At 36.5% G+C, this 72,089-nt stretch overlaps 4 protein-coding genes and 1 long non-coding RNA gene across 12 annotated transcripts; 1 reads left to right on the forward strand and 4 right to left on the reverse strand.

The window, feature by feature from the left end:
* Positions 1–10,527: 10,527 nt before the first annotated feature.
* Positions 10,528–12,657, reverse strand: LOC140176605 (serine/threonine-protein phosphatase 7 long form homolog). Its single transcript, XM_072208129.1, has 5 exons — positions 12,598–12,657; positions 11,667–11,904; positions 11,381–11,579; positions 11,178–11,265; positions 10,528–11,085 (listed from the first exon to the last, which is right to left on the reverse strand). The coding sequence occupies exons 1-5, from the start codon at positions 12,655–12,657 to the stop codon at positions 10,528–10,530; spliced, it is 1,143 nt and encodes a 380-aa protein (XP_072064230.1).
* Positions 12,658–30,694: 18,037 nt separating this feature from the next.
* Positions 30,695–37,339, forward strand: LOC112726663 (uncharacterized). Of its 7 annotated transcripts, none has more exons than XM_025776151.3 (15): positions 30,747–31,216; positions 31,301–31,555; positions 31,643–31,683; positions 32,504–32,856; positions 32,963–33,036; positions 33,198–33,281; positions 33,368–33,661; positions 33,829–33,968; positions 34,370–34,457; positions 34,699–34,881; positions 35,091–35,252; positions 35,367–35,560; positions 36,116–36,266; positions 36,583–36,748; positions 36,929–37,339. In XM_025776151.3, the coding sequence occupies exons 3-15, from the start codon at positions 31,652–31,654 to the stop codon at positions 36,949–36,951; spliced, it is 1,944 nt and encodes a 647-aa protein (XP_025631936.1). In that variant the 5' UTR covers positions 30,747–31,216; positions 31,301–31,555; positions 31,643–31,651; the 3' UTR covers positions 36,952–37,339. The 7 variants fall into 7 exon arrangements, with proteins under 7 accessions (XP_025631941.1, XP_025631942.1, XP_025631936.1 ...); XM_025776155.3 differs by having other exon boundaries at positions 32,523–32,856; XM_072208644.1 differs by having other exon boundaries at positions 30,762–31,216; positions 31,369–31,555; positions 32,523–32,856.
* Positions 37,340–38,172: 833 nt separating this feature from the next.
* On the reverse strand, positions 38,173–41,774 carry LOC112726664 (nucleolar GTP-binding protein 1). Of its 2 annotated transcripts, none has more exons than XM_025776158.2 (3): positions 41,254–41,774; positions 38,735–40,775; positions 38,173–38,448 (listed from the first exon to the last, which is right to left on the reverse strand). In XM_025776158.2, the coding sequence occupies exon 2, from the start codon at positions 40,759–40,761 to the stop codon at positions 38,740–38,742; it is 2,022 nt and encodes a 673-aa protein (XP_025631943.1). In that variant the 5' UTR covers positions 40,762–40,775; positions 41,254–41,774; the 3' UTR covers positions 38,173–38,448; positions 38,735–38,739. The 2 variants fall into 2 exon arrangements, with proteins under 2 accessions (XP_025631943.1, XP_025631944.1); XM_025776159.2 differs by having other exon boundaries at positions 38,173–38,445; positions 41,254–41,767.
* A 12,988-nt stretch (positions 41,775–54,762) lies between these two features.
* LOC140176953 (uncharacterized) lies at positions 54,763–56,996 on the reverse strand. The gene is made up of 4 exons (XR_011868238.1): positions 56,818–56,996; positions 56,684–56,738; positions 56,467–56,595; positions 54,763–55,090 (listed from the first exon to the last, which is right to left on the reverse strand). It is a non-coding gene; the product is annotated as an uncharacterized lncRNA (long non-coding RNA).
* An 8,424-nt stretch (positions 56,997–65,420) lies between these two features.
* LOC140176606 (uncharacterized) lies at positions 65,421–65,996 on the reverse strand. The gene has a single exon (XM_072208130.1). The coding sequence runs from the start codon at positions 65,994–65,996 to the stop codon at positions 65,421–65,423; it is 576 nt and encodes a 191-aa protein (XP_072064231.1).
* Positions 65,997–72,089: the final 6,093 nt, after the last annotated feature.

Below are 72,089 nucleotides of genomic sequence, written 5' to 3' on the forward strand. Positions count from 1 at the left end.
CCATTTAGGATTATGCCTCGTTAAAACCTTACTAAAAAAAACCTAATGGGAAAAAAACTTTAGTAAAGAAAAAAGAGTACAATATCCTTTGTGATGGGGACTGCCTCATTAAAAACCTTGTCAAGAAAAATCCAATGGGAAAAAACCTGACGAAGGAAAAAATAGTACAGTCTCCTCCTCTTGTCGACATCATTTAATATCTCGAAATCGGCGCATCCCAATCTCATGTACCAATCTTTCAAAGGAGGATTTTGGGAGTGACTTTGTGAATAAATATGCCAAATTGTCACTTGAGCGGATCTGTTGGACATCAATTGTCCCTTGATTTTGAAGATCATGAGTGAAGAAGAATTTGGGAGAAATATGCTTTGTTCTATCACCTTTGATGTATCCGCCTTTAAGTTGAGCAATGCATGCTGTATTATCTTCAAACAGAACAGTTGGAGCTATCTTATGATCAATCAGTCCACATGATGACAGAATATATTGGATCAAACTCTTGAGCCAAAAACACGTACGACTAGCTTCATGTATTGCTAGTATTTCAGCATGATTAGAGGAGGTTGCTGCTATCGTCTGTTTCGTGGACCTCCATGATATAGCTGTACCACCATATGTGAACAGGTATCCTGTTTGAGATCTCCCTTTATGTGGATCAGACAAGTAGCCAGCATCTGCATAGCCAACTAGTTGTGACTTGGATCCATAGGGATAAAACAATCCCATATCAACCGTCCCATGAAGATATCGAAAGATTTGTTTGATTCTGTTCCAATGTCTTCTGGTTGGAGAAGAACTATACCTTGCTAATAAATTCACAGCAAATGATATATCGGGTCGTGTATTATTAGCAAGATATATTAGTACTCCAATGGCAATAAGATATGGTACTTCAGAACTAAGGATATCTTCATTCTCTTCTTTAGGACGAAATTGATCATTTTCCACATCCAAAGATCTTACGACCATTGGGATACTCAAGGGATGTGATTTATTCATATAAAATCTTTTTAAGATCTTCTCTATGTATGTTGTTTGATGAATAAAGATCCCGTTTCTTATATGCTCGATCTGCAGGTCGAGACAAAATTTAGTCCTTCCAAGGTTTTCATCTCAAACTCTTCTTTTAGAGTTTTTATAATTGTTGGAATCTCTTCAGGAGTTTCAATGATATTTAAATCATCAATGTACATGGCAATTATAATGAATCCAGATGCAGATTTCTTTATGAAAACACAGGGGCAGATATCATCATTCTTGAATCCGTTTTTGGCCAGATACTCAGTAAGACGATTATACCACATTCGTTCAGATTGCTTTAGACCATATAAAGATCTTTGTAATTTGACTGAGTATAACCCTTGTGAATATTCATTGAATGGTTTAGATATCTTTAGTCCTTCAGGGACTTTCATATAGATATTCCGATCTAATGAGCCATATAAATAGGTTGTTACCACATTCATTAAATGCATATGCAATTTATGATATGCAGATAAATTGACCAAATAACGCAATGTTATTGCATCCACTACAGGGAAATACGTTTCTTCATAATCTATGCCGGGCCTTTGTGAAAAACCTTGTGCCACAAGTCGGGCTTTGTAGTGCACGACTTCATTTTTCTCATTTCATTTTCTCACAAATACCCACCGGTATCCAACAGGTTTTACATCGTCTGGTGTATGAACTACAGGTCCAAAGACTTCACGTTTTGCAAGTGAGTCTAGCTCAGCCTTCATGGCTTCTTCTCATTTTGGCCAATCATTCCTTTGTCGACATTTTTCGACTGATCTTGGCTCAAGATCCTTACTTTCATGCATGATATTTAATGCCACATTATATGCAAATATTTCATTGACAATTGTTTTATTTCGGTCCCATTTCTTTCCTGTAAAGACATAATTTATCGAGATCTCGTCATTTTCATAATTTTCAGGTACCTGAACGTCTTCTGGCGTTATATCAAAATTTTGGACAACTGCAGGTGTCTTTTCTATGTCTTTTTCAACAGAAATAGTATTTACCTCTTTTCTCTTTCGAGAATTTTTATCTTTGGAACTGACAGGCCTGCCACGCTTCTGGCGTGTATTTGCTTCGGTGGCAATTTGTCCAACTGGGACATCAATTCGAATTGGGGCATTTTCCGCTGGTATATACGACTTGGTTATCCTCTTTGTATCGAAAAATGCATCAGGCAATTCATTTGCTATTCTTTGCAAATGTATAATCTTTTGAACTTATAGTTCACATTGTCCTGATCGAGGATCTAAATGCATCAACGATGATGCATTCCAATTAAGTTCCTTTTCAGGAAGCTTATTATCTCCCCCTAATGTTAGAAATTTTGATTCATCAAAATGACAATCTGTAAACCGGGCTTTAAATACATCTCCAGTTTGTATCTCAAGATACCTCACTATAGAGGGAGAATCATATCCAACATATATCTCCAATTTTCTTTGGGGTCCATTTTGGTGCAACTAGGTGGTGCAATGGGAACATATATCGCACACCCAAATATTCTTAAATGGGAAATATTTGGCTGCTGGCCAAAAGCTAATTGCATAGGAGAGAATTGATGGTAACTCGTTGGCCTCAAACGAATAAGTGCTGCGGCATGTAAAATAGCATGCCCCCAAACCGAGGTTGGGAGATTTGTTCTCATAAGTAAGGATCTAGTAATTAATTGGAGGCCTTTAATAAGTGATTCTGCTAACCCATTTTGTGTGTGAACATAAGCTACTGGATGTTCAACACTTATTCCATTAGCCATACAATAAGCATCAAAAGCTTGGAAAGTAAATTCACCAGCATTATCAAGACAAATTGCTTTAATTGGATTTTCTGGAAATTGTGCTTTTAATCGAATAATTTGAGCCAGTAATCTCGCAAACGCCAGGTTGTGAGAAGATAACAAGTACACGTGTGACCATCTCGAAGATGCGTCTATTAGGACCATAAAATATCTAAAAGATCCATATGGTGGATGAATAGGTCCACATATATCACCTTGAATCCTTTCTAGAAATTCAGAGGACTCAAATCCAATCTTTACTTGTGATGGCCTTAAAATTAACTTTCCTTAAGAACATGCAGCACAACAAAATTCACTAGATTTAAGAATCTTCTAGTTCTTTAGTGAATGTCCATGGGAGTTTTCAATAATTCTCCTTATCATGGTTGTTCGCGGATGACCCAATCGGTCGTGCTAAGTTATGAATTCATTTGGACTAGTAAACTTCTGGTTTACAGTGGCATGTGATTCAATTGCACTAATCTTGGTATAATACTATAATATAACCCAGATGAAAGTGAGGGTAATTTTTCTAATATAACTTTCTTATTTGAATCATGAGTTGTGATACATAAATACTCATGATTTTTCTCATTCATTATCTCAACATGATATCCATTTCGGCGAATATATTTGAGAACTCAACAAGTTCCCAGGGACTTAGTAGATAATAGTGCATTATTTATTATAAATTTTGTTCCTCCAGGAAACAAAATTATAGCTCTTCCGGAGCCTTCTATCACATTGCCTGAGCCAATAATAGTATTAACATATTCTTCTTTTGGCACAAGATGGGTAAAATATATATCACATTTGAGAATGGTGTGCGAACTTGCACTATCCGCAAGGCATACATTTTCATTATATATCCTTGCCATTTTCTTCAAAGACAAATAATAATAATAAAATAAGTAATATGCACAGTTAAATTGAATACTTGATCGGAATTATTTTTCTAAGAAACATCGTACATAAAAATAATGTCATATACTAAAATTTTATTTTAAAACTTGACACATTTAATGATTTTAAAATTCATAAACATTAATGTTTCATTACTTATATACATCACATTTGAAACTTAAATACATAGAAAATAAAACTTAACAATAAGTTCTTTACATTATTTATTTGCATAGATACTTAACAATCCCACATATTAAACTATTCCATCATTGATCAAATGACCAATATTTCCTTCAGGGTCCTCAAAGAAATCAGATACATCATAATGAGTGGTGGAATTTTCAGCATCATTTGAAAAAAAAATTCGTTTCTGTTCCTTTGTCGTCTTTTTTCAAAGATGCTTGATAGAGATCGACTAGGTGCCTTGGGGTACGACAGGTACGTGACCAATGGCCCTTTCCACCACGACAGAAATACTTATCCTCTGTTGATTTATTTTGCCCAATATTTCTTTCTTTATCCCACTTCTGGTGAGATCATCTCTTTTGAATATAATTCCTTTTCCTTCCATAATTTTTCTTATTATTAAAACCTTGCAATTTACCTCTTCTGGGGTAATTTGCCGCATTTACTTCAGGAAATGGGGCGGCACCAGCTGGGCGCACTTCATGATTCTTTAAAAGTAACTCATTGTTGCGTTCAGCAACAAGAAAACAAGAAATTAACTCAGAATATTTTTTAAACCCTTTTTCTCGATACTGCTGCTGCAAGAGCACATTCGAGGCATGGAAGGTTGAGAAAATTTTCTCTAACATATCATGATCAGTTATCTTTTCCCCACATAATTTCATTCGTGAGGTGATTTGAAACATTGCAAAATTATATTCATTTATGGATTTAAAATCCTGCAGACGCAAGTGCGTCCATTCATATCGGGCTTGAGGAAGTATCACCGTTTTTTTATGATTGTACCTTTTTTCAAGGTCTTTCCAAAGATCTGCAGGATCTTTTAATGTGATATATTCATTTTTCAATCCTATATCAAGATGACGACGAAGAAAAATTATGACTTTGGCTTTATCCTTCTGTGATGCATTATTTTCAGCCTTAATGGTATCTCCAAGATCCATTGAATCAAGATGGATTTCAATATCTAATATCCATGATAAATAATTGTTTTCAGATATATCAAGAGCATTGAATTCAAGATGAGAGAGTTTCGACATAATGAAAATTTGTTACCTGAGTCTTCCTAAAAATTTGATCAAGAGTCTCGTGCTGATAACGTATTGTAGAATAAATAAGGAAGAGATAATAAAGTAAAGTATAAATAGAAAAACACTACTATCAGAATTTACCAATACTATTATACTACTATAAAGATAATATATTAATATTATATTAGTAGTATGTGAAGAGAGAAAATAAAAGTGCTATATATTGTAGTGCATATAAAAAAGAGAGAGAGAGAAAGTATTTGCTTTTATTATTGCTGTGTATCAAAAGCCTCAGCCTTATTCTCCTATTTATACATGTGCAATGTTTCACTTTTTCAAATGCTGAAAAATATGCACCGCTTATTTTTTTAATGTTTGTACTTCCCAATAGTACTTGAATGGAAGAATAGATTATGTTGAGTAAATATTGAATAGATATATGGACATCCATTTCGTAACATAAAGGGTAAATATTGTTATGAATAAATAATAATGTATTTTAAATAATTTGTAACTTTTTATTTATAATTTTGTATATTTATTTTTAGTAAATTAATTTGAATAGTTAAATATATATTTTAAATTATTACAAACATAATTTATAGTTTTAATTTTGTACACTATATTTTGTAAATTATATATAATAAGTTTATTCTATTTTTTTGTATGTTTAATATTAAACCATTACTAAGGTGATTAATTTTAAAAAGTTAATTTTACTTTTCTATACTTGATTAACTCTTAAGTGATGACCCAAACAAAAAAAAAAATCTCTCATCTCTAACTATTATTATTAATATTTTGATAATATCACATTGACAATGATATTCTTACATAGTTACATGATAGTTTTACATGTTGTATTTCAACTTATTCATATATAGGATTATGAAAGTCTCAATATCTATTTTTAGATTCAAAGCTTAGCTTTTAAATTTTAAATTCTAAACTCTAATTCCTAAATATTAAATTCAAAATTTAAAATCTTAAACACTAAATCTCAAATCTTATATTAAACATAATATATATAAATATTAATACAACATTTAATCAGTAATTAGAATATTCATATGTAAGAATAAAAGTGGTTTGATATATACTTTTATATAATTATTAATTATTTGTTATATAAACTATAGATAATCATAGTAAATAAATTTTTTTAAATAATAGGTTGAGAATTAATAAATAATTTGTTATCATATTTCTGTACATAATTAGTTTTTAACCTGATAGAATATATATTATCCAAAATTTAGGTAAAGGTTTTATATTAAGTTAATATTTAAATTCGTCTTTAAAAAATAATTAATTTTTTAAATTGATCTTTATATTTTTTTTGAAATCAATCACCTTAAATAATAATCAATATTAAACATACATAACAAAAATAAACTAATAGAGGTATTGTTATCAATATATGATAATGTATATTAAGTAAATCGTGGTTTCTTTTGAATTTTTTGTATAGGTTTATTTTATTTTATTTTATTTTTTACCAAAGATATGAAGACTCGAACCCGCAACCTCTTAGATGAGTATGGGGAGATTATGCCATTTGAGCTATTATTCATTGACTTTTGTATAGGTTTATTATTAATCCTAAAACTTAAAACAACATTTCATAAAACCACGTACCCTAATTTAAATAATTCTAAATCTAAAATACTAAACTCAAAATCATAATCTATACATTAATAGTAAATTTAAAATCCGAATCTCTAAACTCTAAAACTTAAACACAAAATCCTAATAAAAAAATACTAAATCCTAGTTTCTAAACACAAACTCTAATTCCTAATCTAAGAATCATAAATTCTAAACTTCTAATTTCTCAAACTCTAAATCCTAAACCTTAATTTATAAGTCCCATACCCTAATTAAAAAAACTCTATATCCTAAATTCTAAACATTAACCATAAATCCTAAACTTTAATGTCAAAACTTTAAGGGCAAAAAACGTTAATAAGCCAATGCAACTTGGAATTTACCTAAATAAGCCAAAATCAAAATTGTTTCAGTAATGAGCCAAATAATACTTTAATATAATTCGAACCAACCTGGTTCGAACTGCATTTAGTAATAAATCGAACCAGAGCAGTTTGAATTACCAATAAAGAATTCAACGTAAATCGAACCAGGTTGGTTCGAACTAGCAACGCACGTAATTCGAACCATACTAGTTCAAATTATAGAGAGAGAAGCTGGCCAAAGTAATTCGAACCAGGCTGGTTCGAATTACACAAACTATAGTTCGATGCAGGCTGGTTCGAATTAGTGAGAGACAGAGCTGTATATATATGGTCGTAAACGTGAGTTGCTCTCATTAGAGGGTGTAAGATGGCTAGTGAGGAGAGTTTTGTTGTTTTGGTTCACCACAGAGGATCCATTAAGAGGAAAACTCGTTCCGGGGTGAAGTTCACAGATAAGGATCCTCTCTGTATTGTAGTGAGTCCTACGACGAGCTATGATGACCTTGTTAGATCTGTATTGATGAAACTTGGTCTGGAAGGTGCGAAGCGGGTTAAGAAGTTTTTCTATCGCATTCCAATCACGGTCCTTCAGGATACGGTGAAGTATGATTGTTTCACGATTCGTAGTGATGAGGACTTGCAAGTCATGTTTTTTTGTCGGCGGCAATTTCCGGAGGTAAGGACACCAGAGTTATTGGCAAAGCTGGTTGATGTGGTATCCAGCTCAGGGGGTTCGAACCAGAATACCACCACTTTAGCCACGGCAGCCGGTTCTAGTTCCAGGCCTGCCGTTGCTTCTTCCTCCGTCCCTGTGTACGAGCCAGCGGTCCAACCTATTGCCTCCCCGTCTTTTGCTGTTGATCTCAATGGCAGCGTAGGCGACGAGGTAGGATCAAGGAAATTTCTGCCGAACGCTTTACAGGGCGTTGCACCGCTTGGCGTTGGAGACGGATTGTTGGGTGATGCAGAGGAGGATGACGTCGAGCTGGATATGATTGATGATGACAGCGGCGATGATATTGGAGCGAGTGAGCCTGCATTGGCGGTAGGTGGTTCTAGCTCTGGCACACAGCAGTATCCACCACATTTTTCCTCTTTGGACTTGGATGCCATGAGGCAGGAGGGGGTTTCTGGGCACTCTGTTGGATTCGGAGCTAGAGATGCGGAAGAGACTGCTGGTCTGACAGAGTTCCAGGTTGGTCAGCAATTTCAGGATAAAGACGAGGCCCTGTTAAGTGTGAAGACTTACAGCATCCGGCGAGGGGTACAGTACAAGGTAGTGGAGTCTGATTATCGCCGGTATGTGGGCAAGTGTTCTGAGTTTGGGAATGGGTGCACATGGTTGATTCGACTGAGTCTCCGGCAGCGCAAGGGCATTTGGAAGGTCAAACAGTACAATGGACCTCACACTTGTCTTGCCACCTCCATCTTGAGTGACCACAGGAGTTTGGATTATCATGTGATATCGGCGTTCATTATGCCAATGGTTAGGGCTGATGCATCCGTCAGCATCAAAGTTCTCCTAAATGCCACCGCATCACACTTTGGGTTTAGGCCGACTTACAGGAGGGTCTGGTTGGCGAAGCAGAAGGCTATTGCCCTCATCTACGGTGACTGGAATGAGTCATACAACGAGCTCCCTAGGTGGGTGTTGGGAGTCCAGTTGACAATGCCTGGTACTGTTGCAGTCCTAAGGACGAGCCCCGTTCGAGTTGGTGGACAAGTAGACGAGTCTCAAGCTTATTTTCACAGACTTTTCTGGACGTTTCCACCGTGCATCGAGGCATTCCGTCATTGCAAGCCGCTAGTTAGCATTGACGGCACCCATCTGTATGGCAAGTACGGGGGAACGTTGCACATCGCGATTGCACAAGACGGAAACTCCAACATTCTACCTGTTTCTTTCGCACTAGTAGAGGGTGAGAATGCAGAGTCTTGGACATTCTTTCTCTCCCACCTTTGACAACACGTGACACCGCAGCCGGGTCTGCTAGTTATATCGAATAGGCATAACGGCATCAAGGCTACGCTTGAGGCTCCTGACGGAGGTTGGTTACCTCCATCTGCATACCGTGCATTCTGCATTCGACACGTAGCGGCTAATTTTGCCCTTACCTTCAAGGGCAAAGACGCATGGAGGCTTCTTGTGAATGCGGCGTATGCCAAGACTGAGGTTGAGTTTGATTACTGGTTTGATATTCTGTGGTCTGAAGACCCGGCGATGTGTGAGTGGGCAAACCGGATTGATTATTCCTTGTGGACTCAGCATCGTGATGAGGGGCGGAGATTCGGTCACATGACGACGAATATCTCCGAGTGTGTGAACTCAATGCTAAAGGGTGTCAGAAACCTCCCTGTATGCTCCCTGGTGAAGGCAACATATGGAAGGCTAGCGGAACACTTTGTTCGCAAGGGGAGAGAGGCTGAGGCCCAGATGGGAACTGGACAACAATTCAGTCAGCACTTGGTGAAGTGTATTGAGGCCAACTTGAAGACGGCCAGGTGCTTCACGGTGACTTTGTATGACCAGGATAACTCCGAGTTCACCGTAGCAGAGACCACTCCGACTGGTTCTTTCTCATTGGGTAGCTACAGAGTATCGCTTGCCTCTCAGACATGTGACTGTGGGTACTTCCAGGCGCTTCATTTCCCGTGTCAGCACGCACTTGCATGTTGTGCCTACTCACGGGTTACCTGGACCGCTTATGTTCACAGCGTGTATCGGATTAGCTCGGTATTCAGCGTGTATCGGATGGGATTCACCCCTCCGATTCCAGAGGGTTTCTGGCCACCATACGACGGGCCCACTGTTATACCGGATCCTGACAAGAGGTGTGCAAGAGAGGGTCGTCCAAGGTCCACTAGGATATGGACAAATATGGACGAGGCATATCCGAACCGGCCAAAGAGATGTGGCCTATGTCGCCAACCCGGACACACACGTCGGAGTTGCCCACAGCTCGGAGGATCGTCTCACACAGTGGGCCATTAGTAGCCATGTTCTTAGTGTTGGTACTTATTTTATTTAATTTTCCTTGTTCGATGTTGTATTTGAGCACTCATGTTTTTTGTTGATCTTTCTGCGTTGTGTTGTGCATGCTGCGTTAACTAATGAACATGCTATGTTTCACTTTGCGTCTTTCTACAAGTCCACTAAATGCAAAGTTTAAAAAATAAATCTACATATTAAATTGTCTGATTATGCGATGATTATGATAGTCACTAATACAATCCAGTAAACACCCGTTTTCAAAGTACAATATGATGAATAAACAACAACAGTAAACATGGCTAAAATAACCCATGGGGTACTCTCCTGCAGAGTCTGGTCATGGCCGGGTACACCAACGAAGTAATCTCGAAGAGGCCCTGACCCAAGTCCAGCGTCACCAGGGTCAGCCCCGTCACCCATACCCGACCCATACCACTCACCTCCATGTCCGCCATCATGTCCACTAACACCAGCAACTGCAGCAGCCCCTGCAACATCCCCAACAACGGGCCCATGCTGATCGTCGTCATCGTCGTCCGCCTCACGACCAGGGTGGTCCGCCGCAGCACGCCCTCTCCGTCTCCCTCCCTGGCCTCGTCGTTCGCCTCCAGAGGAACCGGCATCGTCATCCTCGTCCATAGCCTAATCAAGCCACCTCCACTCACGCTGGCTCCGTCGTGTCCCCACACGAGCCCTCCTCTCCACCCGACGCCTGTCTGGCACGTCCTCAACACGATCCATGTCAGGAACTCGCCCAGCACCGCGCTGGGACGTCTCAACGGGAATAGGAACGGCTCTCGGATCCCCCAAGGACATCCCCGGAGACAAAAACCTCTTCCCATGCTGACTCCACCACTCCAGGAACTCATGCGACGGTCCAGGGTCGGCAACAACATCAAACCTCAGCATGGTCTCCGCACGAGACTCCCAATGGAGATGCCATATCTGCAAGTGGTACAGGAACCATCGATCGCCTCCTCTGCCGTCCTTCGACATCAGAAAGTCGATGTTCAGGGCGGGGTGCGGACGGGGCTGGACCCCGCCGAACTGCGGAAGAACCCTATATATCTGATGCCACTCTATGACGGCAAAGTATATCAGTGACGTCACAGACTGCCACAACGCCATATGCCGAGGCTCCAAAGCCTCTGGATGCACAACCTGAAGTACGTCGGGGCTGCTATACGGCATCCAGATAAACTGCACAGAGAACTCAACATTGTCAGGGCAACTCTTGGACGCAATTCATAAAGTGTGGTTAATTAAAGCAACTTAGTAAGTAGCGTACTCACCTCTCTGTCCTGTAACCTGTCTATCCTCAGCCTCCACATCTGCACTCTAGGACCCTTCTCGCTACCGGAAGGGTTGTAACCTGACCACCTGCATCTTACAAGTGTCTTATGGCTAATTAAACGTGTGAGAGATTTGTATTACATTATTAATGAACATGGAGTAATGTATATTAAATTGAAGTAGAGAATGATGAATAGAGTACCTCGAGGCCAATGGCCAGCTGAACGTCTCATACCCTGCAGGCCTAAACCGAGGAAATCGCCAGAAGATCCAAGACTGAAGTAGCTGTAGTGGGCCCGCTAACTTGACCACATGTCTGTTCGCCACTCGGCACATGCACCGGTACAACCATGCCAGTGCTGCAGACCCCCAGCTGTAGGTACCCATCTCCTCAAGCCTAGCTACGTAGGGAAGCCATCTGATGTGAATGCGGTTGCCGGACTTGTCGGCAAACAACTGCGTACCCAACAACATCATGATGTACGCACGGGCATATCGCCGCACAGTCTCGTCATCGGCTCCCTCGGGGCACTCTCCAAAAGTCTCCTGGAACCAGCTGCAGTTTACTGCGTACTTCTGAACCTGGCTGGGAGGAAGAATCACTCCAAGCAACTCCTGAAACCACACCCAAGCTGGACGGCCACCCTGGATGTATATCTGGAATTCAGATAGGCAGCCGCTCACGTAACGCCCGTCCACTGTCAAACCCAACTGGTATGCCACGTCCTGAAGTGTGATCGTGCACTCTCCGAACGGCATATGAAACGTGTGCGTCTCCAGGCGCCATCGCTCGACAAAGGCACTGACAAGGGCCTCATCTAATCGGAACCATCTATCGTTCAGCCTTGCAAGATGGTATAATCCGGCCATCTGCAAGTACGGAACGTATCTGTCATCGAGTCGCATGCCCTGCTGCCGCCGCCACATGCTCTTGATGCATCGCTGTGGCTGCACATTACATGCACCGCATTGTTAGAACTAGCTTCATAACCAATGACTTAATTAACCAAGACGATAAATCATCAACAAAATATCATACAAAATAAAACCGCATAACAATTCATTAACGAGAACCACATGCAAAACAACTACCATAAACCACACAACTAAACCACTAACATAAACAGCTAAACTTAAACCATTAACATAAAACAGCTAACATAAAACAACTAACACAAACCACCAACATAAAACAACTAACATAAACTACCAACATAAAACAACCAAAATAAACCACTAACATAAAACAACTAACGTAAACCACTAACATAAAACAACTAACCTAAACCACTATCATAAAACAACTAACATAAAACCACCAACACCTACCACTAACGTAAAACAGGTAACATAAAACAACTAACATAAACCGCTAACATAAACCACTAACATAAACCACCAACTAAACCACCATCTAACCCGCATGCAAAACCTCTCAACTAAACCACTAGCAATACCACTTCGATTAACCGCTAACATAAACCGCCACTAAAACCGCATGCAAAACCACTAACTCACATATACCGCTAGCACGAAGTTTTTTATGTACTAACCTCGTCGTTGATGACCCCGGCTATATGAGCAACTCCGTCCAACCGATATAACCTTGCCGGATCGTCCCCCATTGGCAGAGTATTCCGATCAGGTCTTTGTCGGATTGAATCTGGGTCGTTTTCTCTGGGATTTGGTGGGGTAGGGGAAAGGAACAATGGTTCGAATGAGGCTGATTCGAACTCCTTATATAGCCGAATAATGAGTAATTCGAACCAGGTAGGTTCGAATTACTATTGGAGCCAAAAAGTGAGTAATTCGAACCAGGTTGGTTCGAATTACTTGGATAGCTTTCATGGGTATAATTCGAACTAGCCTTGTTCGAATTATGAGCATATAGAGTTCGAACCACCTTGGTTCGAATTATGTTCAACCATTTTCCATCCTAATTCGAACTAGATTGGTTCGATTTACTTGTGAATGTAGTTCGAACCAGGCTGGTTCAAATTACATTAAATTATGCCTTGGCTCATTGCTGAAACAATTTTCATTTTGGCTTATATGCGTAATTTGAAACTAGCCTTGACTTATTAGGGTTTTTTGCCCAAACTTTAAATTCTTAATTTTAAATCCTAATCTAAAAATATTAAATCTTAATTCCTAATCCTTAACACTAATTCTAATCCTTAAATCTTAGGCCCTAATCTAAAAAACTAGAGTTTAAACACTAATTCCTAAATCTCTAATTCTTAAATCTTAATCCATAAACCATATATCCTAATTCAAATTTTTTTAAACTAAAATTTAATAGTAAACCCAAAGCACTAGCTCCTAAATATAGACCATGAACGGTAATTCAAAAAACACTAAACTTCAATCTCTATGCACCAATCATATTTTTCAACCATAAATTGTAATTTAAAAATCTTAAATCTTAAACTTATAATTGCTAAACTCTAAATTATAAATCCTAATCCATAAACTACATATCATAAACTAAAAAACTCCTAAGACATAATCTTTAAACCCTATGTGCAAATCCTAAATCATAATGCATAAACACTAAATTACGAACAGAAAATCACTAAACTTAAGATCGTAATTCAAAAAATTCTAAATCCTTGCCCCTAAATCTTATATCCTAAAACTTAAACTATAATATTAAATCATAATCCAAAAATCCTAAACTCTCAATCTCTGCGTGTTGCGCGATAATAATCATAATAAATAACTGCAAACAACACATCAATTAGAGATACTAAGAAAAATCGCTTAATTCTTTCTTATTAAATTCTTTTTTAATTGAGAAATAAGAATTTAATATACCTTTTTATTAATATATTATAATGCAAAAATTTTTTAAATAAACTTGATTTTGGTAAAATCAAATTGATTAAGACCTTTATTAAGTTCAAATGTGATTAGTATTAGGGTAAAAAACCAAAATAAGCCATGGTTAGTTTAATATTACATGAATAAGCCAATGGAAAAATTAATTCAGCAATCAACCAATGTGCATAACTATGTAATTCGAATCACCACGATTCGAACTCAATTTGAATGTAGTTCGAATTAGTGCAATTCGAACTACTTACAAGCATGCATCCAACGTAATTTGAATTGGTGCAATTCGAATTAGCTTCACTTAATTCGAAACATGCTGATTCGAATTAGCATGAGGTTGCAACCCTATATAATTCGAATCTCACTGATTCGAACTATGCACATTTCGCCACTAGTAGTAATTCGAATTGGGGTGTTTCGAATTACACTAGATTTTCCTATAAAAGGAGTTCGAATCCACCCCATTCAAACCACTTTTCCACTCTCAGACCCCACAAAATCCCAGAGAAAACGATCCAGTTTCGCTCCGATAAAGGCTGGAGCAAAGTATTTAGCTTATGGAGGACGATCTAGGTAGACTATATCGGTTGGATGGAGTGGATCATATTGCCGGGGTCATCAACGAGGAGGTTAGTTTTTTTTTTTTTTGGTGGTTTATTTTTGTGATGCTGCACGTGGTTTTTGTTGGTGGTATTGCATGTGGTTTGTTGAAGTGGTTTTGTTTGTGGTTTGATAGGCAGTTTAGTTTAGCGGTTTAAGTTAGCGATTTGTGTTAGTGGTTTTTTGTTAGTGGAATTGTAAGTGGTATTATATGTGGTTTATGTAAGCGGGTTTAAATGCGGTTTTGGAAGTAGTTGATTATATTACTTTTGTATGTGGTTTATTATATGGCTTTTGTATATGGTTTATTACATTGCTTTTGTATGCGGTCATTGTTTTGGCAGCCCCAGCGTTGCATCTCGAGCATGCGGCGGCAGCAGGGCATGCCACTGGATGAGAGATACGTTCCGTACCTACAGATGGCCGGATTATACCATCTTGCGAGGCTGAACGATAGATGGTTCCGATTAGATGAGCTCCTTGTTAGTGCATTCGTCGAGCGGTGGCGTCCGGAGACGCACACCTTCCACATGCCGTTCGGAGAGTGCACGATCACACTTCAGGATGTGGCATACCAGTTGGGGTTGCCAGTGGACGGACGCTATGTCAGTGGTTGCCTTACAGATTTTCATATATACATCAAGGGTGGCCGTCCTGCCTGGGTGTGGTTCCAGGAGTTGCTTGGAGTGGTTCCTCCTCCGAGCCAAGTTCAGAAGTTCGCTGTAAACTGCACTTAGTTCCAGGAGACTTTTGGGGAGTGTCCCGCGGGAGCCGATGAGGAGACTGTGCGGCGCTTTGCTCGTTGTTCATACCCAGGGTCGAGCTGTCCGAACTAGGATGTGCAGTAGCAAAGCGACCGACCTGTTCAGGTCAAGCGGACCGACTTCTTTACGAAGAACTCGGCCAAATCGACAGCAAAGCCCAATAGAAGGGCCCAAATAGAGGAACACGACCCAGAATCCAAAGGCAATCCCAGCCTACAGAGATAAAGGCGGTTCCCTTGAAGATAAGCTGACTTCACTCAAGATAAGATAAGATAAGATAGGATAACTAACTTATCTTATCAGAAAGGTCAGCCCACGCTACTATAAATACACTGGAGCACCCAGGTATAACTCATACTCTGATTCTACATAAAACCTGTTTAATACCCATGCTAACTTAGGCATCGGAGTCTCTTGCAGGTACCCCCACCCTCCGGTGACTAAGAATCAGCAGTGCAGACAGTCCAACAAGTCAGACACGACGACTCCGGCCGCCACCTACCAGCCGGACACATCATCTTAGACCGGTACAGAAGATCTCGTCCGAGATCGACCTACAGTTTCAGGTAACCCTCGGAACATTGGCGCCGTTGCCGGGGAACCTGGAAGTCATCCCAAAACCATGGCAGACGGCCATGACAACGACCACGATTCAGATCTGGAAAACAGAACGCCGCACAAGAACGCGGACACTATGTTAAAGGATACCCCAGGATCCAACGGGTTCAAAAACTCAACAAATCCAGGAGCCATGGAAGCACTCCAAGAACGTTTAAAATAACTTGAGAAAGAAACCCAGCAACAACGGGAGATCGAAAAAGATCTGTAAAGAGAGGTACGGCGACGACGAGAACTAGAAGAAAAATTACAGCAATTAGAGGCCGACCTCAAAATGAAAGCTCCTCGGACCACTCCTGAGGAAACTTCACGCAAAGAACAGGACCCATTCACCAGGGAAATTATGAAGACTAAAATTCCAAAAGACTTCAAGCTTCCGGATATGGTTTTGTACGATGGCACCACAGATCCCAACCACCATCTTAGCAATTTTAGGAGCAGGATGTACCTTACCGATGCCTAAGACGCCGTTCGCTGCAAAGCTTTTCCAACAACTCTCACAAAAACGGCGATCAGATGGTTTGACAACCTACCTCCGAAGTCCATCACAAACTTCGACGACCTGGCCAAAAAGTTCCTGGCCAGATTCTCCATCCAGAAAGATAAGGCCAAGCACGCACCCAGTTTACTAGGGATCAAGCAAGGAGATCGGGAGAGCCTCCGCAACTACATGGAAAGATTCAACAAAACATGCATGGACATACAAAGTTTACCAACAGAGGCTGCCATCATGGGGCTTATCAATGGCTTATGAGAAGGGCCTTTCAGCCAATCCATATCAAAAAAGTATCCTACCTCCTTAGACGAAGTATAAGAGCGAGCAGAAAAATACATCAACATGGAAGAGAACGCTCGGTTGGGAGAAACCTCAAAATATGGGGCCTCCTACCGAGACAAAGACAAGGACTCCAAAAAGAAAGAAGATCGACAGGGTGAGAAAATCAAAAAGTACCACAACTATACTCCCCTCAAAACATCCTTGGTCGACATATACAAAGAAGTCTGCCATACAGAGAAAATTCCCCAGCGCGACCACTCAAAGGCAAAAGGGGAGGAGGAAATCGGAAGGAATATTGTGAATACCACCGGATTCAAGGGCACTCTACCAACGAATACTTCGACTTGAAAAACATCATAGAAAAATTGGTAAGAGAAGGCAAATTAGATCGATTTCTGGCCACCCGGGATGATGACCAAAGAAAAAGACGGAGAGACGAAGATAATGGACGAACTGAACGGTCACCTCGGACACCAGAAAGACACGTCCACATGATACATGGCGGATTCGCAGGAGGTGGGATCTCCAAATCATCCCGAAAGAGATATCTCAAAGAAGTATACCACGTTGAGGGAAAGGAGGAAGCACCCGACATCCCGGCAATAACATTTACTAAAGAGGACGCATCCGGCATCATTCTGGGACACGACGATCCCATGGTCATCAAAATTATATTAGCAAACACCAATCTACACCGCACACTAGTGGACCAAGGGAGTTCTACCGACATCTTATTCAAAACAGCTTTCGACAAACTCGGTTTAGACGAAAGGGAACTTAGAGCATACCCGAACAATCTGTTTGGACTAGGAGACACCCCGATACAACCGTTGGGATAGGTATCGCTACACACTACTTTTGGAAAAGGGAACCAATCTAGGACCCTCAAAATAGACTACATAGTAGTCGACGTAAGTTCAGCCTACAATGCTCTCATAGGTCGGACAACACTCAATCAACTCGGCGCAATAGTCTCAACCCCACATCTATGCATGAAATTTCCAACTACAGAAGGGATAGCCACGGTAAAAGCAGATCAAAGGATGGCACGTCGTTGCTATAACGAGAGCTTAAACCTCAAAGGAAGAGGAGAAGAGTTTCATACAATTGAGCTCGGCGGAGCTCAGCGTCGGGAGGAACTTCATCCGCACCCAGAGGGCGAGATAGAGAAGGTTCAGATTGGAGGTACCCCGGATAAAACGACTAATATCGGCACGGTCCTAAGAGGAGATTCAAAAAACTCACTGATACAATTCCTGCGAGATAATGCCGACCTCTTCGCATGGAAAGCCGCAGACATGCCAGGCATAGACCCTAAGTTAATGTGCCACAAGTTGGCGGTCTATCCAGGATCTCGGCCGGTGCAGCAGAAGCGAAGAAAACTCGGACCAGAGCGATCCCGAGCTGTGGAAGAACAAGTGCAAACCCTACTGGAGGCAGGATTCATAAGAGAAGTCAAGTACCCACTATGGCTAGCCAACGTTGTTCTGGTGAAAAAATCAAATGGGAAGTGGCGCATGTGTACCGATTACACCGATCTCAACAAAGCCTGCCCAAAAGATCCATATCCACTCCCAAGTATTGACGCCCTGGTAGATGCTTCCTCCGGATATAGATACCTATCATTTATGGACGCCTATTCAGGATATAACCAAATCCCCATGTATCCACCAGATCAAGAAAAAACATCGTTCTTGACACCAAAAGCGAACTACTGCTACATCGTGATGCCTTTCGGTCTCAAAAATGCGGGAGCTACTTATCAAAGGTTAATGAATAAAGTCTTCTCTGCTCACATCAGGAAAATCATGGAAGTTTACGTGGATAACATGTTGATAAAAACACAAAGCGAAAATACATTACTGTCCGACCTGTCCCAAGTATTCAACGCTATAAGGAAACATGACATGCGACTCAACCCCGCAAAATGTACCTTCGCAGTTGAAGCAGGCAAATTCTTGGGATTCATGCTCACACAAAGGGGAATCGAGGCAAATCCAGACAAATGTCAAGCTATACTCAACATGAAGTGCCCAACCTGTGTCAAAGAGGTACAGCAACTCAACGGAAGATTGGCCGCCCTATCCCGATTCTTAGCAGGAGCTGCAATAAGATCTCTCCCCTTCTATGCTACTTTAAGAAAGGGAAAATAGTTCGAATGGACGACAGAATGTGAGCAAGCTTTTTGGGACTTCAAGGAGTTCTTAGGACGGCCACCTATCCTATCTCGACCACAAGAAGGAGAACCGCTTATATTATATCTCGCGGTAGGAAGCCGAGCGATAGCCTCAGCACTAGTCAGAGAAGACGAAAATGGGCAACAACCCGTCTACTTCATTAGCAAAGCACTACAGGGATCTGAGCTGAATTACCAGAAAATAGAAAAATTTGCATATACCCTCATCCTAACATCTCGACAACTCCGCCCATACTTTCAGGCTCATACCATTAAGGTCAGAACTAACCAACCCATAAAAGGAATACTGCAGAAAACAGATTTAGCAGGCAGAATCCTACAATGGGCAGTCGAGTTATCAGAGTTCGACCTCCAATATGAAGCTCGGACGGCCATCAAATCACAATATCTGGCCGACTTCATCGCAGAATTCACAGATACACCGGAAACTCCCATAGAATGGAATCTCTACGTGGATGGCTCCTCAAATAAAACTGGAAGCGGCGCATGCGTGATAATAGAAAGCAACCAAGGAACCCAAGTTGAGCTCTCCCTCAAGTTCGGGTTCCCGGCCTCCAATAACCAGGCAGAATATGAAGCACTGTTAGCTGGTTTGAAGCTGGCTAAAGAGGTCGAAGCTCAAAAACTCAACATTTACAGCGATTCACAAGTAGTCACATCACAAATAACAGGGAGCTACCAAGCCAAAGATCCCACCATGAAAAAATATTTGGATAAAACCAAGGAACTGCTCGGACAAGTTGGGGAATATATAATCTGCCACATACCCCGCGAACGAAATGGCCGAGCTGATGCACTCTCAAAACTAGCCAGCACCAAACCAGGGGGCAACAATAGAAGCCTCATCCAGGAAATGTTGCAAAACCCATCAATCTCGGAAGAGGAACAAGTCCTGGCCATAACAAGTCAGGACCAAGGATGGATGACCCCCATAATCAACTACCTCAAAGAAGGAACACTCCCCGCAGAAGAAAAGGAGGCAAAGAAGTTAAAAAGGGAGGCACAGTACTACACCATCATAAACAACATCCTATACAAAAGAGGAATCTCAATACCTTTACTAAAATGCGTACTGACCTCCAACACAAAGGAAGTGCTAGAAGAAATACATAGCGGCATTTGTGGAAATCATCTCGGAGCGCGAGCTCTCACCAAAAAAGTACTCCGGGCAGGATTCTATTGGCCAACTTTACAAAAAGAATCCACAGAATTTGTAAAGACATGTCCACCATGTCAAAAACATGCCAACTTTCACATCGCCCCACCAGAAGAGCTCATCAACGTGACTTCACCTTGGCCGTTCGCAAAATGGGGACTTGACCTTCTCGGCCCCTTCCCACAGGGGTCAGGACAAGTTAAATTTCTCATAGTGGGCGTAGATTACTTTACAAAGTGGATCGAAGCAGAACCCCTAGCAAATGCCACCGCTCAAAGAAGTCAGAAATTCTTATATAGAAACATCGTCACAAGATTCGGGATTCCATATTCAATAACTACAGACAATGGCACTCAATTCACAGATGCAGGCTTCAGAAAACTAGTAGCCGACCTGAATATAAAGCACCAGTACACCTCCGTCGAGCATCCACAAGCCAATGGACAGGCCGAAGCGGCTAACAAAGTCATATTGGCTGGACTAAAACGGAGATTACAAAATGCAAAGGGAGCCTGGGCAGAAGAGCTGCCACAGGTCCTATGGGCATATCGAACAACTCCACATTCAACCACGAAGGAATCCCCCTTCCGATTAGCGTACGGAACAGAAGCAATGATTCTAGTAGAAATCGAGGAAGGATCGCCAAGAGTAGTTCACTACAATGAAGGAGCGAACTTCCAACTTCAGAGAGAAGAGCTCGACTTGTTACCCGAAACCCAAGAAAGAGCTCGAATCAGGGAAGAAGCTCTAAAACGTCGAATGGCTTTCAGATATAACCAAAAGGTGGTGCCGAGAAGTTTCATAGAAAATGATCTCATCCTAATCCGAAATGATATCAGAACAACTCGACCAGGAGAAGGGAAGCTAGCAGTAAACTGGAAAGGACCCTACCGAGTTATAGAAGTGCTTGGAAATGGCTACTACAGACTGTCCGAACTCGATGGACGGGAGCTTCCCAAGTCATGGCACGCCTGCAACCTCAGAAGGTACTACAGTTAGAAAAAAGTATATAAAAGATCTCATCACTGGATGCACTCTTTTTCCTGAAAAGGTTTTTTAATGAGGCACCAGGATTGAGACTCAGACGATCCCATATGTATATATTTCTACCTTTTCTTTTAAGTAAAATATTTTTGAGATATTCTACAAAGATTTCAAGACGCATTAATCTGAAGTATTCATCGTCCGATTATAAAGCGACAGATCGACATAAAGTGAAAAACAATTTCACTGTACGATCACGATAAAGACAAATCGTCCGATAAAGGTGAAAACGCGATTCACCCAAAAGACGATCTAGAGATGACAACCACTTTCTACAAATCGGCAAAGATGAACACAGAATAATGCAAGAAGTTATCGAAAGTAATCTTAAAAAGAACCTGACAAGGTCTTACGGATCGCTAAAATAATAACTTTAAAGACTGGCCGACGTTGCCAAGTCGGACCAAGTCAATCCAAGTTATAAGTAAACCCTGGAAAGAGGTCTGGCCAACCCTATTAAAGAGGATTACTTTAACTTAAAAGGGCTCGATACGACAAAGTCAACCCAAAACTAAAAGTTATCAAAGTAGTCCCTGAAAGAGATCTGACAAAGATCCAAGAAAGAGGACTACAAATAACTTAAAGGAGACCGATATAACCAAGTCGGACTCCTACTATTACTACTAAAAGTTATCAAAGTAGTCCCTGAAAGAGATCTGACAAAGATCCAAGAAAGAGGACTACAAATAACTTAAAGGAGACCGATATAACCAAGTCGGACTCCTACTACTACTACTAAAAGTTATCAAAGTAGTCCCTGAAAGAGATCTGACAAAGATCCAAGAAAGAGGACTACAAATAACTTAAAGGAGACCGATATAACCAAGTCGGACTCCTACTACTACTACTAAAAGTTATCAAAGTAGTCCCTGAAAGAGATCTGACAAAGATCCAAGAAAGAGGACTACAAATAACTTAAAGGAGACTGATATAACCAAGTCGGACTCCTACTACTACCACTAAAAGTTATCAAAGTAGTCCCTGAAAGAGATCTGACAAAGATCCAAGAAAGAGGACTATAAATAACTTAAAGGAGACCGATATAACCAAGTCGGACTCCTACTACCACTAAAAATTATCAAAGTAGTCCCTGAAAGAGATCGGACAAAGATCTAAGAAAGAGGACTACAAATAACTTAAAGGAGACCGATACGCTAAGTCGGACTCTTACTACTACTAACAGTAGTACCAGAAAGAGATTTGACAAAGATCCAGGAAAGAGATCGCAAAAATAACTTGGAAATGGACTGCGAAAACAACTCGGAGACCAACTTGAAGGAATCAGGTCACAAATCAAGCGAAGAACGAACCAAAAATCAAGTTAGATCTACCTAGCAACAACCACAAAGGATTCAAAATTCAAAATACAAAAGTAGTCCAAAAAAGTGGTTAAGCTGTAGGGCTCCAACATTTACGGAAAAAGAAATACTAAGATAAAATCCACAAGGTCAAAAAGCCTCGGAGGCAACCAAAACCTACCACAAAGAAGCTAAAGCATGCTACCATTTGTTTTTTATAAAAAAACAAAAGTTGCTAAGGCGAGCATAAGGAAAGTGTCAGCAAAACGTAAAGAGTTTAATAAAGCCCACAGGCCGGGCCAACCACATGTCCTGAATAAATATAAAAAGCTAAGAATCAGAAGACTTTTTAGCAGCATCAGGAGACGGAGGCCGAGTCTGGAGAGGAACGGCATCTACCGTACCGTCATCCCGATTCAGAAGCTGGCAGTCGGGATCAGAAATAGGAGGACCAACCTCGGCAGGGACAGCAGGAGTCGACACCTTGATAGAAGCTACAAGGGGAGGATCGACATCATCCTCATCCTCGTCATCAGGGACAACCTTGCCATCCCTGACAACGTTCTCCAAACTAAAGAGGCTCAGATCAGCCTCAGGAGCAATAACCCGAACTTGTGCCTTCAGGTTTTCATAGGCAGCAGTTACACTGCCAACAAGGTGACCTTGAAGTTCGGAATAATTCTCCCGGGCATTCTCCAATTCTTCTCTTAGGCGCAACACCTCCCGGTAAGATGTCAAATAACTATCCTTGTGCCGCATAGCCGTGTCCTCGGCCAGTTTCAGAGAGCCAGCCAAGGAAGTAGATATAGCCTTCTTATTCTCTAAATCCTTCTCCAACCTGGCCACCCTCACTTCAAGCTCCCCTTTCAAATCCTTCATCCGATCAAACTCCTGTTTGGCCTCCTCCATAAAAGCTTTAGTGGCATGAAGAGGGAGACTTTGAGCAGTCCGATATAGGGCCGCCCCCATATGCGCCAACTTGATACCACTACGAGTGATGTAATCAAAATGATGAAGAATCGACACGTCGTCCATAGGAAGAACACCATAAGGACCGACTTGTTGATCTACAAACTCAACTGCATCAAAGTCAGGAGCGTCGAGATTGAAAGGTTCAGCTGTCCTTTGCTTCTTACTAGGAGGGGGACCAGGAGCCGCAATGGAAGATTGTGGAGGATCAACCTGACGGACCCGAGGGGTAGGAATTGCTCTCCTCGGCCCAGGAGAACTCGGTATAGGAGGTTTAACCAGAGGCTGGGAAGATCCCTCTCCAGCCACTTTGGCCGAGAGGTTTAGTGCTGCGGTCGCCTTCATCGCCTTCTTATAGGCTCTCATAGAATCATTATTCTTCGACATCTCTGAAAAACACAAAAAACAAAAGAATTGTTACAACACAGGAGAAACAAAGCTCGGAAGCAAGTATAAAAATAAATCATACAATACCCAAAGCAGCCCGAACCAACGATGGATCACTCAAAAATCTCTTCGTGTCCAGGTGGGGCGGCTTCCCCCACAAATCTTCAAGAACGACCACAAAGGCCCGCTCAACCTCACTAAGCATTTCCCACGTGTAGCGTGGCACTCTTACATTCTTTTGCCACTCCAGAGGAAAAACAGGTTCATCATTTTCATCAAGAAAAAAAGGGCGAACCCCCTCAATGGCACAGACTCGGAAGAAGTAGTTCTTAAAATCTTTAAACGACTCATCATACATAGCAAAGACTTTATGCCCCTGGGCCGACCTAAAAGAAACCCAGGAAGCTTTCTTTTTAGAGGAACCCCCAGGTTTGGCCGAGACAAAAAGATAAAGGAAAAGAGTCTCGGAAGGTGTTATATCCAACTCCTGACAAAGAAGCTGAAATATTTTGATAAAACCCCAAGAGTTTGGATGCAGCTGAGATGGGGCAATGTTGCAAGACCACAACAAATCAGTTTCAAAAGCGGTAAAAGGGAAAGTAACGTTCAATTGGCTGAAAAAGTATTCATAAGCATAGAAAGAGGGACGCTCCCCCTCGACGGAAGTCGGAAAACAGACTCTCTCATCAGAATCAGGAGCAACAAGCTCATAATCACCCTCGCAGGAACCGTTAGCACAAATCCTATGGCGCTTCCTCAGCTCTGTGCAAAATTCAGCATCCACAATGGAAACACACAACAAAACAAGGGAGTCCAGCCAATCGGACATCCCCTCGGGAACTCTGGAAGACATCTCTACAATGTTATTGCGAGAAGACATGAGGCCAACTAAATCCTACAAAGTAAAGAAAGAAGAGGGGATTACTAAAAACATCTCGGACAAGGGAAAAACAACTCAACACGATGCAAGAAGATCACACAGAAAAGGAAAACCCCAAGACTCAAACCAAAATCTTGGGGCATCCTTTGGAGGCAATAATCAGGCAAAGTTTCCAAAAAAAAAATCCACAACTCGCACCCCAGTACCTCTCAGAAAGAAAAACAAAAAAGAAAGTGAAAATACAAAAAGGATCGCTCTCATACGGTTTATCAGAAGAAAGCGCTATTTCTACATTTTAGTAAAAACGGTCAAGAGGAAAGGTGCAAACTTTTTTCGAAACCAAGTAAAAGGCAAGTACCAACACCGAGCATACCAAAATCATCAAAGACACCAGCCCCCTTTTTTCCAAGAATCAAATGCGTTATCATCAAAAGCACAAACATGAAATAACATGCAGAAAGCCCTAAAACACATCAAAGCAATAGGAAAGGCGAAAAAGACTCAGAACACGCATTACGACTACAACCAAGGCACAAGTAGAAGCAGAAAAGTCCAAACTTCCCTCAAAGCAAAATCGCAACTTAATCACAAAAAAGCCAAAAGCAGCGAAAGAGAAAAGAAAATGCGAATGGAACTCACCTGGAGAAGAGAAAGCTTCAAAGGAAAAGATGTAAGTCGTCCCGATAATCGCCAGGCAACGCCGCCACGAAAGAAAAGAAGAAGTGAAGGCGAAAAACAGAGAACGAGAATAACGGAGAAAATGATGAAGAAGTTACGAAAGAGCAAAGAACAGAAACCGTCTCTGATTATTCAAAAATCAAAATAAAGAGCCAAAGGAAAAAACGGGGCAATTAAAGCTAATTAATTAGGGCATTAAATCCTCACACGTTCCCCAGGACAAAGCACTAATATAAAAGGGCGCGCTTTTAGAGGAAAACGTTCTACATTCAAAAAAAGCTGCTGCAAGAAAATTGACAAAATGCTTGAGTTCGGCTTCACTAAAAAAAGGGGGGATCGAAGTCGAGAACTCAACCTCAAAAAGAAGACCGAGCTCAAGCAGGGGCACTGTTCATACCCAGGGTTGAGCTGTCCGAACCAGGATGTGCAGTAGCAAAGCGACCGACCTGTTCAGGTCAAGCGGACCGACTTCTTTACGAAGAACTCGGCCAAATCGACAGCAAAGCCCAATAGAAGGGCCCAAATAGAGGAACACGACCCAGAATCCAAAGGCAATCCCAGCCTACAAAGATAAAGGCGGTTCCCTTGAAGATAAGCTGACTTCACTCAAGATAAGATAAGATAAGATAGGATAACTAACTTATCTTATCAGAAAGGTCAGCCCACACTACTATAAATACACTGGAGCATCCAGGTATAACTCATACTCTGATTCTACATAAAACCTGTTTAATACCCATGCTAACTTAGGCATCGGAGTCTCTTGCAGGTACCCCCACCCTCCGGTGACTAAGAATCAGCAGTGCAGACAGTCCAACAAGTCGGACACGACGACTCCGGCCGCCACCTACTAGCCGGACACATCATCTTAGACCGGTACAGAAGATCTCGTCCGAGATCGACCTACAGTTTCAGGTAACCCTCGGAACACTCGTGCATATATCATGATGTTGTTGGGTACTCAGCTATTTACCGACAAGTCCGGCAACCATATTCACATCAGATGGCTTCCATACGTTGCTAGGCTTGAGGAGATGGCTACCTACAGCTGGGGGTCTGTAGCACTAGCATGGTTGTACCGGTGCATGTACCGAGTGGCGAACAGATATGTGGTAAAGTTAGCGGGCCCACTTCAGTTACTTCAGTCCTGGATCTTCTGGCACTTTCCTAGGTTTAGGCCTGCTGGGTATGATACGTGCAGCTGGCCCTTGGCCTCGAGGTACCGTTCTTAGACCTTTCTATTTCAATTTAAAATAGTTGATTAAATGTTCGCTTCTTATGTTATACAAAATTTGTCACACTTTTAATTAGCTGTAACACCGATGTGAGATGCAGGTGGTCAGGTTACAACCCTCCCGGTGGCGAGAAGGGACCTAGAGTGCAGAACTAGAGACTGAGGCTAGACATGTTACAGGCCACCGATGTAAGTATACTAACCGGCTATGTTTATTTAATTAATTAAACTTTATGACTTTAGATCATGGATTGAACTGAAAAATTTTGGAATATTTCTGCAGTTTATCTGGATGCCCTATAGCTCTCCCGAGGTACTGCAGGTTGTGCATCCGGAGGTGTTGGAGCCTCGGCATACGGCGATGTGGCGATCTGTGACGTCACTAATCTACTTTGCCGTGATAGAGTGGCATCAGATAGATAGGGTTTTACCGCAGTTCAGCGGAGTCCAGCCCCGTCCACATCCCGCCCTGAACATCGACTTTCTGATGTCGAAGGACGGGAGATGGGGTGATTGTTGGTTCCCATCGGCTCTTCAGTTATGGCATCTTCATTGGGAGAGCCGTGCTGACCACGTTCTTCGGTTCGATGTTGACCCTGGACCAACACATGATTACCTGCAGTGGTGGAGTCAGCATGGAAAGAGGTTTCTGTCACCAGAGATGTATTTGGGTGATCCAAGAGCCGTTCCTATTCCTATGGAGGCGTCGCAGAGGGGTGCTGGGCGAGTTCCCGACATGGATCGTGTTGACGAAATCCCGGATAGGCGTCGGGTCGAGAGGAGAGCTCGTGTAGGGACACGTCGGAGCCAGCGAGAGTGGAGGTGGCTGGACCAGGTTATGGAGGAGGGTGATGGGGACGGCCGCCCTGGAGGAAGACGACGAGGCCACGGAGGCAGACGGAGAGGGCGTGCTGCGGCCGACGATCACGGACACCATGGTCATGACGACGATGACGATCAGCACGGGCCCGTGGGTGGGGACGCTAGAGGGCATGCTGCAGTAGGGGGTGTTAGTCCCCATCATGTAGGGCATGGAGGTGAGTGGTACGGCTCCGGTATGGGGGACGGGACAAATCAGGGTGATGGTGGACTTTGCTCAGGGCCGCTAGGCAATTACTTTGTTGGTGTCCCTGCCGATGATCAGACACTTCAGGAGAGTACGCCTTGGGTTAGCCCGGGTTCGATGTTTTCAGACTTCCTGGCAGCTGACGGGCTTGATGCGGCATATAGCGGTTCACACTTTCTAGATGAGCTTACTGCCATCATGCAGGAGGATGATGCGGCCCGTCGGTGTGGTCAGAGTTCCGGCACGCCTGCACCGTTAGCTGTCGATCTTAATGAGTCTCCTTCGATGCCAGTTGCTGACCCTTTTGCATTGGGTGGTACTCCTCCTTCCGCCTATACTGCTGCGTCACATTCAAGTGCCGGGCCGTCTGGGGCCTCCGTTCAGCCTAGGCCACCTGCACAGCCTGCCCCGGACGAGGAGGATGATGAGATTGAGGACGAGGAGCCGCTTATCCGGAGAGGCCAGAGGACACGGGTACCCCGTCGTTGCTTCATCGGTTCGCATCTTTTTAGATGATTGATGTATCTTGTATGGCTTTTTTTCATGTTCATTATTGTATTTTAGCGAACTTTATTATTGTATTTTGACTATTTATGTTTCGGTTCGTTAGAATTTTATCATGATGTTGTACTTTGAAAACGGCATTTCAATGCTACTTTCGGTAACTATGTTATTGTAGAGCTTTTCTTTGCATTGTGTTTTCAACAGACTTCTCGAACAATTTTTTCTCTTAATCGATCCTCTGTAGTGAACCAACATTACAAAACGTGAACATCCTCACTAATTCGAACTAGCACATTTCAAATTGACCAATGTGTAATTCGAAACACCCCAATTCGAATTACTACTAGTGGCGAAACGTGCATAGTTCGAATCAGCATGTTTCGAATTAAGTGAAGCTAATTCGAATTGCATCAATTCGAATTACGTTGGATGCATGCGTGTAAGTAGTTCGAATTGCACTAATTCAAACTACATTCAAATTGAGTTCGAATCGTGGTGATTCGAATTACATAGTTATGCACATTGGTTGATTGGTTGATTGCTGAATCAATTTTTTCATTAGCTTATTCGTGTAATATTAAACCAACTATGGCTTATTTTGGTTTTTGACCCTTAGTATTATTAAGTGTCAATATCTATATGGTATAAAATAATCCATATAATATTAATTAGGCAAACTATTAAATAGTTTTTTTAACTTCGCTTTTGACCTAATCTCCTTTTTTTCAATAACTGCATCTATAAGTATGTGAATTTTTTTAAAAAAATATATACGTATGTAATTTATATTATTATAATTATCTTTAAATACTAATTTTTTTTATTACGAATAACGATCTCTATAGATTGACTCTCATTCTTATTACCTCTTTAGAAAGTGTTTACACTCACAATTCAAATCTTTATATACTCAAAAAAAAAAAAAAAAAAAAAAACAAATCGCACATTTCTGCTGTGGATAAAAAAATTTGACTATTCCGCTAAAAAAAAGTCTCAACCTATTGTGTGTATATATAACCTTTTACCTAAAAAATACTAGATAATTTGAAATTTAAGGACAAATTTAAAATTTAATATTACTATAATAAATACTTATAAATAATTTTTTTGTTTCCTAATTTGCTTACACGATTTTCCTGGTTTTTCTACATCAATATTAGGTAATAGCTTTATTTTTATTTTTATTTTTTACCAAAGATAGGAGACTCAAACCCGCAACCTCTTAATTGAGTATGGAAAGACTATGCCATTTAAACTATTACTCATTGGCTAGATAATAACTTTATGCAATTATAATTTAGTTGATAATTTATACATAAATATAATTAAATATCTCCACAACATAGTTTGTAATAACTATACATAACATTACACTGATTTATCATCTGATATTTTAACATTTAGATAACTTTTTTTTAGATTGTTTTTAAACATTTAATATTATTTAAAAATATTAATTAATGACTGAATACATAATATAGATTTATAATTATTAAATAAGTCAATTACATGAATTATAGATGACGTAAATTAAAGTAAATAAATAATAAAGTACCCATAAACCTAAAAATATTATAATCCTAAAATTTAAACTCTAAATTCTAAAACCTAATCTGACAAACGGTATCTTTACATCCTATACCCTAATTTAAATAACCCTAAACCTTAAACTTATACATTAATAGTAAATCTAAAATTCTAATACCTAATTATATCCTAGAGCTTAAATACAAAATTCTAATTCAAAATTACTAAACTCTAAATCCTGATTCCTAAATATTAACCCTTATTCCTAATCTAAAAATTATAAATTTTAAATTTTAAATTTTAATAATAAATCTTAAATTTCAAACTATGTACTGATTTAGAGTAATAATTATAAGTCTTAATTTATTTTTTTTATTATACACCAAAAGAAATTATTATAAGTGTTCATTTATCTTTTTAATTTAAAATTTTGCTCATTTTTAATGTAACGTATATAGAAAACAAACATAATTTATCAATTTATTTTATCTATTGTTCACTAATTGTAATCTTGTTTTAATATCATGTGTTTATAATTTTTCAAAAGTTATATTTAAATTAATTAATAGAAAATATTTTTTGGATAAAATAAACAATAATATAATTCTAGATTTAATAAAATAAGATAGCAAAAATTAACAACGTATAACAAATTAAATCCAAAAATTACCATTAAATTAAACCTAATTCTAAGTATGGGTGACAATAGAATGAGTAGGGCAGATTTTTGTCTTACTCATCTTGTCATACAATAATTATGTCATTTCTATTCGTAGATGATAAAAAATTGAATTCTAATATATTCTTGTAAATATTCGTCCCGTCTATATCCGTTTTTATAATTATTAAATTTAATAAATAAAGTTAAATTTTAAAATTTATATAACTATTATCACATACATAATATAAATTAAAATATAAATTTAAATATAATATTATTAATTATTTCATATATATTATATATCGAGGGAAATATTATCTAACTCTGTGGCACCCCACAAAAAATCTGCCCGGAGCGGATAATTATCCACTCGGGCGGGTAAAGATGAAGCAATTCCCCGTAAATTTGGGTAGTGTTGTCACCTCCAATCCTAAGTCCTCTCCACTTCAGTTCAAAATCCAGTCTCTCCCTCAACTCTCACAGAGACTCAGCCCATCTCCACTCTCCTCCTCACCGTCGGTCAGCCACTCCACCTTCGCAGTCCCTGTCTCACCCTTTCTCTCCCTCGCTGTCGCAGCGGCCGTTGTTCATCGCCCGTCGCCCACAGTCACACTTCGAAGCTGTTGTCCGTCGTCCTTCGCGCAGCTCGCACCCGCTGTCATCCTCCGCGGTTGAGCTGAAACTGAAAAGTGAAAAGGGAACAAAGAACTCTAGCACCCCCAGCCCCCCGCAGCCACCGCAACCCCCGCACCCACCGGAGCCCCCGCAGTCACCGCAGCTCCCGCAGCCCCACTTCGTTGTCATCGCGGAACTCTCCTCCGCTGGGAAGCTCCGTCGCCAAGGTAATTAATTTGTCACCGATTCCAACATGCATGCTTACCGTTATATAATGTTATTGTTGGTTAATTGATGATTATATGATGAAGCAACTATACGATGCCGGAGCAAGAAAAATGTGGGTTCTGAGTACATTGCCATTGGGGTGCTTTGCCAGGAGGTAGAACTGCAGCAGGAGGACCTTTAAGATTGTGTTCTGATATTGTCAATGGAGAAGCTCAATTATTCAATGGTCAATTAGCATCGACTGTTAGTTCTTCGCAAGCCACTTTCTGGTTCTACCTTTCAATTCATTGATTTCTGTGCTGCACTGCTCAAGATCATACAAAATCCTTTTAGTTCAGGTTAGTGTGGCTCTCATGTGCTATTTAATTTGGTGGCAATTGATAATCACCATATCATGTATGTTTTAAATTAATTAATCATTTCAGGGTCTATAAATGTTGCAAACGGATGTTGTGGGACTGGACTGGTAGGGATTGCAGTCACATATAACTTAGCCCTTTCAATTCATTGATTTCTATGCTGGAATTAATTGAGTTGTTTATGCTATGATTCTGATTTTGAATTGTTTATGCTGATTTTTCTGATTTGTTGATTTTGGTTGTTTATTTGTCTGATCTGAGTTGTTGAAGATACTGTGGTGCAAAGCTATGTTGGAATTTTTCTTTGTTTATTTTGATTTTTCTGATTGAGTTATTTATGCTGATGTTTCTTATTCTTATTTGTCATTTATGAGCATTTTTATTTTTATTAGTTATAAATTTTGATGTTTGAAGATGTTTGTGAATTTTTAATGATAAATTATGGATAATTTATTAGATAAAATTGTAAATTTTTAAATTTTATCAACTTAAAATCATTAAATTTAAATAATTAAAATTATATATTAAATTTTTAATAATTTTATTTTATATTTAATTAAACCAGTTAAACTCCGGTTGAACCTCTGAACCATTGAACCAGTCACTCTACCGGTTCATTGACCGGTTGGTTCTCGCAACCTATTTCGCAAGTAAACTAAGAACTGTGCTCTCCATTTAAATTGAGAAAGGATTTTATACCAGTGACTAGTTTATTTTCTATTTTTGCATTATTAGTTATGTTTAAGAATTAATACTTGATTGTTATTAATGTATTTGTGAAGGCTTGCTTTTGAATTTTTAATTTAAGCTTATTTTTTGTAATTTTATATTTATATTTAATTGTGATTGGATCCACCGGTTCAACTAGTGACCCAATGATCCCGTCTTATGACCGGATTGATTACCAATTCTCATAACTATGCTTAGCTCCACTTGTTGTAAACAGTTAACAGTTGAGTTGAGAATTGCTGCAATGTCATCTCTTGTTCAGCACTTGCAAGCTCCCACTTCCATCCCTAAAACCCTGATCTCGATTTTCTCATTCTCTTTCTCCCCTCCCTTCCTTTCCACTATTTCCATCTCCCGTCGGACACTCCCCTGCTCCGCCCTACGCACCACCCATGACCGCCACGAACCGTCCCACAAACTCAACCACCTCGAATTTTCCGACACTGACAACGAAGATGAAAACGAGGAGCTTGATGTCAACGCGCTAGAGCAAGAAGCCAAGGACGCTGTCGAAGCTTACTCTACCTCTCTCTCTCGCATTCTCACCATTGGTCACTCTACATTTTTAAACTCTCCTTTTCATTTTGCTTATTCACGAAACTCCTCAGTAACTCTATTTTTATTTTTCTTTGTGTTTTTTGTGTTTGGTGATTTCAGATGACGAGAAAAATGATATTAAGCAAACAGCTAAAAGACACAAGAGGGGTAAAACCGGAGCTAACAATGTCAGGGTAACATTCAGCTTTGTTTTCTGAATTATGGAACTCTTTATATTCTGGAGGAATCTGAGAATACAGGAGCAGTTGCATGATTGTATGTAGTTATGAGTTCAATATCTTTAAGATATTGAAATAAAATAGGTTTTGAAAGAGGTTACTGATTTGAATGGCAGATCCCTGACAACCTTCTCCCAAGAGTTGCAATTGTAGGGAGGCCAAATGTTGGCAAATCAGCCTTGTTCAACCGTCTTGTTGGGGTATTTGATCTTTCTCTGAGCTTTAAATTGGGAATTAAAGTTCGTCTGTGTTTTTAAAGTTGTCTTCTTGCTGCTTACATTGTTAGGGAAACAGGGCAATTGTGGTGGACGAACCTGGGGTGACTAGGGATCGCTTGTATGGTAGGTCCTACTGGGGAGACCGTGAATTCATGGTGGTGGACACAGGCGGGGTTCTTACTCTTTCAAAATCACAAGCTAATGTTATGGAAGATCTGGCTATTACTACTACAGTTGGTATGGATGGTATTCCGCTTGCCACTAGAGAGGCTGCAGTTGCCAGGATGCCATCAATGATTGAGAGGCAAGCGGTTGCAGCTGTCGAAGAATCATCTGTTATTGTTTTCGTTGTTGATGGTCAGGTATTTTGATGCTTGCATAAAATATTTTATTTTTTTCACATTGAGTCTATTGTGAGTCATGACTGATAACATCTGGGTTTTATGTATATTAAGTGTGTCATATGATCTTGTTTTATTAAACTACTCCTGATCATCACCCGAAGATCATAGTTGATTATGCTAAACAGGCAGGTCCATCGGCTGCCGATGAGGAGATTGCGGATTGGCTTCGTAGAAACTACTCAGATAAATGTGTCATTCTTGCAGTTAACAAGTGTGAATCTCCACGCAAAGGAATTTTGCAGGCATCTGAATTTTGGTCCCTTGGGTAAGTTATATCTGTGAGGATTCCCTTCCATGGGTGAGTCATTGGGTGGGAAAGTTACATGCTTGAGTCATGATTAGACACAATTCAACATGATCATGATACACTCATATTTTTATGGTCTCTTGGCATGGATATCGTGGACTAGATATACAATATGTTATGTTTGCTTTTGATGTCATTTTTTAAATGTGGTTTTGAATTTGCCTTAATGAGCATGAATTGTTTGTGGATTGGTTTGAAGATCCAGTTGAGGTCTGAGATGGAACTGATTAATTTTGCCAACATTTAATCACGCAGACTCTGATACTGTGTTAAAAAACTCTCTTCCAAAAGCTTAAGCCACTGGTTATGAGCAAATGAGTAGTTTTGAATCTAACATATATTACATGCTACTATATCAGGTTTGAACCAATTCCAATATCAGCTATATCAGGCACTGGAACTGGAGATCTTCTTGATCTTGTTTGTTTAGGGTTGCAAAAAGTTGAGGTTGGTTTCTATGAAGATTGAATTTTCTTCTGTATATATCATTGATAATAGCCAACTTTGGGTCCTATCTTTTTTCATGTCACAAGAAGTTGGTTTGACTAAATCATGCTTTCTCCAAAACAGTAACAAATCATGGGCACTTCATTGAAAATATTATAATTACCATCATAGATCAGCTTGTTTTAATCTTATTTGAATCCCGAGCTTGTTTAATTTATGATTTATTTTTGCAAAACAATAGGAGCCAAACAATATTGATGAAGAAGAAGATTATGTTCCTGCAATCTCAATTGTTGGCAGACCAAATGTTGGCAAAAGTAGCATTTTGAATGCACTAGTTGGTGAGGACAGAACAATAGTAAGCCCTGTCAGTGGCACTACACGTGATGCCATTGATACTGAATTTACCGGACCAGATGGCCAGGTTTGATTCTTTTGGTGACTATCCAGTAATTCAATTTTGTGAAGTTAATGACTACTCAATAATTTGAATTTATGGATGAGCTAATTTGTTAGTTATAAGGTTTTCCCACTTGTTCATATGGCTAATTTACTTGGACCATAATTATATTTGTATGAGCTTTTTGAATTTTAGGTCAACATGATAATTGACTTCTGGTATTCTTTCTGTAGAAATTCCAGCTTATTGATACTGCCGGAATCAGGAAAAGAGCAGCTGTAGCCTCAGCTGGAAGTACCACAGAGGCTTTGTCAGTGAATAGAGCATTTCGTGCTATTCGCCGTTCTGATGTTGTTGCCCTTGTAATTGAGGCCATGGCTTGTATCACAGAACAGGTTCTTGATAGATGCTTTTATTTTATGTATTCTAGTTCATAATCAATTTTCATACACTGGTTATTCATTTATTTAATTTATTTTTCCTCACACATCTATGAATATGTTTTGAAGGACTACAAGATAGCTGAAAGAATAGAACAAGAAGGGAAAGGTTGTGTAATAGTTGTTAACAAGTGGGATACAATACCAAATAAGAACCAGCAGACTGCAACATACTATGAGCAAGATGTCAGAGAGAAGCTTCGAATACTTGACTGGGCTCCAATTGTTTATTCTACTGCAATAGCTGGCCATAGTGTTGACAAGTATGTTTTAGCTGAAATATTATTGATAAATTTAATCTGCATCATATACGAATCGTTCATTCTGTGACTTACTCCATCTTTTCCTTAAAAACAGGTTCACCCTTCTGCGGAGTTCATCTTTATAAATAAATATCAGCTTGAAATTGACATTGTGAATGAGCCCAATTTTTTATATTTTGTTGAAATTTAGGGTTTGCTATATAGGGATGGTGGTAGTTACATAATCTCCATTGCATAACTAGTCTATACTAGACTAGTACTACCAAAATGATTTCATAAATTATTTATAGGGATTGAGTTATGCTCATGGCAATGGACTCAGCTATTTCAAACAAATTCTCTATTTCAGTTACAGCCTTACAGGCTTTCTTTTCTCCCTTACTATAGAGTGTAATTAATGCTTTAGATCAATTATGGTGGATAGGTTTCTTGGAGGTAGACAATAATTTAGTGCCATATTTGTCATGATATTATGACTTACTCAGGATTGAAATCTTTTATTGGAGTTGATCCTCTGAGAGAATTGCTGATTCCCTTTTGCTTTTTTGAACAAAGGATTATTGATGCTGCTAGTGAGGTTGAAAAGGAGAGATCAAGAAGACTCGGAACTTCTATACTAAATCAAGTAGTGCTGGAAGCAGTGGCTTTTAAGCCTCCTCCTAGGACACGAGCTGGTAAAAGAGGGCGTGTTTACTATTGTACACAGGTATGTCCATGTAATGATGCTTGTAATAGTTGCTATTGTATGCCTTTAGCTTAGATGTTTGTATGAATCCCTGTTTGTTGTCCTGTTGCCTTTATTTTTAATGCCGGAGTATTGCCCTTTGCATTTGTTAAAATGTTAAAATGAATAATATATTTTACCGGTGAAAACTTTTACCAATGAGAACATGAATGATATGATTAATGCCAACTGGATCAATCATGAGGTGGGTTGTTTCTACTTGACATACTCACAAGTCATAATGCAATTTAATTACTTGTTATCATATACACTCTTGCTGGGTGTTGTTCCCTTGCAGGCTGCTATAAGGCCCCCTACATTTGTGTTCTTTGTCAATGATGCAAAACTTTTTCCTGAGACTTACCGCCGCTATATGGAGAGGCAACTGCGTACTGATGCTGGTTTTTCTGGTACACCCATTCGGCTTTTGTGGCGTAGCAGAAGGAGAGTGGGAAAAGATGAAGGTCAGTGTTTGAGGTGCTTGTGATATCAATTATTTATTTTCTTCTAATTTGTTTTCTGTTTTCCTGCTTTCGATCATTTTCTAATTTTCTTTTGTCTCATCCCCTAAAATGGTTCACGTTAAGAATGTTAAGAATGCTATGGACATGAATATATGAACTTGCTAATTGATTTTCTCACAGGCAAAGCACAAGAATCCAAATGAATCTTTCAACAATTGATTAAAATTTGGCATCAATTACACTATAAAGATCAGACATTTTATCATGGAAAAAGTGGTTCTGGTTCTGTTTGTGTTGGTCAAAAAGAAGGAGTCTTAGAATCAGCAATACCAAGATTGCTCAATACGTGCAAGCTGAAATCTATCAAGACTATTGAAAGCTCCAAAATGATGGGAAATGCGCCTGAAATGTGGATGATACTAACTTATTTATAGTGATCAGGATGTTTCTGTAATCCTTAAGCATATTCAATCGTCAACAAATATATTGTAAATTTATGTATAGAAGTTGTTACATCAAATATATGTTATTCAATTACTAAGTATTCAATCTTTTTAATGCTGAACATGCAATTAGTGATGGTTAAGCAAATTGTTACCAAGTAATTGTTACCTTTATGCCATATAAGCTAGGCTACATCTTACTTTGGCACTTGGGAGTGCAACACAGCCAAGTGACTTAGCCAATCACCATCAGCAAGTACAACACAGGAAACATCAAAACTTACAATTCTGACCGCATTAACTGTCTAAGGAAAGTAGGTATGGTATGAGGATCTCATTGACATCTTGGTTATGATATACTAAGTTCTTTTATCTGGAGAAACGATATTTTCATTATTTTGTTTTTATAATCTGCGGGCCTCAAACACATTTGTTACCCAACATACTAAGAATAAAACTTGATTCAATACAACAAACCGAAACCTACACCCAAAATATTTGACAATATCCATTTGGAGCTAACAAATTAATTAATAAACTACCATAAGCATTAAGTATAGTATGATTTTCTAATGTATCCAAGCACTTCTTCCTCTTTATAATCGGTAACTACTATATTTTCATACACTTGTAGTTGTAGGAACTTCAATTTTGTTTACTTACTAGGCATTAAACTTATGTGAGGGAATCTTAGAACAACGTTTGAATAACTAGAGTTGATTCCGTATCACCCAAAACTACGGATTCAAATTGCAGAATTAGTGATATAATTCTCATGTTAGACTACCTATATTATACTCTAAGTACGGCCTTTTTTCCCAATCCTGCAATAATGCAAAATACTTGTGATAAATTACCGTTTGATGCGCACTAATAATGCTAAACTTCCAATAACTACACAAAAGCTTGGAATAAGTTCAGACCAAACGATGCAGAATGCTGAAACGATACTTATTTACTTTCGAGTTACGTGACGAAACATTTAAAAAAGCTCAACCATCTTCATTCGATCAAATAACTATATTATAGGGTCCCCAAAATTTGACAAAACATACAACTATGAATAATGCAAGCTGTGCAACAGACACAGTGAAAATTCTAAAATAAAATTGAAGCAGAGGTATATAATAAAATTTTGGCAACATTACCATACTTAAATCTAACACAGTATCACTAATATAGAGAAACAAAACTTTTGGCAGCCTCCAGTAATGCCGAGAAACTTCTCCAACAACGAGCATAAAACAATTTCCCCTGCTGAGAAAAAATGAAGAACCAACTTATAGGATCAGAATAAATGTATGTGCAAGGGAAAACTAACTAGTGATGAAATTTTGGCATGTCAGCATTCAACAGCTACAAGAGCATGCATGTAATGAAATCTAATGTATGTATAAAATAAACTTAACTACAGAAGTAACTTTGGCATGACAGCAGTCAACAGCTACAGAAGCATGCAATGAAATCTAAGGTTTGTGGAGACTTAGTAGACTTAGTAAAGCAAGATGCACAAAGAATAAGACGTAAAGGCCAAAAACATTACCTTTTTCAGCGCCTATCGGTTTTTCCAGTGGAGCGCTTTCCAGAAAACAAGTGCTTCGGCTTAAGAGTTGGTATGACTCTATCAGCTTCTCCGCGGCGAGCTTGCTTGTTTCTCTTCTTGACAGATTTCTTTGCAAGTTTAATCGCCTTGATCTTTTGTGCAGAGTCCTTTAAGCCCTCTCCGGGCACAACTTCATGTGGAGGGCGAGATACAGACCTGGATCGTGAACGTGACCTACTCAGGCGCTGCTTCTTGTCGGGTGTATCACCATCAACATCCATACTGTCTCCACCATCAGGTGACCTGTCCCTCTTCCGACCTCTCCTAGAGACAGACCTACTTCGCATTCTCTGGATTGCCAGACTAGGATCAAGCCCCAGAGAAGACAACTGCCTTCCCATTCTCTCAGATGTGAATTTCTTGTCTTTGTCAAATTTCCTAGGAACAGTTGGCCGGCTCTCCGCATTGCTCTTCTTAATCCTATGCTGTTGGATGAGCAAGCTTTTCTTTTTTCTAATCTCAGCTAAAGCTGCTTGCTGTTCTGGAGTCAACTCAGCTCCATCAATCTCAAACTCGCCATTTTCCTCTTCTGCCTGTCTTATGCCCTCTTCTCTTTCCAACTCTTCAACCCTTTGGAGAATATCAGGATCAATGAAGTCATACACATTGTGACCATCCAAAATTTCTGGCAGTATATCTTCTTTCCATTCATCATTAGCCAAAATGTAATGCTTCCTCAAGTTCATTGAGTATACACCTGCTCCACCATTCGCATTCTCCATATCCTTCTCGGTTTTTCTCTTTTCCTTTTCAGCTACTTCTTTTGCTTTAGCTTCCAAAACAGCCTGAGGAATGCATGGTGGCCTTTCCTTCTGGTCACGTTGTTTTGGTATCGCAACATGAAACCTATTCAAGCAGTCATTAATTTTCTTTGACTTCATCTTCACCTCCACCCTCTGATTCAGTAGCCTCTCACATGCTGCATTTTTCACAGAAATCACCCCTTCTTCTGTCAAAGTGCTCATGGTCAACAACACACTGTCATCACTTGTTGCCTCACCTCCTTGGCCAATTACAGTCTTCAAGGCTTCGGATTTCATCTCGATGACCAGCTTCATGTCTTCCTCAGATATCCCCTCCAGTGGTTGCAAGTCGGTCTTGTTGCACACTATGATCAGCGGCTTGTTCATAAACAAAGACTTAATGCTGTGAAATAGAGCTGCCTGCTGAGCAATACTATAACCACAAGACCCAGATATATCCAAGAAAAACAGTATTGCAGCTCTCAGATGAGCTAAAGCAGTAATACTGCACATCTCAATAATATTTCGATCCTCAAAAGGCCTGTCCAAAATACCCGGTGTATCAATTACTTGGTACCTCAGGTATTTGTAGTCTGTGTGGCCAACGAACAGCGACTTTGTGGTGAAAGCATAAGGCTGCACATCCACATCAGCTCTTGTAATTTTGTTAATGAATGAACTCTTGCCAACATTAGGGTAGCCACAAATCAAAATAGTCCTGGTGTTTGGATCTATCGACGGAAGCCTAGCCATATGTTGCCTAACCTGTTCGAGGTAAGCCAAACTCGGGCCAATCCTCTTGATGACAGTGCACATGCGACCAAGAGCAGCAACCTTCAGACACTTGCACCGGTACAGCGAGTCACCATACTTCAACAGCTTCACATAGTCTTTTGCAATCTTACCAATAAGATTCCTGGCGGTGTTGATCTGTCCAAGTGCAAGCTTGTAATGGTCTTTGTTGTAGAGCACGTGGAGGAGATCCCCGTAGAACGGGTGAATATCATCGAGGCGAGGAAACTCATCAATGATGGTAGAGAGTTTGTCATGGAAATTTTGTTGAGTGTACTTCACTTTTCGCATATAAAACTGACGAAGACGGGAAATTGCATATCCTTTGTGCACGACGGTTGGTGTCTGGCGCTGGGTACGGGAGAGGATGATGTCAACAAAGTCCTTCCCGTTCGGCACTACCGTAATCTTCTTGAAGTTATACTGCACCATTGTGTCGAATCAACCTATCCCAGACACAGATTAAAATGAAATGCACAAAAAAGTGGAGGCACTGCAAGAATCGAAGTTTAAAACATATTCCCACACTAATTGATCAATAATACTAGTTTTAAGCAGAGAATGAGGAGATAGCATAGCTAATCATTCAATGATTCAAGTTATGAAAGGGAGAGCTTTAAGATGGTTCAATCATCGCTAACAACCAGATATGCGTTCAATCTTGCCAGAATCAAGCAACAATTCAGCAATCATCAACCACAATTTCATATCTAAAATCAGTAACAACAGAAGTTATATATGATTGCAAATTAGTAATTACAATGAAGCAACAACACAAATTCGGCAACAACAGAACCAACTGCAACAACTAAAAAACTTCATGCCAACAATAACTTCAGAATCCAATTTCAGAACACAAACTCAGCTCAGAATCTTAAAAATTAACTAGAAAATAAAGATGAAACTGAAGAAGAAGTGGCCTACCGGTGAGACGCCGGGGGAGGAACAGCGGTGACAGAGTGAGCTCGGAGGAACACGGCACTGACAGCGACCTCGTAGAGATAGAGAGAGAGCTTGAAGAGAGAGACGCCGGGAGCCGAGCAGGAGCAGTTCGCGATGGCAACGAGAAGAGCTCCGAGCAGAGATTCCACGGCGAGGAGAAGATGGTGAGTGGCAGAGACGTTCGGCGACTGCAGCCTCTGTCGGTCACAATTCCGGCGGCGACGGTGAGCTCTGGCCGAGGAGAGGAGTTCGGCGATGGTAGGAGCTGCAGCTGGTGGTGGCTGGCTGATGAGTGTTGATGATGAGTTGATGAATCAAGGGACTAGGGAGGCCTTTAGGATTAACTGGTTAAGAGAGGGTGAGTGAGTGAGTGGAGGCTAGAGTTGCCGTTTGAGCCTTTGGAGTTTGGAGGCTAGGGTTGCTTCCTGATTCAGGAAGGGGGCTGGAAGGAGGAGTGAGTGAGCGAGGGTGCTGCAATTTAGTTAGGGTTTTTTTTGGAGTTTGAAACAAAACGGCGCCGTTTGAGGAAATTTTTGAAAATCGGTCAGTCCTGATTCGATTTGACTGACCGATTCGACTGTTTAACAACGGTTTTTAAATTTGACCATTATAATTTTTAATCGAACCGCAAATCTTATCGGTTCATAATTCAATCAGTTTGAACCGATTTTCAAAACTTTGACAGGAAGTAAAATTGAGCGAAATGTGAATGAATAGAGGCAAGAAAATCAAAAGTAGGACTTATCTTGAACTGCATTGGTTCAAAACGTATGCTAAGAAATGAAAAAAGGGTTCTAGAGAAGGTTTGGTTGGAGGTGGCAGCTTGCTTCAATACCAACACCTTCTTGTTGAAAAAGTATAGTTGTCAGAACCGAACCAATTTTAAACTGATCAAGTTATCAGGCCACTGGGTTACTGGTTCAACCAATAGATCACAGGTTGAACCAATTAACCCGGTCTCATGAAAATAAAAATATAAAATAGTCAACATAAAACAATATATATACAATAATATATATACAACAGCAACAACATAGAACAGTAATAAACAATATATTACACTATAAAATAAAAAGTTGAATAATCTGCTAGGAATTAACAAGTTATAATCAATCAAATATAATCAATAACAAATTTATAATTCAATTCAATTATAATACAAATTCAACTCTAAATCCCACTATATTCCCATCACATAAAATTACTAAATCTTCCTCCCATATACAATGAATTCAACTATTCATCTTCATCTGTTTCTAATTTTCAAATTTAAATTTTTCAAACACTGAATCCTAACCTCTCCAAAACACTGTATCTAATGACCACTACAGCATTCAAATCCACCACAAATCTAATCATTTCAATATCAAACATCAAAACAAAGACAAATTTGGAAAATTTTTATTTTAACAGAGGCAAATTCATAATCACAAGCAAAAATTTTCAGTATTACAATATTAATCAACAAATTATAATCAACCACAATCACAATTCAACAAATTTAGTTAATCAACATCATTAATCAGTTAATCAACATCATTACAACTAATCAGTTAATCTACGAGAGACAGAGTTCTACCTTTTCTGGAATAATAATGTTGATTAACTGATTAATGATGTTGATTAACTAAATTTGTTGAATTTATATTGTGGTTAATTATATTTGGTTGATTATAATTTGTTGATTAATGTTGTAGTGCTGAAATTTTTTGCTTATGATTATGAATTTGCCTCTGTTTAAAAAAAAATTCCAAATTTGTCTTTATTTTAATGTGTGATATTGAAATGATTAGATCGATGGTGAATTTGAATATTATGATGGTCATTAGATATAGTGTTTTAGAGAGGTTAGGATTCAGTGTTTGAAAATTTTGAATTTGAAAATTAGAAACAGAAGAAGATGAAGATGAATAGTTGAATTCGTTGCATATGGGAGAAAAATTTAGTAATTTTATGTGATGGGAATATAATGGGATTTAGAGTTAAATTTGTATTATTATTGAGTTGAATTTGTATTATAGTTGAGTTGAATTCTAAATTTGTTATTGATTATATTTGGTTGATTATAACTTGTTGATTCCTGGCAGATTATTCAATTTTTTATTTTATAGCGTAATATATTGTTTTATAGTGTAATATATTGTTCATTGTTGTTCTATATTGTTGCTGTTATATATATTGTTATATATATGTTGTTTTGTGTTGACTATTTTATATTTTTATTTATGTGAGATCGAATTAACCGATTCAATTTATAACTTATCGGTTGAACCAATCAGAACAGAGTTACATAATAACAAAAGGGGTAATGGCCTCTCCTAATTTTAACTTTTTATATATAAATTATATATAAATTTCAGTTTAGTTCTTTTTAAAATTTTATTTTAATTTTATTTTATTATGTAAATATTTTTAGTTTCCTCTATTATTTTATCTAACTCCACCCTTAAAATTAATAATCTAATAAATTAATAATTTAATCGGTTTAATTATTAGCTTAATTCTGATAACTATGTTTATGATCTCAAGTGCTGTACGAAAATATTAAGAGGTTGCACTTTTTGCTCTGTTCGGTGTTCACCATTGAGAGATAATGCAAGTAAAAATCTCTCTCTTTTTATGCAAGTGAATAAAGTCCTTTAACTTGTTTAAAATTGAATATTAGGCGGTAAAAATTTAGATATAATTAATTTTATGTAAAATTAATAATTAAAAATTATTGAATAATTTAATTAAATTTTTATTTAATAATTTTTAATTATTAATTTCGTACAAAATTGACTTTATCTAATTTTTCACGGTGCTAAGTTATTAGTTATTACAAACTCACTTTCAACGTGAGACGTATTTTTAATTTTCTAATTATGGAAAAGGTGGGACAATAGATGGGAACCGACAATAATATGAGAAGGCGCAAATCACGGTTTTGAGCAATTCAACTAATTAATAGAGAATATTAGTGTCTAAATTACATACAACATAAATACACATATCTCCTAATTCAAAGTCACAGATCAACTCAAAGAGACACATAGAATGCCGAAATTGGCGTGATTGTTAGCAAATAATACAGATAGAAGTATTTACAGTACAATATGTTGTAATAATGTTGCTATCCTTTATTCAATTGTTAGTTTCGAAGATTTGTATACAGTTTTTTTTTTTCTTTTTAATTTTATTAAATAGGGTTGAGCAAGATTCTGAGCACACTGCGCATGTCAAATTCTGAGTGCTGTCCTTCTCAATGAATAAATAAGTAAAAAATATTCCCTAATAATATTTGTTTTATGGAGGTAGCTCTATTTGTCAATATCACTTATTTAATTTTTTAGCCGAAAGTAATATTTAAGTCAAGGTATATATAAGTATAACAATCAAGTTAGGTTGGTTTAGTAATTAGTTCACTAGTCCGTTTAATTAAGTATCGGAGGTTTGAATCTCGATTTGTGTATGCAGCAATTCATTCACCAACGACAAACCCTTAAATGGAATTTAGTACCGCGCGCAACGGATTAATCCTTGATCTGTCGGATTATGAGATACCGTAAAAATCAATATATATGAAGATGAGAATGAAGATGAAAAAAATTATTCCATGAAAATAGGAATGGAAATAAAGATTTCTTTGGAAAAAATTTTTAATTGGACATAAAAAAATCAACTATTAAATCATTTGTATATATAAAATGTAAAATATACATTAAAAATAAAATAAATATTACATATATTTATATACAAATATATGATGATTGCTTTTTTGTATACACGTAATTAATATATATATTGGATATACTTTATTCACTTAGCAATTTTATTTTGCAGTTGAATGTTATTTCAATGAATTTTTAATAAATATTTTAAAATAATAAAAATGATACAAAATAAAAAATTATTTATTATTAAACAGAAAAAAGAAATGTATTCAACCAATAAAAAGACTTAAAAAATAACAAAGAATTTTACAATAGTAAACTGAATCACCATAATATAAACATTGGATTTCCAAAACAAACTAGATTTCAGCAGCCGTTTTAAATCACTGCAAACAATTAACAGATTAAAATACCAATATAGCAAATATTCCTGCGTGGTAAGCTGTGGAGGGATATAGCTCGTCCGATCTAGGGTATCTGTCGACTTTTCAAGAACAGCAGTAGTGGGAGTCTGATTGCATGTCATATAAGGGAGGGATATGAGTATTTTTTTTAATGCATGTTTGTTTGTTTATGGAGTTGGGAATTGAGTTTCCCTTTACTTCCCTCGAATGTGGTGTTTTGACGCAAATGAAATGTGCACCTTCTCAATTGCATCCAAATTCTTGGCATTCATGAGAGGGTGATGAGTCCATATTTGATGCTAATTTTTTGTTTGAACTGGATAGATTTCATTACATAAACTCACACTTATTCACAAAAATAGCATATTTTTGTGTTTTATCCCTAAATTGAACCTAAATGTGAAAACATGTGTTTTTGTGCTTAAATTGAGCAATTTAATTATACTTTTATTCCATTCGATGCCGTGATGTGTTTTGTGAGTGATTTCAGGTCAATTAAGTAAGAATGGGTTGGTAGAAGTGGAAGAAAGCATGCAAAAATGGATAACACATGAAGAAAACAAAGAAGAAGCACACAGCCAAGTGTGTGTACGCACAACCTTCTGTGCGTACGCACAAGAGAAAAAATCAGCAAGTGTGCGTACACACACATCTGTGCGTATGCACAAGTCCCTGAGCATGATTTCATTAATGAAGTACGTGGCTCGCGAATTTGGGGCTCTCTTGGCCCATTTTTGGAGTTGCCGAAGCCTTTTGGAGTGCTATATCAAAGGGAAATGAAGACATATCAAGACATTAGTTTTATGAGCTTAGAATTAGTTTTAGGGAGCTCACTAACACATTAGAAAAGGCATTAGGAGTAGGAGTAGGGTAGAGTAGAAAAATTCTCTCTTAGGATTTACTTAAATTTCCTTGTAGCATTTTATAGTTTAAGTTTTGATCTTGAAGTTTGCTCATCTCTTTTGTAAGTACTCTTTAATTTCCTCTTTAATTACATTACTTTGTTACATTTTCTTATGGTTCAAGCTAGTTTGTTAATATATGCAATTTTGGTTTCTTGAAGTTTTGGTGGATGAATTTGATGCTTTATGATTTCTATTTGCTTGATTAAATGTTTATTGTTGATATTGTGAATAGTTTGGTTTTAGTTTTTATTATCTTTTGCAATTTCTTATGTTTTACTTTTATGCTCACCAAGTGTTTGTGAAAATATCATTTGATAATTTTGAGTAGATTTTCACACCTTGACTTGGAAAATAAGTTCCTAAGATACTAGAGTTATAATGTCCGGCATTTAGTGGTAATTCTTGGGTAGTTAGTTAGCTCTTGTTTCCATTGATGCTAGCCTTTTACTAAGAAATTAGTAAGTTAGCTAGGACTTATAGATTAAGGTCAATTATGCTTGCTTGACTTACTCCTCGATGTTAAGGGTTGACAAAGTGAGATTGACTCATCATAGTTATCATAGTTGTGGTTATGGCGATGATAGGATTCCTTAATTCTCATTCCCAAGTCAAGGCTCTTTTATACATTTATAGCATTTTCACTAGTTTTGACCTTACTCCCTTTTTACTTGCATTAAATTTTCTTTTTTTATTATTATTTGTTAGTTCTTTTATTTCTTAGTTCTTTTACATTTTTCGTTTCATACTTGAAAATCCCATGATTTCACAACCAAGAATGTGCACCTAATTTGCATTGTTCGAAAGAAGACGACCAGGGATTTAAAACTCCCAGTTTTTATTGGTTTGTGTTGTGACAAACAAAATTAAACTTTGATTGAGAGTTAATTATTTATTTAGACTATACATGCAACGAGATTCTATTTTGTGAAATTCTAGATCAACACTAATTCTCACATCAAGTTTTTAGCGTCGTTACCGGGGAGTTGCAATGGTGTTATATTATTGGCTATTGTAAATATATTAATATGTAAATAGCTTGATTTTTTGTTATCTTTTGTTTTTGTTAATGGTTAGGATTGGGATCCCAAAGGACATTGAAAATTCAAGCATTGGTGGAGAATTCAAGCACAAGCCACCATAGCAAGGGCTCTCCCAATTGTCTAACTTAAAGATAATAAATTAAAGTGTTAGGTGGGAGACACCTATCATGGTAACATCTTTCTAAACCTCTCTTTATATATAGTTTTAATTCATTGAATTTTACTTCTTCTAGCTAGCTTAAGTTTAGTTTAATTTTGAGCTTAGCTAGGTTAGATTTTAGTTTGGACCATGTGGTTGTGCAATGTTGGATGTTTTGGGGTTGAAACCCTTTATTGAGCTCAAGCTTGATACCTTAGAGTTTGGAATTTTTTTTTTTTGAAAAACAGACCATGTGTGTGCGCACACACCTGTGTGTACGCACATCAACCCCAGATCCTGCATTCTGTGTGTATGCACCCAGCTGTGCGTACACACACTCAGTTGCACACCCTTATGGGGTGCATCACATCAGTTTTCCTTCCTTGTGCGTACGAACACCTGCGTGCGCACACACACGTGATTCTTTTTCAGTAAAAAAATTGTCTTTTGTGCGTACGCACACCTTCATACCACGTCCCTGCCCAGAGTGTTCGCACACATAAGTGCGTACGCACATTTTTTCAAACCTACCCTCCACGCGTACGCGAGCCTCACGCGTACGCGTTGCCTCCCATTTTCTCCCTCTCACGCGTACGCCTGCCAGACGCGTACGCATGCATGACCCCCCTCTCCTGTTTCACACACTCTTCTTTTCTCCTCTTCTCTCCATTTCTTCTCTTCTTTTCTCTTTTCCTTTCTTCTTTCCCTCCTCCAGCCACCATCCACCACTATCATTCACCTTCCACCATCATTTTCTTTAGTTAGTTTGTTAGATAGTTAGTTATTTGTTTAGTTCGTTAGTTTAATTTTCTGTTTTGGTGCTAAGTGTTGGATTATTGCATTGATTTGCTGATTCTATTGAGATATTACTGCTGATTACTGATTGGATGCTATTTTAGCATCATTGTAATAATTATTTATTGTTGGAATTCTTTGTTGAGGTTATAAATTGTTGCTTGGTATTGAGTTCTTCATGTTCAATTTTGTGCATACTAAGTACTCATAACATTACCTTTGAGAATGTCTTTGGATTTCTAAATTGCATGTTGTAACTACCATGTAATTTGAATTCACTATCTATCATTAGGCAATTTGTTTTTAGTTGATGCATTTTTTGTTAGGTGATGCTTGCTATGATTGATTTTTATTTACGTCAACTAGTTGATGCATTGAAATTAAGGAATTATGAAATTAGATCGCAAGCTCACCTAGTGACATTTTTTGAGCTTTTTAATCTTTGTGGACTATGCTTGCTAAATAGCATAGCAATTCCACTTCATGTCATTTAGGTGTTACAAACAAACTTTCTTCTATCATCTATTTCACAATTGCTTGATGAATGCCGAAAGCAGGTTAAGAATTTTTCTCAAAATAGAATTGGCGTTGCAAGTATAGTTCCAAATCCACAATCAACCAACATCAAAGTTTAATTTAAAGAATTGTCACAATACAAATCAAATAACCGAGAGTTTTAAATCCCGGGTCGTTCTCCCTAGGAATTGCAATGAAGTGCTCAATTATTGGCTATTAGGGGAAAAAAGAGGGTTTGATGGCAAGAAACAAGTAATGTAAATAGCTAGAAATTAAATAAGCAAACAATAACTAAATATCAAAAGCAACTAAACTTAAAGCAATTAATCAAAAGAAAGGAAAATTCAAATGCTAGAAACCTCTTGGCAAGGATTGAGAGTTAATGTTACCTATCCTAGCCATTGACCACAAACATATGATGATTATGAAGAGTTAATCCTACTTAGTCAACCCTAACATCGAGGATAAGTCAAATAGGCATAATTGATCTCAATCCACAAGTCCTAGCTAACTCACTAATTAGCTTAGTGAAAGACTAGCGTTAGTGGAAACCAAATCAACTAACTACCCTAATATATGAATCAAGAATGGACATTATTAATGACTCAAGATCACCTAAGTCCTCAATTCCAAGTCAAGAGTATGAAAACTATACAAAAACTAAGCCAAGAATTTTATCAAACATTTGGTGTGCATGAAAATAAAATCATATTAAATTGCAATAATAATAAAATCTAAAGCTACCAAATGCAAGATACCAATAATAACAACTCAATTAAATGACAATAAACAAAGAAACATTAAATTGCATTAAATGAAAATTAAAATCAACAAGTGTTTATAAATTAAAAATGGCAAAATTGAGAAAATAACAAAAGAAACTAAGATGATCAAGACAAGAAAGCATGAAAACATAAATGAAACTATAGTAAAACAAGAATTAAAGACTAAAATTAAAGAGAAATTAAGCTAGAAACCCTAAATTCTAGAGAGAAGATAAAATTTTTCTCTCTAGAAAACTAAGCTAAGACATGTAAAAATCTAACCCTAATTGCTCCACCATTATTTCCACTTGAATTCTGCTTAAAATAGCTTCAGAAATGAGTTAGATAGGATTTTGGAGGCCTAGAATTCGCCCCCAGCGTATTGCATTAAATGAGGTCACGTGCTGAGTGTCACGCGTATGCATCACTTGACGAACACTGGTCATGCGTACACGTGGGTCACGTGTACGCCTCGTATGGCAAATTTCCAAACTTCATTTCTTCATGAATTCTCCACTTTACATGCTTTTTCTTCATTCCTTCAATCCAATCTTTACCTTCAAAACCTGAAATCACTCAACAAACACATCAAGCCATCAAATGGAATTAAAGTGAATAAAATTTAGCAATTTTAGGGCTTAAAAAGTATGTTTTTACTTTAAAGCACAAATTAAGACAGATTCACAAAATCATGCTATTTTAATGAATAATCGTAGGAAAAGTTGATAAAATCTACCCAATTAAAAGAAATAAATACCATGAAATGTGGATTTATCAGAGGGTTTGAGATATTAATGGATTTTCTTGAAATTGAACCGTCGCTGGAGGTGTTTTTCGTTTTGTTTCAGGCGAAAGAAGTGAGGAAGGGGTTATGGTTGAAGTTGGCTAGTGCTCCTAACTGGGCTATATTTAGTCTTTACAAATCGTCGTTCAAAGGATTTAAGAAAATGTATGTGAAGGTTAGGTCATCTGAGCAAGAGTATCCATTTTATGTTGAAGAGTTTTTTGTGGAGAGGTTTCCTTTGTTTTGGCATGCGTCACCGCGTCAGATACTGGGAATGGATCGGATGGAGTATAAAGATGAAATGATTGTGGAATTTCTAGTAAATAATATATTGTCATCAAGGTTATTGGCTATTGCTGAGTTGCTTGAGTTGGAGTCTGATAAAGAATCCTTGACCGAGTATTTAGGTAATGTAGAAAGAGTTGGTGTTCTGTTAATGTTATAGTGTTTTGGCATTGATTGTTGTTTGTGTGTTGTTTTACAGGTGAGAAAGCGCCAAAGGTTACATCAAGCAGTTTGCGTGCTTTCTTTAAAGCGAAGAATGTGGATAAGGAATGGTCGAGTAATATTGCAAATGCTGAAAGGGGGCCGAGGTGAATCAAGCATCGCCACAAAAGAAGGTTGGGTATAAAAGAAAAAGGGTAAATGAAAAAGAAGCTATAGTGGATTTGACCGAAACTAAATTTGTTGATAAGGAGGTTAATTTAGAGGAAGTGAAAAGGTTTACTGAAAACTAGAAATTACTGCATGGGTATAAGGGCAATAAGGATCTTACCTCTATATGAAGTGGCCGTTTTCTCTTCATGCTTGTGTCTGATGAGTATGGTCAATGTCCGGCCGATGTTAAGCTCGTCTAGGGTGACAACACTACCCGAACTCGTGGGTACCCACCTAGCCCCTACCCGCCCCTGCACCGGGGCTGGTTTTTAACGGGGCGGGTTCTTGGACGGGACGGGACGGGTTTAGGATAAACCCACTCCCGGTATATAATATATATACTTTTAATATATATAAAATAATCAATAATATTGTATCATATTTAAATTTTTACTTTAATTTATGTTATGTATGTAATAATTGTTACATAAAATTTAAAATTTAATTTTATTTGTTAGATTTTAATAATTATAGGGGTGGGTAGAGGCGGGGTGGGCCGTTAGGGTTTAACTTTTTACTACCTGTGGGTAGAAGCACGGCGGGTTCGATGTGGGTTATTGTAGGGCGAGGCAGGATCGCGTAGGGCAACAATCTGCCTCTACCCAACCCATTGCCACCCCCTACGTCCAGGTTGTTGGTGATGTTGAGATTGCTCAGTATTTGCACGTATGTGGAGTTGTTTTTTTTTTTTTTTGGATGATGTCTGATAAAGATTGTGCAGGTCATGGGAGTTCGGCTGATGTCCGTTGGCCGAACTCAAGAGCTAAAGTACATGAGGGATGCTTTTGATAGGGCTTGTTTGGATCAAGTTATGAAGGAGAATGCAGAGAAAAGTGATAAGCTTCGGGAGACATTGGACTGGGTTAAGGCCTTGGAAGAAAAAGTGAGGTTGGGGAATGATTCAGAAAAGAAACTGGAAAAGGAGAGAGCCAGCTTGGAGGCTAGGGTAGTGGTGTTCACTTGATTTAGAATGTTGGTCGAGGTTTTTCGGGTGTTGTTTATGTCCTCGGCTGTCAATGTACTTTTCTAGCATATAGGGGTGGCAAAGGGTCTAAATTCATCGACTCGGCCCGTGTAACCCGCCAAAAAAGGTGGGCCGGGCTGGAAAATCGGGACTGCCAAATAGCAAAAGCCCGCCTAATCCGCATCGCTTACACCATGGGTTTTGGCAGGGCGGGGCGGGCTTCCTCGCCGGGCTTAGTATTTTTTTTTTGCAAGGGGGTATTTTTACAATTTTTTTGCCAAAACCTAACTTCCCTCAACCCAACTTACAAGAGAATGAATATGAAAATTGAATGTTTTGGATTATGTTTATTTTGCTTTGGAGACAATATTTATAATTATGTTTTGGATTATGTTTATTTTGCTTTGGAGACAATATTTTTAATTATGTTTTGGATGAAAACTTGGTTTATAATTATGCTTATTAGATATTCATAATTACAAAGACTTTAATATTTGTGAATATAAAAATTATAATTTTTTTATACTTTTAGAAATTATAAATTAACTAAAATTAATGATTGTAAAATTTTATATATTATTTAATAGTTAATAATAAAAAAAGAGGAGATTTGGCGGGTTTAGCCCGCCAGCCCGCAGTTAGGCGGGGCGGGGTGGGATTTTAGGACTGCCTCACAAGGCGAAACGGGCCGAACTTTTGGCGGGGAGGGGTGGGCTTCCCCGCTTGCCACCCCTACTAGCAGACCTTGGCGGGCTAGCTTCTCGAGAAGATCTTTTGCTATAACATAGTCATCTGTAGTGTGCACATACTTTTGATGGAAAGTGCAATATTTGATTTTGTCTACATATCGTTGGTCTTGATAGGTTCCTGCTTTATTTGGAGGTTTGATGTCTTTGAAGATGTCCTCTCTCTTAGTGTTAAAAGGAGTGTACGTGTCAAATTTTGGGGTGAGTTTGAAGGGTTTCTGGTCTGGTTTGTTATTTGGGTATTTGCTTCGTCTATCTTCTTCTCGGCTAGGGTTGGGCCTCTCTGCTTTTTGGATCTGTCAGAATTCTTTTATCTCAATTTGGCTTTTTGCTTTTTCTTTGAACTCGGCCAGTGTCTTTGGTTTTGTCACAACTATAGTACTTTCTCGGTCGGAGCCTACTTTTCAATGCGTGTAGGTGAACTTTTGGATTGAGGTTTGGTATCTCCATGGTTGTCTTTGTGAACCTTTTTATGTGGTCTTTAAGACTTTCATACTGTCCTTGTTTTATTGTACTGAGGTAGTCTAAGTTGTCTACATAGATCTTCGAGACAGCAAAATTGTTAACGAAAAGGTCAACTAGCTAATCGGAACTTGATATAGAACTTGCAAGCAAGCTAGAAAACAAGATCAAGGCAGCACCATCTAAAAAAGTAGGGAATGTGCAACAGAGTATTGGATCAGATGCACCGTTCATAAACATCATCGCGTTGAATTTAGTGACATATATGTTAGGATCTCCAATTCCTTCGTAGGGTTTCAAAGTTGTTGGCAAAGTGAAGTTTTTCAGCATCTAAAAGTTCATGATGTCTTTTGAAAATGAATTGGTTCACTTCACCGTTGGCTTCGTGGTGGTTGTTACTAATGGTTTGGCCTCCGACGTGTTCTCGTCTTCATCATCTTTATTTTCAGGGTTCTTGTGCTCTTCCCCCTTGCTTTGATTGTGTTGTCTTTGATTCAACAAGTCGGTCATCCGTTGGTTTTCTACTTGTAGGGATTCATTGATGGCCACCAATATTTAGGCCTGGGAAGGAGGAGGAGGAGGATTTCTCCGCTTGTCCGCCATAGGTTATAACCTGCAACAGAGAGGTGAAAACAATATAGAAAAAGTAAAGGTGGGGTTAGTTTAGAATTTTCGGACCCCACGGTGAGCGCCAAATGTTTCTGCGTGCTAAGCTGTGGGAGGGGTATAGCTCGTCCGATCTAGGGTTGAATTCACTCCTACTTGGGTTGGAGGAGGTATATATCAGCTTTCCAAGAACTGCAGCGGTGAGCACCTGCAATGGCAATGTTCAAGTCAGAAAGAGAATGAGATGAGTATAATGCAATTCAGAGTGAATAGCGTACCTTTTGCTTGTTTATGGTTTTGTATTTATAGAGTGGATGTCGGTTTTGCTTTCGCCATGTAGTATAGTTAGGTTGTTTGATCTGATCGGGGTCTATTATTTCTTGGAGATGAAGTGTAATTGTATTCTTCTTGTGATGGGTAAGGGTTCCTTATTATTCGGTTATTTGTTTAGTACGTTGCTGATTTATAGTGATTATTGGTATGAGATATAACAGACGGATCATCAACAATTTTTATCAGCCGCCAAACGAATTTACCACAAATTCAGATTTATCTGCTGTGATTCCAAAGGTTGGTAAAAATCATCTAATCTAGCAGAAGTAATTAACCGCTGCTAAACCCACTCATACCGCCGTTGAATGCCGGTTTGTGGTGTAGTGCATTCCATACAATAAGATTATTATAACATAAAATTACATGCTTGTAAATCAAAACTTTTCACATGCTGTACAAACTCGGCAAATTTTGAGTTACATGCATGTATTTATAATTTTATATGCCTTATTTCTTCCTTTACTGATTTAAAACTATTTGACTAACCGTGACCATTTTAAAAAATTAAAATTTGTAAATAGTACCATAAGTTTACTATATGTAACACCCTGCCACACTAAATTTTACGCTTATGTCATAAAATAGAGGTGGTGTGGTATTACGACCTCTAAAATAAAATGAGTACATATAATAGCAGAAGATTTATAATATGCTAGGAGCCTTGAAGAATAGAAGAAACAAAAATCGTGAAATAAAAGCGCAACGCTCAAGGAACGAGTTAACTTGTGTACTAAAAAAATCATAACTATTAAACATAAGATAACAGAAGTGGAAATAGAGTGCCAAAGATACAAAATAACAAGCTCCTAACCCAGCCTGCGAAGTCAAGACTGGCCGGAGAATATTTACATATATATACATACATATCCAAAACCCAAAAGAACACATACACAATCCTGCCTCTCCATAAACCTCTAAGAGGATCAAAAAGAATAAGTCATGAGGAGAGAAAGCTAAGTACATATATATACATCATAGCATAATAAAATATCCCAGTAACCACTCCGCTTCAAGAGTCCAAACGCCTAATGAGATGCCTCTCGACCTGCATCTGAAAAACAACAACATAGTATGGAATGAGAACCGGAGGTTCTCAGTATGGTAAAGGTGCCACACACATAATATATAAGGTCCTGGGAATGCCAGAGGCAATCCTAGAACGCCGACACTCAGATTATAGAGCTTAAAGTATTAAACAGAAGCCATAAAAGGTGGTTTCCTAAAAATATTTAATCCTAACTTAACTTAACCTTAAATCTAAGTCCTATACTGCCATTCCTCCATACCTCCAACTCCATCATGCATTTTCACAAACAAATAGACAGATAAAGGCAAACACAAGAAGATTACAACTACTGCAGGTAACAGATACACATTTAGCATGGCAAATACAGATAGGCACACCCAATTAGAGCACAAGCAAGTAATTCAAGTAATATGCATATGATGCATGCCTGTCCTATGGCTGATGAGGCTCATCTGTCGATTATCCAGCCAACCCGACAAGTCTGAATTGTCCTTAGACGGTCCCCCGACGTGCATCCCCAAGAGTCTATGCATAGATTTTTCTCAAATAATCAATATTGCTCAATGGGGTAACATTCCCCGAAATTTATATAGTGCCCGGTCACACTTACGTCGTAGGGTCAACAGAGTATCGAGTTTTTAACCTGGTACACGTGGTGGCAAGCCACGTCACTTAATCCAGGGAATCTCGTATCTCAGATTATTCAAATTCATAAGCCATATAAATAATTCAATTATAATTCATCAACATCCACATCATTCTCAATCGCATTTCATTCATCATCATACAACAATCATATTCAATCATTATCCTTCATTATCACACCTCCCATTCCGTCCATCAATAGTTCCAATTCAGAACATAATCCATTCTTTTCTAAATGACTCAAACTTAAAACATGCTCATTTTCTTAATAACTCAAAATCAAACCATATAACCTTTAAATCTAAATCTTTTTAAATAATCATATAAACAAGATCTCTAATTTTTTATAAAATTTCGGCAGCATCTCCTCTAAAACTCGGACTTTGCCACCCTTTTTGGGTCCAAACCTGCTTTCTTTTCAATTCAACATACCATTCCTCATCATCATAACAATCACCACAATAAATCTACTTCAGATCAATAATTAAACTCATACAATATTCAAATCCAACAACCAAAATTCAACTAAGAATCATAGTTCACAAATCCTAGGCTTTTAACACAAATACCTCAAATCAATAATTCACCAAATCATTAGTTAATAACTAATTATCCAATAAACTTCAACCAAATATATATTCATCGACAAATTACTAAACATTAAACATACACCTGCATTCCAACTTATCCTATGGTCATCTAGCCTAAGTTTTCACAGAACATTATATATTAAATGCAAGAAACCTAAATCATACCTTGGCCAATTTCCACGTAACGACCAAAGCTATTTATTCAAAACCAAGACAGCCCCTCAAAACTCAACTAATCCGCTTCCTCCAAGTTCCAATATTCACAATTTCAAGCTCCAATTATTTATTCACAACCTAATACACATTCATAACACATATACATCCAATTTAATACTCAAAGCTCAAATTCAATGAAAATAAAATAGAATTATCGTATCCTCACCTTACCCAAGCTTCACATAAGCAAGAGTGAACGTTTCTCTCAAGCTAATTGGATCCTAAAACATCAAAAATCAAAGAAATTCAACAAACTCGAAAATTGGGGAAATGAAAGGCTGAAGTGAAATAGCAAGTTACCTATGAAATTGTTCCGGTAGAAATGTAGAGCTCAACGCGGTGAACGCGTGGCCGTAAACGGTGCGGCGATTGGAGCTCGGACGGAGAAGTTACGGCGTACGAAAGATTGCCGTAAGGGTTCGGTGAAGTTTTCGTTCTTCCCTCCCTTTATGTGCTGCAACTACGCTTCTGTTAAATGAAGGGGAAGAAATGATTTGGGCTCACTTAAAAGGGCTGGTCCGGTTGGACCGATAGCCCGATTCGGGTCCGGTTCAACTGGTTCGGTCTTTTCGGTCCAATTTTGGACCTTTTTTTCGAAATTAGTATCAAAATTCTTGTTTCGATGAGCTCTATCCTAATTTAATATAATATTCACATTTCTAATCCTCCTTATTAAAAATTAATTTATTGACTAATTATCTACTAATTTAATCGGGGTTTACACTATAGTATCTACACTAATAAATCATCTTTAATAAAGACTCTTGTCAAAATACGTTTATGACAAAAAAGTTAGATGATATATTTAACAACATTTAAAACACGTGATAAATAAAATTATTGGAGATTGGGATTAAAGATTATTAAGGACAAAGCTAAAGGTCTCATTCAAACATCAATCTATAGTGTCTGTTATTTAGATTATTTCTTTATTAATAATAGATTTATTATTGTAATTATTTTTTAATAAGAATACATAAAGAGTACATAATATATAAGGTGTAATAACTCAACAAATATTTTCTAAGGAGATTATTCATTTGGCGCCTCCTCGGCTTCCCACACATGGCCAACAACGGGCAAGATATGTATGTACTGACCTATGACCTAAAAGACACCTTGTATATGGTATTTCCTAATACGGTTCTCTCACATGTGAGATTCATTATCTCAAAATTACGCGCGCTTCTGCAAGAAGAGATGGTGGCCCAAGTGCGGGATATAGCAGGACACCTTCTCGTAATGCCGGATGATAATCATTTGCTGTGGGCTGATGCTTTATTTGGGCATGAATTATTCTTCCAACATCTTGACCAACCACTTCACCCGATCAATTCTGTTATCCAAATGCACTTCCAGTTTGACGTCAATTTTCTTAATGTTCTCCAGCATCAATTCAATCCTCCATTACAGTTGAATAACATGGATAACTTTATCGTTGGTCCCATAAATGAATAATTCTCTTAGAAAATATTTGTTGAGTTATTATACTTTATATATTATGTATTCTTTATGTACTCTCACTAAAAAATAATTACAATGATAAGCCTATTATTGATAAAGAAATAATTGAAGTAACAATGTCAAACAATTACAAAATGTGATAAATGTGATAATCAATATTCAAATTAAACAACATTTAACTAACCAACAAATTATATCTCAAATAACATAATTTTTCTGTACTTATCTAGAGATGTATTTTTTCTGTACTCATCTAGAGATTACGAATTCGAATCTCAATTCTAATTTAAAGAAAAAAAAAATACTCAACTACTTGCTCAATTAATCTGAACTTGTTGGGATATGAAAGATATATACAACGTTTATGATAATATTTATCCACATATATAGAACAACGGCGATTAATTAATATAGTCTTTCATATTTTTTAGTTCTTTTAAATTAGAGTTAAAGAAAGTTATTCTGTATTTAATTTATCCAAATTTAATATATACTTTAATTTCATGAACCGTTATTATTATTTGTTTTAACTATACTATTAGAATTAGGCATGTACAACTATTACTTGGTCCTAAAGCTGTGTTTTGATAAATATTTTATGATGACCGAAAAAAGAAACGATATAAAAATTGTTTATGCTATCCTTTCTATTTATTAATTTTCAGATTTTAGATTAAATAACAAAATATTTATACACAAATATATAATAATTAATTTAATAATTATTTTTTATTAATTTAATAATTATATTTTTTATATACACATAATATTTTTGTTATCAAAATATTGAATATTAAACTAATAATAATTAGTTAGGATATATAACAGCATCTTTTATTGCACCACCTCAATTGTCATCACTAAACAAAGAATTTCCTAAGCCAATTTGAGGGGATTTTCTTTTCCGACACAGTCTTTCTTATATTAGTATTTGTTTGACACTACTGTATATTATTATTTTAGGAAATAAAGTGATTGCATTATAAAGAAAAATAATACTATAATAGTCCATTTCAGTTAATATTATAACAGGTTATCAAATAAATTTAGTATAAAAAATTTACTAAAAATCAGTTTTTGTTGAATTTAAATTTTAGATATTTCTTCTAATTGAGTTTCAAATATTGTATGTTGTTTAAGAAATTTGAATCTTTTTATATTAAATATTGTGGCTGTGCAATATTAATTTTTAAAACTTTTTCTTATACTAAATCTAGGTAACCGCATACAATTTGCATTTTAAAATGTAAATTAGATCATATATTCTCCAAAGTGTGACATGTTATGGTGCATTTAAATATGAATTATTACTCTGAACCCTACTCTTCCCAATTTGTCTGATGTTGTGTCGGCAAGTAAAATGAAAACTAAAAGGATTACAAAAGAAGAAGATAATATTTAAATGGTTTGATATGTGTTTAATCTATCCATCATATTATTTTAATTTTGGGTATATAATCTATATTTTATATATATATGAGTTAAATTTATCTTTAAAATATTTTTTTAATTAAATTGATCCTTAGAAAATTACAAATTAATTATATTTGTCCTTTAGTTATTTTATTTATAATTTTTGTCAACGATTGATGATGTGAAATATTAACTAATAGCATACATGCATGACACGTAACATGTTCAATTAGAGGTTGACTAAATATGTTTACGAAAATCTATCAATTTAGTCACTAGGTCATATTAGGAATATAATTTTTGTAATTGAAAAAAATAACTAAAATAATAAATTTTCATAAATATATTTAGTCAAGATCCAATTAGATATATCAAGTATTTATACATTATCAGTTAATGTTTTATAATATCAATCTTTAAAAAAAATTGTTAATAGAATGACTGAAAAACAAATATGATTAATATATAATTTTTGAAAATTAATTTAATTAAAAAAAAATTTTAACAATAAATTTAAAAAATATCTTATTTTTTAAAAACTAATTTAACTATTAACCCATTTCACATGCTACTAGTTACTTGAGAAATATAATAATATGTAGAGCATTACATCTACAATTTTTACTTCTTTATTTTTATTTAACAAAAGGGGGAAAATACTGATGAGAAATGCAATATGTGAATGGTTCTATGAATGTGGTTATCCTTAATTATTCATACATATATTAATGAATAATTTATTATGTTAACGAAGAACACTCATGCAATTGCTTTGCCTGTTTAGCATCTGATACTTTTCTTTAACTTTTACACCAACGTTAAAGCACAATTTAGACCATTAATAAAATTTAATTAACTACATCAACATGCATGGTTGGTAGGCTATTAGCTTAAATTAATCCTAAATTTAGCACGAGTCTTTCACTTTAACAAAGAGTGGTCCTCCTTAGTTATAGTATATATCTTCAATTTACTTTTTCAACAAATCTTTTATTATAAAACCCTAAAATTTATTCTTTAAGCTAAACAGTATATATATATTCTCATGATATCTCTCTATTTGGTAGGATAAAAACTAATCCGTCACGAATCAGAATTTCATTTAAAGATTTGCTATTAGTCAATGGATTGATGCATGCACTAGATGGATTCGAATTTCCTACGGTATATATCTCCTAATTCAGCAGACAAAAGACTAATTTATCATAGATCGAAGCTCTATTTACAAATTTATTGCTGGTAAATAGGCTGCTGCATGCAGTAGCGGATCTAAAAAATTTTATTAGTGAAGGCAAAATATATAGTATAATAATAATTTTTATAATTATACTATGAATCTATGATATTATAAAATATGATTACTTTTTGAATTATTTACCCAACAAATTAAAACAATAAAATAATAATTTAAAATAATAACAAATAATTTAAAATTTCATTCTTCTAGGTTTCATATTTTAAAAAGATTGAATAATTTTTTATTGTCAATACAATCAAATGTCTCTCTTTCTAAAAGCCTCCTTTTGTTAGAAGAGGTCGATGAATTATTTTGGGATCCAATCTCTAAGACCATGTTCTTTTAAAATATTTCTCCATTACTAAAAGAATAAATTTATAAACCTAAGTTAATTAATTAATAAAAATAATTTATAATTCCATACAAATTTAAAAGTATAATATAAAATTATAAATACAAAACATAAACCAAAGAATAAAAAAAATACAATATAACATCAAATTAAGAATATATATAGTAATAAAAAGTCTCAAAAAATATAGATGTTGCAAACCACCCAATCTTAAAAATAACTACCCCACAACATTATCATTATTCCTCATCTTATAGCATCTTCCAATAATGAGATTCACTATAAAAATAATTCTCAATTCCAATAAAGAGATTTATTGTAAAATTCAATTAATTTTCAATAACAAAATGCAATATCTTAATTCAATTATACATTAATATACACAAACATAAATATCCAATAATCCAATTATTCAATAACATCAAATATTCAAATTCACAGTTTCACATCAATATCCGAATTCACATCAATTATTCAAATTTTAAACAGTATTAAATTCTTATTTCTAAATTAATAAAATCAATTCTTACTGGAGAGTGGAGAAATGAGACCGCAAGAGAATCACTGACGCAGAGACAGAGAGCGATATAGACAACAGAGTGGTGAGACAGCCGGACAGACGGAGTGGCGAGAGTGCGAGATCGTGAGAGACGATGACGGAGCAACAAGTCAGCGACGAGCCAACAATAAACTAGACAACCAACAACGAGTTAGCAGGAGACAGTAAACGTAGAAACAAAGAGCAAGCAAATAGGATAAATCAGAAGACAGCGAGCCAGCAACAAATCAACAGCTTACGCGGTGAGCTGCGCATCAGTTACGCGAGAGGGAGAAGGAGGTAGAGACAAAATTGAGAAAGGGGAAAAAGAGAAGGGTGTTACGGACTTAGGAATTTCAATTTTGGGGTGGGATCAAATTGTATTTGGGAGTGGGGTTTAGGGTAGGGTCAGATTATTTTTGGGATTTCAATTTTGGGGATGGAGTCAAATTGTTTTTGGGAGTGGGGACACTTTTTTTTTTACTTAGTGCTTTTTAGTAATTTGTCAAATTCTACTGGAAGCATCTATCTCCACTCACCTATGAATAAATCCGTTCCTGGCTGCATGTACAAAGTGAATTTGAACTCTTGACACTTACTAAAACAGACAAGTAAATTTATCATTAAATTAATCTAATTTGGTTATACTTTAGACATATATAAGCAGATAATTTTTTTTGTTGTTCATAATATTTTCTAATCCAACAGATCAATGATGATTAATTCATCACAAATTTAAAATTTTATTTAAGAGTTAATTATTAGCCAATAAATTATTACATATACAAAATGAAATTCAAATTTTTGTTACTTATTTAATCCAGTTTATTTCCATTTATTTGAAAAGCAAATCAAATACTTCCAAATAAAGCATATATATGTCAGAGATCTAGTTGATTTTTTAATGTTAAAATAATTATTCTTTATTACGCTTTGAGACTTGTTTTTTGAGTTTTGCTATAAAACAATAAACATCGCCACTGCTACTACAATATAATAATGCTTTATTTTAAGCTAGCTACTATAATTCAAATATTAATACATACTAGTGTATGAACCCGTGCTTAGCACGGAAAAATTTATAAAAGTAAACAAAAAATTATATGTTTGGATACTTTAAAAAAAACACAAAATAATTATTATGTTAAGAAATTTATAAAATTATTATCAAAATCAAAGTTTAACTTAAAAATAGTGAATAATAATCATTTTACATTTTTTTAAGTAAAATAATTATACATTGATACAGAATTTAAAATAAAATTAAAATATTTATATTAGAATATTATTTTTTCAAAGACTTTTCTATAAATAACATTGATGGTTAAATTTGTAGACATTCCTACGTGATTTATAAGTAAAACTTTTAAATCTCTCTTACTCTTAACTCTTGAAAGTGCCACATATAGTTGGCCATGTGTAAAAACTGGTTTGGACAAGTACAATCTAATATGAGATAAAGTTTATCCATGAGACTTATTAATTGTCATGGCAAACGATACTATTATGGGAAACTGTCTTCGTTGGAATCTAACTGGGACGATTTTATTTGTTGGTATCATATTCATTCTTGGAGTCAAAGCAATATGACCAACATTGTTATCTGTTAAGACTTCACATTCTATGACATGATTTCCAAGCTTCCTAACTTGTAGCCTTATACCATTACAAAGACCATTTGGATTGGTCAATATTTTTCAGTAACATCACCGGATTACCAACCTTGAGTATTAATTTATGTGGAGGCAAACCAGAGCAATTTATGCTATTCAGTAATTCAGGACCATAGAGATCTAGTTGACTCTCCATATTCCCTTCATCCATACAAATCGAATCCGAACCAAGATATAATTTTTTTCCTCCAGGAATGATAGCCATCAGATGGTTGTTGACCTCTTCAACGATGTCCAGTGTGGGAGCTAGTATAGTTCTTGCTTTGAAAAAATCCTTTGTGGACATGTTATCAAAAATATTTGGATAAGAAAAATGAACCAACTCATCAAATGCCTGGTCCGAATAAGGAATAACAATATCTCCTGGAAGACATATCTCAGATTCACCATCCATATTGTCACATATTAGACCATCACAAACTTTCAATAACCACTCACCAAATTGCTCTGTCTCATCTTCATCTGAAGCAATCGTCCCTACAGAAAGTCTCATATTTTTTGTTAGTTTGAGTACCTGACAAAACTTCTAAAGGTAAGATGAATTCACGGTTGAATGAACAATATCTTGTCTCGATCCTCGTGAAATGACAGAAAGAATGTCTAAAGTCTCCACCTAGTACAACCACTTTTCTTCCAAAGGGCAAATCTTTGTTATATGTTGGAGAAAACCTCATGATATCACCTAAACATTTATCAAGCACTTCATAGCAGTACCTACTAACCATTGGAGCCCTATCCCAAATTATAAGTTTGGCTTTCAACAGCAGCATTGCTTGAGGAGAACCAGGTTTGATGTTACATACAGAATTCTCAGTTATATTCAGCAATATTTTGAACCTTGAGTGTGCCGTTCTTCCATTGGAAAGAAGTAAAGATGCAATACCACTTGAAGCAATGTTTAACATAATATCACCCCTTGAGCGAATCTCAACAGACATAAGGTTCTAGAGAAATGTTTTTCTAGTACCCCCATAACCATACACAAAGAAAAAAAACCCTTCATCACAATACACAGCTGTAACAATTTTATCGAATACATATTTCTGCTCAGGTGTTGCGATGGCTAACATGTTTGAGACATTTTTCTTTAAATCATCCCTGTTAAAGTGTAGCTCTTCCCTGATAACCCTTTCGGTTAACAAAGAACTATCAAATTCAATTGCTAAAGGCATAGGAGGATAGTCTTTCAAGGTTTTACCATAGGAATGTAAGATCTTGTCTATATCCATTAAGCACAACTGATTAATCTCATCATCTGATATGGTTAACTCTGCATATTATACGATACTGTAAAAAGTTAATCAAACTAAAAATGATCAATAATGAAGAACTTTTATAATTGCAATTATAAAAACTCACTCCTTATGTTCATCACGATTCTTTGTCGATACAAAATATCATCTGAGAGTTCATGCCAACATCTATCCCAGACATGATCTGGTCTTGAGATATTGTTGGATGTTAATAGAATGACAAATAACCTTCTAACATATGATCCCGAGGCCCACGAGCTTGCTTCCTTAATTGCATCCATGAATTCTCTGTCATCTTGCAAGAGTCCAAAGACGAAGCATGCATCCCTATACGTAGCATAAATTGTTCCTCCTACTGTTCTTATATCTCAAAAATTCATACATCCTCTTTGAGTATTCAAGAGAAGTCGTTGGTAATATTCTTCGGTATTTGCTGCAAAAAACTTGTTTAAAATCCCACTTTTAAATTGCTAAATGGCTTAGGCTACATGATTTCAATTATTATGTAGCTACACATCCGCATAAGATTAATTTTTCTAAAAAATATAGAACAATTCTAAAATTGTGTAATTTGCAGATTATAACTGCTGAAAGTTATTTGAACATTTGTTTTCTAGTGTAGATAAATCGAATAAAATGGGCGTGGGGTACATGCTGTTAAGATTTTAAATTTAAATCATCAAATAAATAAGATCAAAATTGAATATAAACTCGTCATTACCTGCAGGTACATGAGTCAACCTTCCAATTGCGAAGCCTTGCTTTCGAGGAAACCACTTTGAAGCATAGTCCTTCCAAACAAACTTGGTTGGAAACTCAGCATAAGTCAGACTTCGAGCATAGGGATATGACATGTTCGCCGCCATCTATCCCAAAAACATGGACTTGAGATATTGCTCTTTCAATGATATCATTCACATTAGAAGTTTCACCATAAACCACAGGTTGCTCATCCTCCAAATAGAATGGAAGTCTAATCACAAATGGTTTTTTCTATTGGATTTTGTATCCAAATAAACCAGACTGCCTCACATGCCGAAATGTACCTACAATCGTAGTAATTCCTAATTTTGTCAACAACTTGTGTGGCTTCTGACGGATCATCAGCGTTGTATAGGGTAGTTGTTATGTGGTCATTGCCCTTATGTACATACTTAAACAGATACTTAATAGAACTTGTTTGGCATGTGTATTCCACATTTATGTGACACCCAAACTTGAGCAACAGTTCTGGATTATAAGCAATAATGAACTTATTGTCTAGTACACATTCCCTTTTCTTCACTGTTCGACCGTTATGAGTACGCCTATATTTGGGAAACCCGGCTTCATCAATGAGTGCTCGCTGTCTAAACTCTTTGGGATAAAACTTTGAACAGGATCCATTCTTCATGCAAGGTGAATTCTTGTTGTACGGACCACATGGACCATGTACCATGTAATTTTGAACAGCTCCATGTAGATTTGGCCTTTCATTTTCATCAGGAATCTTAGCTGTTATATGTTTGTCTATGTCATCTGGTGTTTGTGGCTTGAACTCGATACTCATGAATTAAATGATATGTGCATGCGGAAGTCCTCTCTTTTGAAACTCTATAGTGCAAACATCTGAAAATTGAAAAAGACAAATGAGTATAAACATATTAAGTGCTGAGTAAGGGCATCGAAAAAATGCACCCGTCATTCTCAATATGAATGACCAACATGTCAATAAGTTTGCCATCCTTCACATATTTCTTCTCACCCTCTACACCAGTCATAACTCTAGCAACGTCTAAAATAAATATCAAACAGAAGATTGTGCACAAATCACCCGTCTTAGTGATATTTTGTCATAAAAACAAAAGAAAAATTAACTTATGTACTTGCCATAAATCATACACTTACCAACCAGAAAAGGATGTTGAGGAGAGTATCCTATAATTTTTCTAAAAGGGACCAACTTAATACCATATAACGGTATTGCATCACAGAAAGAGGATAAGACAGTAGTTCTTTTTTGAAAAAATAATAAAAAATGATGTGATGTTGTGCGGTACAATCCACAGTTATTGCTAACTCTAAAGTATGTAAAAACATGCACAGCTCCCTCCGATATCAATGATTCGAATACAGATATCAGATCCTTATTTACAGAAGTATGCATAGTTGTTCCCTATTTTTTTCACAAAGCAAAATATTTTATTATTCACTTTCTACACACAGTACCAATAAGGTCCAACTAAATAAACAAATAAAATTTATATAAAATATTTCTTTCAACAAAAATAACTGAATAAATTAAAAATATGATTTAATTCTAAAATATTAAGTATTAAGTATTAACTAACAGATTTATATTCACCCAAAAGGAAGAATATGCATATAATGGATTCAAATATTTAATACTTTAATGTATACTATCATTATATTTTACACAAAAATTTAATTATATATTAACATAATAACTAAAATATTTAATTTAAAATGACTAATTTTATTGTTTAGTGACTTTCACTTGAGTATAAAATTTTTGTACTTGACTTTTTTTTCACGCAACTCATATGAAAAACAGGTTGAGAAAACTTTTGATTTATTTTTTAACCATAGGTATTAAAAAGAAAAAAATTGTGATGACAATCATGCATGAGAATTAAGTGTTATGTAAAAGAGGGTTAAGATTAACGACAATCATACATATGCGTTAGTCATGCTCTTATTATTTTTCTCTCTTTTTTTCCCTCCATATACATCTTTGTTTAATGTGATTGATTTAGTCTAGAATTTTGAATGTTAAATCAGTGGAGGCTATATTGCTTATTTCCCAACTGTTAACACTATCTAGAGATGCTTGCAGGGACGGTTCTACGTACACGGGTGTGGGGGCAAGCGCCCCCACTACAATTTGAAATTTTTTTGAATAGTATATGATAATAATATTTATTTGCCCCATTAGATTATTAAATTTGACCCCACAATAAATTTTTACTCTACTTTTAGTACTTAATCGTCAATTTAAAAATTTTATATTAGAAATTCGTTAAAATAATCAATTCTCAAATTTAAACAAAATTAGTATTCTTTTTTAAAAATCAACTCAAAAGAATATTATTTCTCTTCTTTTTAAATTAGCTTTAATTTTTGCAAAGTAACTGTATTAATTGAAAGAACTTTTTTAACTATAAATATCAATAAGAGTCGACTTCTAATTGTGTTAGGAAGTGAATTTTTAAATAATTATTTAGTAATATATATAAAAAGAAAGAAATTTTGATGGTAGTGTTAAGAAAAAAATTATTTAATTTTTTAAAATATAAAACCTAAAATAATAGAATTTTAAATTATATATTATTATTTAAATTACTATTTTATTATTGTAATTTATATATTAGATATTTTGAAGGCTAATCATATTTTACCATAATAAAATATAATCATAACAATAATCATGTTATATGTACATAAAAAATAATTATTTGTATAAAATATATATTAAAATATAAAATACACATTAAAAATAAGTTAAACAATACATATATTTATACACAGATATATAATGATTAATAGATAATTTAATATTTAATATTTATATACACATATTATTTTTATTATAAAAATTATTATGATGTTATATAAATTTTGCCCCCACTATCAAAATTTTCTGGATCTGTCACTGGATGTTTGGCACAAACTTTTCTAATACAAACCTCTCTTGTTAGTTGTCACCCATACGGGAGGAGAAAATTTAAGTCTTCAAGATGAGAATAATAAACAAAGAAGTAAGAAATAATCTGATTCTCAATTTTGTTGTGATGTACTTATTATTTCTTATCAAAGATATACATTATGCTTTTTTAGGATGTGAAAGCAAGAGTGACTCAAATTTTGTTGTTTTTAGTCGGCATAAACTCTTATATCTAATCTGCATTATTTAGTGATTATGTATCTTGGCATTAGTGCATGTCTTTGCAAGCTAAAATTTATAATTTTATATAACTGTCTATGAAAATCTTGCTAAAAGTCTCCCAATCCCTCTCTTTATTGGCCGAATACAACATAAGCTACATATTAAATCTGTTTTTTACTGTAGAATCTTTTTTTATGATGAAAAGCTTATGTTTTCTTGCAGGAAAGAACTGGGTTATATTCTTATTCTATTTTTGAATGAATAGTCTCAAGAAAAGCAGAAACTGCTGAGGTTGAAATTATGACAATTATGAGGTGAGAATCATACAAATATGGGACTAAGTGTATGAAAACAGAGAAACAATTGTGTGCATGAATAAAATTAGAAGTACCTACTCATCCATCAACACCATTTCAATAGAGCTAATGGATTTGGGGTCTTTGAATCTCGGTAAAGACCAAAGTCTGATTATTCTAACATGAATCTTTCAACATTTATTTGGCGGTGCAATCATCTCCAACAAATCATATCGCCTAATAATTTTTTATTTAGTGAAAAAATAAGAGAAAACGTAAATTCTAGCAAGTACGCATGGTAAGATTGTAGGATCACGCCTCTTAGGTTTTTATAGCAACTAAGAATAGGTATATTTTCGAGTAAACCATTTTAAAATCGGAGTGCATCCAAAATCACATATCCTCCATAATCCAAAAGAAGAAAAAATATGTCTTGATGATTTAAAAAACGAAAAAAGATTTGAATTAAAAATAAAACACTTATTCTACATCATAAATACTGGCAAATCAAAATGTACTGAGTGAAAAAGGGGTATGAAAATAAGATATGAATCCATGCCTTCCTTGCAATAGCTCACCTCCATCAGTTACAGATAGGGAGCATCCCGGTGCGACGGCAATCTAAACGACAACAATATCAGTGAAAGTCTCTTGCCGGTCCACTATCTAACCTCTCTGGTCATATTAGCATCTCTGATCGTCGTCGACCTCCTCGCCGGCACAACCCCGTCATCATTCCGTCGCTGTATGAGCAACCAGTCTTCTCATCTTTGCCGTTCTGAAGTTGTCAGTGCCAAGACGTCATTCTCCATTGCTGGCGTATATGCTTGCTCGCTGAGAGAGAGAAGACCCAAAAAGACTAAAAGAGGACTTTGGGTGCAGGTTGAAATAAATTGTATGAGATCCGAATAGGTTTTTTATCTGCCCAGATTGGAATCGGGATTAGTCTCCATAAGCCCATGTTTTGTTAAGATGCAATGGAGGCAAGCAAGCCAACATGGTGTGGGCCCTACTTTTTTATTCCCTTTTTATTACAATTCACAAGTTCTACTATTTGTTTGATTGTTGAATAAATCATGAATCTACATTGGGCCGCCTAGGAAATTAATTTATTTTGCTTACGTTTTAGAACGAGTTTAATTAATAATTTGTTATATAAAATTATTTTATATTTTTAATAAATCAAATCTAATGATATTAGTTAATAATATATAGAATAATTCCGTTTAGAATGAAGAAAGTTTTGCCTTATATTACTTTTATTTACGGAAATATAAAACTTAAAACTTAACAATCCACGGAATATAAAAGGCTAAGGAAATAAGGTGATTTATAAATTATCTTTAATTTATATATAGTATAATTAAATTTAATGAATTCAATTAGAATAAACAACAAATTATTTATTTTATTTCAGACTTTATAAATGAATAAACCAATTAACTAATATAATGAATTACAATTAATGTAGTAAAATTAATCAAGTATTATATACTATAATAAATTATATTGATATTTAAACATCTAATCAAATTAATTAGTTGATATAATTAAGTCATATCAAACACTTAAAAATGTACCATACTTAATTAAATACTATCTATACTATATAAACCACATTTAAATCCATTTTTCCGTGCGTATATAATTTAAAGTAATTTACAATTTATTTTATTGAATATTATAATATAAAATAATTTATAAATTAACATTAATTCATATATAATATATAATTAAATTTAATAAATTTAATTAGAATAAACAATAAATTATTTATTTTATTTTAGACTTCATAAATAAAAAAATCAATTTACTAATATAACGAATTACAATTAATGTAGTATAATTAATTAAGTAATATAAATTATATTAAATTATATTGATATTTAAATATTTAATCAAATCAAGTAGTTGAAATCATTAAGTCGTTGCAATAAATTGTATTGAATGAGTTAAAATAATTAAATCGAATAATACTTTTTGGAGCATGCACTACAGCAAATGCGGAGCCTAGCGGCGGAGAAACAACGGCCCTAGCTAAAAACGCCGCTAGTTTACAAGATCCTGGCAGAGATCCGCGGCGGTCTGGCAGGTACCGCTAAACCTCCCTGGATATCGGCCGTGCAATCTGAACCGCTTCGAATTTGTTGTATATATCTTCCAACAGCAATGTGGGGAGCTGCCTCCAGACATCGCTGCACGGATGAATTCTTTGGACAAACATGGAGGAACATAGATATTAGGATTTAGGTGATACTTAGATTTTCAGTACATGTTTTGATTATGTTAAATATGGGGCATTAAGTATTAGCCAAGTACTTTACCTTTTTGGATGACTATTGAAATACGTTATTGACATTATTAAAATAGACATTTTAGATTGCTTTGCAGTTAAATATAATTAGACTTTTTTTTCCATAGTGCATACTTTTATAAAAAAAAAAAGTTTAATATTCTTTAATTAAGAAAGATGGAAAAAAACATATAAAATATAAAAAATAACAAAATTTAAGTAACGTTAAGAATCTTTAAATTAAAATTAGTTTAAGAAAAAAGGACCAGGTATGTAAAATTACGGGAAAAAAAAAAGTTCAGAATAGCGGCGGTTTCAACCCGCCGGGAATAAAATATTAAAAAAACGAAGCCTCAAATAGCGTCGGTTCTAAAACTGCCGCAAATCAATTTTTATTAAATTCCAACTGTTAAAACTGCGGCGGTTATAAACCGCTACTAATGTGTTTGACGCGAAACCGCAGATTCGCGGCGGTTATGCCAGCGGTTGCTGGTAACCGCCGCAAAATGTAACTCCCGTGCCCTTATGCACTGCGGATGATGCTCCGCTGGCAATCTGTTTGGCGGCGGTTCAGAACCGCCGCAATTCGGCAGAAAAACCGCCGCCATTCAATGCTTGTCCTGTAGTGATGCCACATCAGCTTCATCATTAAGTACAGAAATTCGATTTTTATATAATAGAATAGATACGTATTTAAAACAATATATGACTTGGCCTAAATACGTACTCTTGGTCGTTCAAGGGAGAAGGGAAGTTTCTTTGAAATATGATAACCTAATCATCAATTAAATTATGGAGTTAATGGTGGCATGTATAGTTATTACCATAATAACTTAATAAGTGGATCAATATTTTTATAGATACCCCATTTTAAAAAAATTGTATGATACTTTTATTTATGAATAGTTGACTATAGAAGCAGAGGTTGGGTTGTCATGATCAATCAGATTTAATTTTCTTCCAACTGTTTTTGGGCACGATTATGAATGGGAGAAATAAAAAACAATAATTATTTTGTCTTGACAAAAACAGATATTGTGTTCCCATAAATGTATTATATCGGATATGTACTATATATAATTATTGATTTGGTATTAAAATTTTTTAAAAAATTTGAATTTGAATTTTTTAATTTTAAACTTGTTAACCATAAAATCACTTATTTCA

The sequence above is a fragment of the Arachis hypogaea genome, chromosome 12 (assembly GCF_003086295.3).
Source record: "Arachis hypogaea cultivar Tifrunner chromosome 12, arahy.Tifrunner.gnm2.J5K5, whole genome shotgun sequence".
Taxonomy (NCBI): Eukaryota; Viridiplantae; Streptophyta; class Magnoliopsida; order Fabales; family Fabaceae; genus Arachis; species Arachis hypogaea.

Bases quoted from the DNA above. Each gene is read 5' to 3' on its own strand.
- LOC140176605 (XM_072208129.1), bottom strand. From the start codon at position 12,657: ATGTTAGCGGTTAATCGAAGTGGTATTGCTAGTGGTTTAGTTGAGAGG. The intron at 11,580-11,666 runs GTGCGTACATCA...TTCCCTACGTAG, and splicing joins GACTGTGCGGCGATATGCCC to CTAGGCTTGAGGAGATGGGT. The intron at 11,266-11,380 runs GTACTCTATTCA...TGTAAGATGCAG, and splicing joins AGCTGGCCATTGGCCTCGAG to GTGGTCAGGTTACAACCCTT.
- LOC112726663 (XM_025776151.3), top strand. From the start codon at position 31,652: ATGTTGCAAACGGATGTTGTGGGACTGGACTG. The intron at 34,458-34,698 runs GTTGGTTTCTAT...GCAAAACAATAG, and splicing joins TAGGGTTGCAAAAAGTTGAG to GAGCCAAACAATATTGATGA. The intron at 35,253-35,366 runs GTTCTTGATAGA...TATGTTTTGAAG, and splicing joins TGGCTTGTATCACAGAACAG to GACTACAAGATAGCTGAAAG.
- LOC112726664 (XM_025776158.2), bottom strand. From the start codon at position 40,761: ATGGTGCAGTATAACTTCAAGAAGATTACGGTAGTGCCGAACGGGAAG.
- LOC140176606 (XM_072208130.1), bottom strand. From the start codon at position 65,996: ATGAGTATCGAGTTCAAGCCACAAACACCAGATGACATAGACAAACAT.